Below are 72,089 nucleotides of genomic sequence, written 5' to 3'. Positions count from 1 at the left end.
GACTTCTGTTAAGCCTCTTAGTGAGAGAACTTAGGCGAGTACTCGACTGCAGCTAAACCTCCGAGTGGGAGGATTGCTCTCCACTCGGTAGGATTTTTTCAAACTTAGGCGAGTGCTAGACTTCCGTTAAGCCTCTTAGTGAGAGAACTTAGGCGAGTACTCGACTGCAGCTAAGCCCCCGAGTGGGAGGATTGCTCTCCACTCGGTAGGATTTTTTCAAACTTAGGCGAGTGCTGGACTATCGTTAAGCCTCTTAGTGAGAGAACTTAGGCGAGTACTCGACTACAGCTAAGCCCCCGAGTGGGAGGATTGCTCTCCACTCGGTAGGATTTTTTCAAACTTAGGCGAGTCCTGGACTACCGTTAAGCCTCTTAATGAGAGAACTTAGGCGAGTGCTCGACTGCAGCTAAGCCCCCGAGTGGGAGGATTGCTCTCCACTCGGTAGGATTTTTTCGAACTTAGGCGGAACGGATTCGCTACTAAGCCCACCCACTGAGGGATTTCAGGAGTAAATAAGAACAACACAATCGAATGAGAGAACCATAAGCTCTTGTCTTTGATAAACGAATTACAAAAGGTGTTGCTTATTACATTTTATTCAAACGAGTGTTTAAGTATAAAAGGGGCGGAGCAGCTCCGCGTTCCAAGCCCGTGGCTTGTCTTTCTGATGCTCAATACTGTAAAGATGGTATGCTCCGTTGTGGAGAACTTTGGTGACGATGAAGGGGCCTTCCCAAGTTGGAGCGAGCTTGTGTGGTTTCTGCTGATCCACTCGAAGAACCAAGTCTCCTTCTTGAAAGGCCCGGCCCCTCACATTCCTGGCGTGGAATCGACGCAGATCTTGCTGATAAATGGTCGGCCGGATCAAGGCCATCTCTCTTTCCTCCTCTAAGAGATCGACTGAATTTTGCCGGGCCTTCTCTGCTTCTGCTTCGGAGAAGAGTTCAACTCGGGGTGCATTGTGGAGCAAGTCACTTGGCAGAACAATTTCGGCTCCATAGACTAAGAAGAAAGGAGTTCTTCCAGTCGACCGATTAGGAGTTGTCCTTAAACCCCACAGAACGGGCGGAAGTTCATCAACCCAAGCACCTGCTGCGTGTTTGAGATCACGCATCAGTCGGGGTTTCAGTCCTTTGAGAATTAGGCCATTGGGTCTTTCTTCTTGTCCGTTCGACTGCGGATGAGAAACAGAAGCATAGTCGACTCGAGTGCCCTGAGAGGCGCAGAAAGCTCTGAACTCATTGGAATCGAAGTTCGATCCGTTGTCCGTGATGATGTTGTGTGGGACTCCATATCTGAATGTCAATTCTCTGATAAAACTGACAGCGGTGCTAGCGTCAAGGTTCTTGATAGGTTTAGCTTCGATCCATTTGGTAAACTTGTCGACTGCAACGAGCACGTGAGTGAAGCCGCTTTTGCCGGTTCTGAGTGGTCCAACCATATCCAGTCCCCAAACAGCAAAGGGCCAGACGAGGGGGATGGTCTTCAGGGCTGACGCTGGCTTGTGAGACATATATCGGAGTAAAATTGACAGCCTTCACATATGTTGACTATATCTTTCGCCATCTCATTTGCTCGTGGCCAATAGAACCCAGCTCGGTATGCTTTAGCCACGATGGCCCGAGAGGACGCATGGTGACCACAGGTCCCCGAGTGGATGTCATTGAGGATCATTCGACCTTCTTCTGGTGTTATGCACTTCTGACCGACTCCAGTCACACTTTCTCTGAACAGCTGCCCTCTTATCACAGTAAAAGCTTTGGATCGACGGACAATCTGTCGAGCTTCTTCTTCATCCTCTGGGAGTTCTTTCCTGAGGATGTACGCAATGTAGGGCACCGTCCAGTCGGGGCTAATGGCCAGAACCTCCATGATCAGGTCAACCACAGCTGGGACCTCGACTTCAGTCGGATCCGTGGCACTCTTAGGTTGCGGAGGCTCTTCAATGAAAGGGTCTTCCTGAACTGTCGGCGTGTGAATATGCTCCAAGAACACATTGCTAGGAATGGCTTCTCTCTTGGAACCTATCTTTCCCAATTCATCAGCTGCTTGATTTTTCAATCGGGGGATGTGGTGGAGTTCTAACCCCTCGAACTTCTTCTCAAGCTTTCTCACCGTGTTGCACTAACCAGTCATGGCTGGACTTCTGACGTCCCACTCCTTCATCACTTGATTAACTACCAAATCTAAGTCCCCATAGACCATGAGGCGACAGACGCCGAGTGAGATGGCCATGCGCAACCCATACCGGAGTGCTTCATATTCGGCTTCATTGTTGGAGCAATCAAAGTGAATCTGGAGGACATATCTGAGTTTGTCTCCTTTGGGGGATACCAGAACTACTCCAGCACCAGAACCGTTCAACATTTTGGATCCGTAAAAGAACATGGTCCAGTGCTCAGAGTGAACTTGAGTCGGTAGTTGCTGTTCGATCCACTCGGCGAGGAAATCTGCTATTGCTTGGGACTTGATAGCTTTCTTTGCCTCAAACTTGATATCCAAGGGAAGGAGTTTAATCGCCCATTTTGCCACTCGACCAGTTGCATCCCTGTTGTGTAGAATCTCTGACAATGGAGCGTCGCTGACGACTGTAACAGAGTGATCTGAGAAGTAGTGTGCAACCTTCTTAGTGGTCATGTAAATTCCATAGACAAGCTTCTGATAGTGAGGATATCTTTGCTTTGACGGGGTCAGGACTTCAGAAATATAATAAACTAGGCGTTGAACTTTGTACGCTTTTGCTTCTTCTTCCCGCTCGACCATAAGTACTGTACTGACGACTTGTCCAGTGGCTTCTATATAAAGCAATAGAGGCTCTTTGCTGATTGGAGCAGCAAGCACCGGCTGGGTGGAAAGCAGGGCTTTTAGCTCTGCAAATGTTGTATCAGCTTCTGGAGTCCACTCGAACTTATCTGATTTCTTCATCAGTCGATAAAGAGGCAGTGCCTTTTCACCGAGGCGAGAAATGAATCGACTTAGGGCGGCCAAGCAACCAGTAAGCTTCTGGACATCATGCACACGCACAGGGCGTTTCATTTAGAGTATAGCGCCTACTTTCTCTGGGTTAGCATCGATTTCTCGTTCGGAAACAAGAAAACCGAGTAACTTGCCTCCTGGAACTCCAAACATGCACTTTGATGGATTGAGCTTGATATCATACCTTCGGAGGTTGGCAAAGGTTTCAGCGAGGTCGGTCAGCAGGTCGGAACCTTTACGTGACTTGACCACAATGTCATCCATGCATGCTTCCACATTCCGACTGATCTGAGTGAGCAAGCACTTCTGAATCATCCGCATAAATGTGGCTCCGGCGTTCTTCAAGCCGAATGGCATTGTGACATAACAGAAGCACCCGAACAGGGTGATAAAAGCTGTCTTTATTTCGTCGGGTCCGTACAGACAGATCTGGTGGTACCCGGAGTAGGCGTCCAAAAAGGACAAACGCTCGCACCCAGCAGTCGAATCGACTATCTGATCGATGCGAGGGAGAGGGAAGTGATCTTTCGGGCAGGCCCGATTGATATGCTTGAAATCGATGCACATGCGGAGTGAGTCATCTTTCTTTGGGACCATGACAAAATTGGCTAACCACTCGGAGTGGTAAATCTCTTGGATAAACTCAGCCGCTAAAAGCCGAGCCACCTCTTCACCGATTGCTTTTCTTTTCTGGACGGCGGACCGTCGGAGATGCTCTTTGACTGGTTTCACTTTCGGGTCGACTCGTAAACGATGCTCAGCCAGTCCCCTGGGAACACCTGGCATGTCAGAAGGCTTCCATGCAAAGATGTCCTAGTTCTCACGGAGGAACTGGATGAGCGCTTCTTCCTATTTGGAGTCGAGTGTGGTTGAAATGTGGGTCGGAGCTGCGTCGGGGTCCGTCGGGTGAATGTGAATAGACTTCGTCTCGCCAGACGACTGGAATGCTGAATCTGTGGCTAGCTTCTTGGCCCACAGCAAGTCACTCGGGTCTGCATTTTTCTGGTATTCTTGCAATTCTACTACGACCATCTGGGCATCGGCGATCTTTGAGCCCTTCTGGAAGCACTCTTCCGCCTTTTTCCGATTACCAAAGATAGTGATCACTCCTCTGGGACCAGGCATCTTCAGTTTGAGGTACACGTAACAAGGTCGAGCCATGAATCGTGCATAAGCTGGCCTGCCTAGAATTGCATGATACGCACTCTGAAAATCCACGACTTCAAACGTCAACTTTTCCTTGCGGTAATTTTTGGCATCACCGAAAACCACGTCGAGTGAAATCTGACCGAGGGACGCAGCCTTCTTGCCTGGAATGACCCCATGGAAACTCATATGGCTTTCGCCCAGTCTGGACATCGGAATGCCCATTCCTTTCAACGTTTCTGCATACAGAATGTTCAGGCCACTGCCACTGTCCATCAGGACCTTTGTCAGTCAAGTGCCTTCGACCACCGAGTCGACCACCAGCGCTTGCCTCCCAGGGTGGCGATGTGCGCTGGATGATCAGACTGGTCGAATGTAATGGCAGTCAGTGACCATTTCAAGTAACTGGGTGTCGCCGGAGCGACCATGTTCACTTATCTGTTGATGACTTTCAATCGACTTTTGCTTTCAACATCAGCAAAAATCATCAGAGTGGAATTCACGTGAGGATAACCATCATCATCCTCTCCTTCACTCTCAGCCTTGTCTGCCTCCTTCTCCTTTTCCTTGGATTGTTTCTCTCGGAACTGCTAGATCAGGAGACGACACTGTCGAGTGGTATGCTTTGGGTAAATGAAATTACCTTCTTCATCTTTTTTGGTGTGGATATGGCACGGGCGATCCAACACGTCATTTCCATCTTGATCTTTTACTTTCTTGGGGTTCCACGACCCTTTGGGCTTCCCCTTGAACTTTCCTTGAACCACAACCAAGGCTTCACCCGGAGCAGCTGGTTCGGCCTTGCGTTTCTGTTTCCGACTGGAATTCCCTCCTCTGGCTTCGTGGGCGACTGCTTTGTGCTTGCCACTCTGGAGTCGCTCTTCCTCTTCACCATTGGCATACTAGGTGGCAATTTCCATCATCCGGGTCAGGGTCATGTTTCCCGTCCGACCGAATTTCAGATTCAACTCCCAGTACCTGACGCCTTCCTTGAAAGCACAAATTGCCTGATGATCAGACACATCTTCTACCGTGTGGTGTAGGGTGATCCACCTCTGGATATAATCCCTCAAAGATTCATTCGGTTTCTAGATGCAACATTGTAATTCTGTCAAACCTGCTGGCCGTTTGCAAGTACCCTCAAACGTTCTGACAAACACTCGGGCGAGATCTTCCCAAGTATAGATGCTGCCAGGTGCCAACTGATTCAGCCATGCTCTAGCCGAGCCCTCCAACATTAGATGAAGGTGTTTCATGGCCACCTCATCATTGCCGCCACCAATCTGGACAGTCACTCGGTAGTCTTCAAGCCAAGTGTCAGGCTTGGACTCTCCGGTGAACTTACTGACTCTAGTCGCCAACCTGAAGTTGGGGGGAATCACCGCAGCTCTGATAGCTCTGCTGAAGCACTCTGGGCCAGAGACATGCACCCTGTTGCTGGTTTGCGGGCCTCTGTCATGGCCATCTCGGTGAGCTCTGTTTCTGTTGACAAAGCCCTGCACGAGAATAGATCTCGCATCAAAGCCTGGCTCCCTGGGGTCGACTGGAACACCTCTTCCGACACTGTGAGGGCGTCCGTCGTCATGCGGCCGAGGCACGTATGACCCACTCCTGGGAGGAGGCGTGGGCACTCGACGGTGACCATGGCGATCAGCTCGACGATCATACTGCTCCTGGTTTCTGTAGTGATCACGCCGCTCCCCACGTCCCTCACGCCTCAGGGGTGATCTCGGGCTATGGACCGACTGGACCGTATCTGCGACCACAGATCTGCTATGGATCCTATCCCGCGACTGAGACACGACCGTATTCTGCTCTCCCGCTACCCGGAGCAAGGCCCTGATCTGCGCCAGACCTCGTCTAGCTTCTGACTGGGAAGGTTGAATCGACTCTGCTATCCGTGCAGCAGCTGCTAGGTTTTGGATCGGTGTTCGGTATACCTGAGTCGGAGGTAGAAAAAGTTGGCGTCGACTGGACTCAGGAGCACGTCGACGAGCGTGATCGTCGAGCGCGCACTGGAGGTTCTCCAGCCGAGTGCGCTCAGCCAGATTGGCCAAGCGAGCCTGCTCCAAGGCCTGGGCCTCGGGTGTTTCTCCAACTATAGGAGTATGCAGGGCATCCATGTTTCGGCGACGAAGTGTTGGGGAACGTTGCAGAAAACAAAAAAATTTCCTACGTTTCACCAAGATCAATCTATGGAGTCAACTAGCAACGAGAGGAGAGTGCATCTACATACCCTTGTAGATCGCGTGCGGAAGCGTTCAAGAGAACGGGGATGATGGAGTCGTACTCGCCGTGATCCAAATCACCGATGACCAAGTGCCGAACGGACGGCACCTCCGCGTTCAACACACGTACGGAGCGGATGAGGTCTCCTCCTTCTTGATCCAGCAAGGGGGAAGGAGAGGTTGATGAAGATCCAGCAGCACCACGGCGTGGTGGTGGATGCAGCAGTGGTCGCAGCAGGGCTTCGCCGAGCTTCTGCGAGAGGGAGAGGTGTAGCAGGGGAGAGGGAGGCGCCAAGGCTTGAGGTGCGGCTGCCCTCCCTCCACCCCTTTATATAGGCCCCCTAGGGGGTGCGCCGGCCCTAGGAGATGGGATCTCCTAGGGGGGCGTCGGCCAAGGGGGTGGAGTACCCCCCAAGGCAAGTGGAGGCGCCCCCTCCCCTAGGGTTCCCAACCCTAGGCGCATGGGGGCCCAAGGGGGGCGCACCAGCCCACTATGGGCTGGTTCCCTCCCCACTTCAGCCCATGAGGCCCTCCGGAATGGGTGGCCCCACCCGGTGGACCCCCGGGACCCTTCCGGTGGTCCCGGTACAATACCGCTGACCCCCGAAACTCTCCCGATGGCCGAAACTGCACTTCCTATATATCATTCTTCATCTCCGGACCATTCCAGAACTCCTCGTGACGTCCGAGATCTCATCCGAGACTCCGAACAACTTTCGGGTTACTGCATACTCATATCTCTACAACCCTAGCGTCACCGAACCTTAAGTGTGTAGACCCTACGGGTTCGGGAGACATGTAGACATGACCGAGACGACTCTCCGGTCAATAACCAACAGCGGGATCTGGATACCCATGTTGGCTCCCACATGCTCCTTGATGATCTCATTGGATGAACCACGACGTCGAGGATTCAAGCAATCTCGTATTCAATTCCCTTTGTCAATCGGTACGTTACTTGCCCGAGACTCGATCGTCGGTATCCCAATACCTCGTTCGGTCTCATTACTGTCAAGTCACTTTACTCGTACCGTAATGCATGATTCCGTGATCAACCACTTGATCACATTGAGCTCATTATGATGATGCATTACTGAGTGGGCCCAGAGATACCTCTCCGTCATATGGAGTGACAAATCCCAGTCTCGATTCGTGCCAACCCAACAGACACTTTCGGAGATACCTGTAATCTACCTTTATAGTCACCCAGTTACGTTGTGACGTTTGGCACACCCAAGGCACTCCTACGGCATCCGGGAGTTGCACAATCTCATGGTCTAAGGAAATGATACTTGACATCCAGAAAAGCTACAGCAAACGAACTACACGATCTTTGTGCTATGCTTAGGTTTGGGTCTTGTCCATCACATCATTCTCCTAATGATGTGATCCCGTTATCAATGACATCCCCATGTCCATAGCCAGGAAACCATGACTATCTGTTGATCAACGAGCTAGTCAACTAGAGGCTCACTAGGGACACATTGTGGTCTATGTATTCACACATGTATTACGATTTCCGGATAATACAATTATAGCATGAATAATAGACAATTATCATGAACAAGGAAATATAATAATCATTTTATTATTGCCTCTAGGGCATATTTCCAACAGTCTCCCACTTGCACTAGAGTCAATCATCTAGTTACATTGTGATGAATCGAACACCCATGGAATTCTGGTGTTGATCATGTTTTGCTCTAGGGAGAGGTTTAGTCAACGGATCTGCTACATTCAGGTCCGTATGTACTTTACAAATCTCTATGTCTCCATTTTGAACACTTTCATGAATGGAGTTGAAGCGACGCTTGATATGCCTGGTCTTCCTGTGAAACCTGGGCTCCTTGGCAAGGGCAATAGCTCCAGTGTTGTCACAGAAGAGAGTCATCGGGCCCGACGCATTGGGTATGACTCCTAGGTCGGTAATGAACTCCTTCACCCAGACTGCTTCGTGTGCTGCCTCCGAGGCTGCCATGTACTCCGCTTCACATGTAGATCCCGCCACAACGCTTTGCTTACAACTGCACCTGCTTACTGCCCCACCAATCAAAATATACACGTATCCGGTTTGTGACTTAGAGTCATCCAGATCCGTGTCGAAGCTAGCGTCGATGTAACCCTTTACGACGAGCTCTTCGTCACATCCATAAATGAGAAACATTTCCTTAGTCCTTTTCAGGTAATTCAGGATATTCTTGACCGTTGTCCAGTGTTCCTTGCCGGGATTACTTTGGTACCTACCTACCAAACTTACGGCAAGGTTTACATCAGGTCTGGTACACAGCATGGCATACATAATAGACCCTATGGCTGAGGCATAGGGGATGACACTCATCTCTTCTATATCTTCTGCCGTGGTCGGACATTGAGCTGAGCTCAATTTCACACCTTGCAACATAGGCAAGAACCCCTTCTTAGACTGATCCATATTGAACTTCTTCAATATCTTATCAAGGTATGTGCTTTGTGAAAGACCTATGAGGCGTCTTGATCTATCTCTATAGATCTTGATGCCTAATATATAAGCAGCTTCTCCAAGGTCCTTCATTGAAAAACTCTTATTCAAGTAGGCCTTAATGTTGTCCAAAAGCACTATATCATTTCCCATCAAAAGTATGTCATCTACATATAATATGAGAAATTCTACAGAGCTCCCACTCACTTTCTTGTAAACGCAGGCTTCTCCATAAGTCTGCATAAACCCAAACGCTTTGATCATCTCATCAAAGCGAATGTTCCAACTCCGAGATGCTTGCACCAGCCCATAAATCGAGCATTGGAGCTTGCACACCTTGTCAGCATTCTTAGGATCGACAAAACCTTCCGGCTGCATCATATACAATTCTTCCTTAAGGAAACCATTAAGGAATTCCGTTTTGACGTCCATTTGCCATATCTCATAATCATAGAATGCGGCAATTGCTAACATGATTCGGACGGACTTCAGCTTCGCTACAGGTGAGAAAGTCTCATCGTAGTCAACCCCTTGAACTTGTCGATAACCCTTAGCGACAAGCCGAGCTTTATAGATGGTCACATTACCATCCGCGTCTGTCTTCTTCTTAAAGATCCATTTATTTTCTATGGCTCGCCGCTCAATAGGCAAGTCAGTCAAAGTCCATACTTCGTTTTCATACATGGATCCTATCTCGGATTTCATGGCTTCCAGCCATTTGTCGGAATCCGGGCCCGCCATCGCTTCTTCATAGTTCGAAGGTTCACCGTTGTCTAACAACATGATTTCCAAGACAGGGTTGCCGTACCACTCTGGTGCGGAACGTGTCCTTGTGGACCTACGAAGTTCAGTAGCAACTTGATCTGAAGTTTCATGATCATCATCATTAACTTCCTCTCTAGTCGGTGCAGGCACCTAAGGAACATTTTCTTGAGTTGCGCCACTTTCTGGCTCAAGAGGTAATACTTCATCAAGTTCTACTTTCCTCCCACTTACTTCTTTCGAGAGAAACTCTTTCTCTAGAAAGGATCCATTCTTGGCAACAAAGATCTTGCCTTCGGATCTGAGGTAGAAGGTATACCCAATAGTTTCTTTAGGGTATCCTATGAAGACGCATTTTTCCGACTTGGGTTCGAGCTTTTCAGGTTGAAGTTTCTTGACATAAGCATCGCATCCCCAAACTTTTAGAAACGACAGCTTAGGTTTCTTCCCAAACCATAATTCATACAGTGTCGTCTCAACGGATTTCGACGGAGCCCTATTTAAAGTGAATGCGGCAGTCTCTAAAGCATAGCCCCAAAATGATAGCGGTAAATCGGTAAGAGACATCATAGATCGCACCATATCTAATAGAGTGCGATTACGACGTTCGGACACACCATTACGCTGAGGTGTTCCAGGTGGCGTGAGTTGTGAAACTATTCCGCATTTTCTTAAGTGTGTGCAAAATTCGTGACTCAAGTATTCTCCCCCACGATCTGATCGCAAGAACTTGATTTTCCTGTCACGTTGATTCTCAACCTCACTCTGAAATTCCGTGAACTTTTCAAAGGTCTCAGACTTGTGTTTCATTAAATAGACATACCCATATCTACTCAAGTCATCAGTGAGGGTGAGAACATAACGATAGCCACCGCGAGCCTCAACACTCATTGGACCGCACACATCAGTATGTATGATTTCCAATAAGTTGGTTGCTCGCTCCATTGTTCCTGAGAACGGAGTCTTGGTCATTTTACCCATGAGGCATGGTTCGCACGTGTCAAATGATTCGTAATCAAAAGACTCTAAAAGTCCATCTGCATGGAGCTTCTTCATGCGTTTGACACCTATGTGACCAAGGCGGCAGTGCCACAAGTATGTGGGACTATCATTATCAACCTTACATCTTTTGGTATTCACACTATGAATATGTATTGCATTACGCTCGAGATTCATTAAGAATAAACCATTCACCATCGAAGCATGACCATAAAACATATCTCTCATATAAATAGAACAACCATTATTCTCGGATTTAAATGAGTAGCCATCTCGAATTAAACGAGATCCTGATACAATGTTCATGCTCAAAGCTGGCACTAAATAACAATTATTGAGGTTTAAAACTAATCCCGTAGGTAAATGTAGAGGTAGCGTGCCGACGGCGATCACATCGACCTTGGAACCATTCCCGACGCGCATCGTCACCTCGTCCTTCGCCAGTCTCCGCTTATTCCACAGCTCCTGCTTTGAGTTACAAATGTGAGCAACCGCACCGGTATCAAATACCCAGGAGCTACTACGAGTACTGGTAAGGTACACATCAATTACATGTATATCACATATACCTTTCGTGATGCCGGCCTTCTTGTCCGCTAAGTATTTGGGGCAGTTCCGCTTCCAGTGACCACTTCCCTTGCAATAAAAACACTCAGTCTCGGGCTTGGGTCCATTCTTTGGCTTCTTCCCGGCAGCTTGCTTACCGGGTGCGGCAACTCCCTTGCCGTCCTTCTTGAAGTTCTTCTTACCCTTGCCTTTCTTGAACTTAGTGGTTTTATTCACCATCAACACTTGATGTTCCTTTTTGACTTCTACCTCTGCTGATTTCAGCATTGCAAATACTTCAGGAATGGTCTTTTCCATCCCCTGCATATTGAAGTTCATCACAAAGCTCTTGTAGCTTGGTGGAAGCGACTGGAGGATTCTGTCAATGACCGCGTCATCCGGGAGATTAACTCCCAGCTGAGTCAAGCGGTTATGTAACCCAGACATTGTGAGTATGTGCTCACTGACAGAACTATTTTCCTCCATCTTACAGCTGAAGAACTTGTCGGAGACTTCATATCTCTCGACCCGGGCATGAGCTTGAAAAACCATTTTCAGCTCTTCGAACATCTCATATGCTCCGTGTCTCTCAAAACGCTTTTGGAGCCCCGGTTCTAAGCTGTAAAGCATGCCGCACTGAACGAGGGAGTAATCATCAGTACGTGTCTGCCAAGCGTTCATAACGTCTTGTTCTGCAGGGAGAGCAGGTGCTTCACCTAGCGGTGCTTGTAGGACATAATCTTTCTTGGAAGCTATGAGGATGGTCCTCAGGTTCCGGACCCAGTCTGTATAGTTGCTGCCATCGTCTTTCAGCTTGGTTTTCTCTAGGAACGCGTTGAAGTTGAGGACAACGTTGGCCATTTGATCTACAATACATGTTGTAAAGATTTTAGACTAAGTTCATGATAATTAAGTTCATCTAATCAAATTATTCAATGAACTCCCACTCAGATAGACATCCCTCCAGTCATCTAAGTATAACATGATCCGAGTTAACTAGGCCGTTTCCGATCATCACGTGAGACGGACTAGTCAACATCGGTGAACATCTTCATGTTGATCGTATCTTCCATACGACTCATGCTCGACCTTTCGGTCTTCTGTGTTCCGAGGCCATGTCTGTACATGCTAGGCTCGTCAAGTCAACCTAAGTGTTTGCATGTGTAAATTTGTCTTACACCCGGTGTATGTGAACGTTGGAATCTATCACACCCGATCATCACGTGGTGCTTCGAAACAACGAACTGTCGCAACGGTGCACAGTTAGGGGCAACACTTTCTTGAAATTATTATGAGGGATCTTCTTATTTACTACCATCGTTCTAAGTAAACAAGATGCAAAAACATGATAAACATCACATGCAATCAAATAATAGTGACATGATATGGCCAGTATCATATAGCTTCCTTTGATCTCCATCTTGGGGCTCCATGATCATCTTGTCACCGGCATGACACCATGATCTCCATCATCATGATCTCCATCATCGTGTCTCCATGAAGTTGCTCGCCAACTATTACTTCTACTACTATGGCTAACATGTTTAGCAATAAAGTAAAGTAATTTACATGGCGTTTCTCAATGACACGCAAGTCATACAAAAAATAAAGACAACTCCTATGGCTCCTGCCGGTTGTCATACTCATCGACATGCAAGTCGTGATTCCTATTATAAGAACATGATCTCATACATCACATATATATCATTCATCATTCATCACAACTTTGGCCATATCACATCACAAAACACTTGCTGCAAAAACAAGTTAGATGTCCTCTAATTGTTGTTGCAAGTTTTTACGTGGCTGCAATAGGGTTCTAGCAAGAACGTTTTCTTACCTACGCCAAAACCACAACGTGAATTGCCAATTTCTATTTACCCTTCATAAGGACCCTGTTCATCGAATCCGATCCGACTAAAGTGGGAGAGACAGACACCCGCCAGCCACCTTATGCAACTAGTGTATGTCAGTCGGTGGAACCGGTCTCACGTAAGCGTACGTGTAAGGTTGGTCCAGGCCGCTTCATCCCACGATGCCGCCGAATCAAGATAAGACTAGTAACGGCAAGCAAATTGGCAATATCGACGCCCACAACTACTTTGTGTTCTACTCGTGCATAGTAACTACGCATAGACCTAGCTCATGATGCCACTGTTGGGGAACGTTGCAGAAAACAAAAAAAATTCCTACGTTTCACCAAGATCAATCTATGGAGTCAACTAGCAACGAGAGGAGAGTGCATCTACATACCCTTGTAGATCACGTGCGGAAGCGTTCAAGAGAACGGGGATGATGGAGTCGTACTCGCCGTGATCCAAACCACCGATGACCAAGTGCCGAACGGACAGCACCTCCGCATTCAAAACACGTACGGAACGGATGACGTCTCCTCCTTCTTGATCCAGCAAGGGGGAAGGAGAGGTTGATGAAGATCCAGCAGCACGACGGTGTGGTGGTGGATGCAGCAGTGATCGCAGCAGGGCTTCGCCGAGCTTCTGCGAGAGGGAGAGGTGTAGCAGGGGAGAGGGAGGCGCCAAGGCTTGAGGTGCGGCTGCCCTCCCTCCCCCCCTTTATATAGGCCCCCTAGGGGGGTGCGCCGGCCCTAGGAGATAGGATCTCCTAGGGGGGGCGGCGGCCAAGGGGGTGGAGTACCCCCCAAGGCAAGTGGAGGCGCCCCCTCCCCTAGGGTTCCCAACCCTAGGCGCATGGGGGGCCCAAGGGGGGGCGCACCAGCCCACTATGGGCTGGTTCCCTCCGCACTTCAGCCCATGAGGCCCTCCGGAATGGGTGGCCCCACCCGGTGGACCCCGGGGACCCTTTCGGTGGTCCCGGTACAATACCGCTGACCCCCGAAACTCTCCCGATGGCCGAAACTGCACTTCCTATATATCATTCTTCATCTCCGGACCATTCCAGAACTCCTCGTGACGTCCGAGATCTCATCCGAGACTCCGAACAACTTTCAGGTTACTGCATACTCATATCTCTACAACCCTAGCGTCACCGAACCTTAAGTGTGTAGACCCTACGGGTTCGGGAGACATGTAGACATGACCGAGACGACTCTCCGGTCAATAACCAACAGCGGGATCTGGATACCCATGTTGGCTCCCACATGCTCCTCGATGATCTCATCGGATGAACCACGGCGTCGAGGATTCAAGCAATCCCGTATTCAATTCCCTTTGTCAATCGGTACGTTACTTGCCCGAGACTCGATCGTCGGTATCCCAATACCTCGTTCAGTCTCGTTACCGGCAAGTCACTTTACTCATACCGTAATGCATGATCCCGTGATCAAGCACTTGATCACATTGAGCTCATTATGATGATGCATTACTGAGTGGGCCCAGAGATACCTCTCCGTCATATGGAGTGACAAATCCCAGTCTCGATTCGTGCCAACCCAACAAACACTTTCGGAGATACCTGTAATCTAACTTTATAGTCACCCAGTTACGTTGTGACGTTTGGCACACCCAAGGCACTCCTACGGCATCCGGGAGTTGCACAATCTCATGGTCTAAGGAAATGATACTTGACATCCAGAAAAGCTACAGCAAACGAACTACACGATCTTTGTGCTATGCTTAGGTTTGGGTCTTGTCCATCACATCATTCTCCTAATGATGTGATCCCGTTATCAATGACATCCCCGTGTCCATAGCCAGGAAACCATGACTATCTGTTGATCAACGAGCTAGTCAACTAGAGGCTCACTAGGGACACATTGTGGTCTATGTATTCACACATGTATTACGATTTCCGGATAATACAATTATAGCATGAATAATAGACAATTATCATGAACAAGGAAATATAATAATCATTTTATTATTGCCTCTAGGGCATATTTCCAACACGAAGTTCTTCTCTCTGCTACGAGGAGAGAGGCTCGGGGCGGTACTCCTCGTGAACGCGCGACGGATCGCCGTTCCCGTCACCTCCGTCTTCACGATTGAAGCCAGGAGGACCGCGTGGTCCATTGACCATCAGGACTTCCGCTGCCGAGTCATTGTTGCCGCACTCGGATGCAGTCTCTACGAGGCCAGTCGACAGATCGAACAGGCCGTAGAGAGACTCGTCGGGCTCGATCGCCGCGACTTGAGGGGTGGCCGACTGGCGGGCCACCGCATGCTTCACCCACCGTTGAATCCTTGATCGGCCAGTGCGCTTGCTCCGGCGGGTTACAGGGAGGGGGAAAGCCGTTGGAGTCGACTGGTACTGGGTCGATAGTTGCCGCAGGAGGACGCCACGGACGCACACGTGAAAGTGCATCGCCCCGCGGGCGGGGAGCGCGTCGACGTCGAGTGGTGCCTCCTGAAGCCAAGCGGAGTCATCGGCGACAAACACGAGCGCGCCGAGACGAATCTCGCGGCCCTCAGCCAAACCTCCGCCTGGAACCATGATGATGGGGATCGGAAAAATTGCAACTTCTCCAATAAGTCGCTAAGACACCTGCCCCACGGTGGGCGCCAACTGTCGTGGTTCTAAGACTGACAGTAGAATACGGGGATAGGAATGTAGAGGCAAGATCTTAGCTATGAAGGAGTTGTACGCACGAGTTTACGAGTTCAGACCCTTCTCGGAGGAAGTAACAACCCTACGTCTCGGAGCCCTGAGGCGGTCGACTGAATATATGCGTGTGAATTACAGAAAGTGCGAACCCTTGTCCCAGAGGAGGGGGGTGGCTTATATAGAGTGCGCTAGGACCCCAGCTCCCCTCCGTTACACATGATTCAGTGTTCATAAAGGAAAGGCGTTACTGGTAACGTCTACAGTAAAGCATCATAAATGCTCATAATGATATGGTTTAAGTCCTGACCATTGCAGAGTGGAGGGTTCCTCATCTTCTGGTGGTCGAGTGTCTTCAAGGTGGTCGAGTGAGTGCATCTCCACGGTCGAGTGGCTGATGGTTTCTCTTCGACTGTTTCTGATTCTTTGTAGAGATGCCCTTGGGGAGGGTAAGTTGGACAGGTCCATGACCCTACCCTAGGTACATAGCTTCATCAGCGACCAGGGGATGGAAGGCAATCCCGGCGATCACAGTGGACTCGACAAACCGGCCAGAAAACCCACACAGTCGACTGAGCCGAAGACTGACAAGGGGCCAGCGCCCCCAACCACTCCCGCGGCATCTCTCCGGTTTGGTTCATTTCGGGCAGTGTCCGCACCGAGCCATCTTTGGGGTGACCGCGTGGAGATAGAGGACTTTGATGATGATCTTTCAGCACAGGTGGTGGTGGTGGAGGAGCACCGACAGATGGTGGATGAGGTTTCACCGCAGCTGACGCCGCATCGCCGCCCAGCCACCCCCGTGGTGACGGAGGTGTCTATGGCAGCAGTGGCAGTGGAGGGTCGACCGACGGCGATCTCTCCATCTCCTACAGTGGAGGGTTCTAGCCATCCATCTCGCTCTCCGGCGTCACGTTCGATTAGTTCGGCACAGGTGGTGACCAGATCGGGCGATGATGATAGCAGATCGGCAGGGATCCATACTTCAGACGTCGCGGTTATTGGTACCGCAGTGGAGTAGTCTGGGAGGCCGGTGTCTCCCATCGCTTCTGACTTAGTCGGGCATACGGCAGGCGGCCACAGCCCGGTCGGAGTCGTTCGGGAGGACGCCATCGCTTTTGGGGGTATTTTGGACCCTATGTCCAGTGGCAGACGGTTCAGTCACCGGATCCAGGGTCAGCCGGACGTGGATGACATATAGATGGGGCGAGCCATGAGGGCCGCCAAGCTTCGAGACATTGAAGTTCAGACAGGTATGTCAGTTAATACAAGTTGTTCAATTCTGCACTTTTCTGAGCATGATATTATTGATAAAGCCAACAACCTAGGGATCTCTCTTGGTAGTAATGACAAAGAAACCACAAAATCAATTAATGATCTACTAGATTTAGAGACAAATAGAGCTGTGGATTTAATACGACATCTAGCAGCGGTAAAACCCATGAATGAAGCAGAAATCGATGATCTTGGAGTAACTGCGCTTCAGAGTCTCTGTGAGGATTTGGTCCCCATGGAGGGATTAGAGGCGGAGGAGGAGGATATGGTTCCAGAGGGGTATGTGGCCCCTTTGCAGCCAGAGGCCACTCCTACTACCAATGCTCAACCTATTCAGGAGATGAAGGATAAACCAAGAAAAACCTGGAAGAGGAAGGTTTATCCTACATCAGCGGTGCGTCGGAGTGTGAGAGTTAAACAAAAGAAAAAATTCCATGATAAAATATGAAAGGGATATTCTGGAATAGCAGAGGTCTAGCGGACTTGGCTAAAAGGAGATTCCTTAGTGATACATCAGTAGAACAAAAATTAGATTTTATGGCTTTATTGGAGACGGGTAGAGATAATTTCACCTACCAATTTCTCAACACCATTTCAGGGGGGGTTGATTTTGACTGGCATTGTTTACCTCCAAGAGGGAGATCCGGAGGGATACTACTTGGGGTGAAATGCGAAACTTTAGAGGTGCTGGATGTGGTTCACGGTGATTTTGCTGTCAAATTTCGTGTAAGGTCGAAAATTGACGGCTTCCGATGGGCTTTGGTGGACGTATACGGTGTGGCACAACCAGAGCTTAAACCAGAATTCCTTGCAGATCTGGTGAGAATTTGTGGGGATGAAAGGTTGCCAATTCTGGTGGGGGAGATTTTAATATCATTAGAAGACGAGAGGAGAAAAATAATGACAACTTTGATGGAAGATGGTCATTCATGTTTAATATGATAATTGAAAGTCTCAATCTAAGGGAGATTGACCTCATTGGTAGGCAATTCACGTGGGCCAATTCCTTGCCAATTCCTACTTACGAGAAATTGGACAGGGTTCTCACTAGTGTTGAGTGGGAACAAAAATTTCCGCTAGTTACGATTCAGGCCCTACAGAGGGCCATATCTGATCATACCCCACTACTAGTTGATTCCGAGGAAGCGACCCATGTGGGAAACAAAAATACTTTCTCTTTCGAATTAGGATGGTTTGAGAGGGAGGGCTTCATGGAGCTCATTGCGGCTGAATGGGCCAGAGACATGGGAGGGTCTTCTAGTGTGGAGAGATGGCAAACCAAAATTAGACACCTGCGCCAGTTCTTGAGAGGCTAGGCCAAACATCAAAGTGGTATTTATAGAGTGGAAAAGGAAAGATTGACACGGATTATCAATGAACTTGATGTGAAAGCGGAATCCATACTTCTTAATACTTCTGAGAGAGATATTAAGAATGAGGCGGAGAAGAAGTTGCAAGCCCTTATGAGAGAGGAGGAGATGAAATGGGCACTTAGAGCAAAGGTTTCTAAGATCGTCCAAGGGGATGATAATACACAATTCTTCCACATGATTGCTAATGGGAAACATAGAAAAAGAAAGATAATACAACTGGAACAACATGAGGGTACAATTGTAGGACACGAGAACCTAAAACTATACATTTCCGAATAGTATAAGAAACTTTTCGGAGCACCCGAAGAAAGTTTCGTTTCTCTTGATGAGAATGTGATAGGGGACATACCGCAACTCAACTTAGAAGAGAATGAGGTGTTGTCTGCCCCTTTCACTGAGAAAGAGGTGTTCGATGCTATAACACAAATGAAGCATAATAAAGCGCCCGGGCCAGACGGGTTCCCGGCGGAACTTTATCAAAAATGTTGGCATATCATAAAGAATGATCTTATGCCTATGTTCCATGATTTGTTCGAAGGCCACTTAAATTTATTTCACCTCAATTTTGGAATGATAATGTTGTTGCCAAAGAAGGTGGAAGCGGTTCGCATTGAGCAATTTAGACCGATATGTCTTCTCAATGTAAGCTTTAAGATCTTTACAAAGGTTGGCACGAATAGGTTGACACAGATAGCCCATTTGGTCGTGCAACCAACTCAAACTGCGTTCATGCCAGGACGACAAATCCTAGAAGGGGTGGTAGTTCTACATGAAACATTGCACGAAATCCATTCGAAGAAACTAGATGGGGTTGTCTTTAAAGTGGATTTTGAAAAGGCGTATGATAAGGTCAAATGGCCCTTCCTTCAACAAGCCTTACGTATGAAGGGGTTCAACGAAGCTTGGAGGTCTCAGGTGGATTCATTCATACAGAAAGGCAGTGTCGGGATAAAAGTCAATGATGACACTGGTCATTATTTCCAGACACGTAAGGGGTTACGACAGGGAGATTCCATGTCTCCTGTGTTGTTAACCATTGTAGCGGATATGTTGGCAGTACTCATTAGTCGGGAAAAAGAGAATGGCCAAGTAGGAGGTCTCGTTCCCCATCTTGTAGAGGGGGTGTCTCCGTCCTACAATACGCGGATGATACTGTTATTTTCATGGAACATGATCTTGCAAAAGCTAGGAATATGGAGCTTATTCTATGCCTTTTTGAACAAATGTCCGGGCTAAAAATCAACTTCAATAGAAGCGAATTGTTCTGCTTTGGGAGAGCTAAAGAAGAACAAGAAAATTACAGAAACTTGTTTGGTTGTGAAATGGGATCCTTACCTTTTAGTTATCTCGGAATCCCAATTCATCATAGACGGTTAATAGACAAAGAATGGAAATGTATAGAAGATAGATTTGAAAAAAGATTAAGCTGCTGGAAGGGCAAGCTAATGTCTTACAGAGGACGGCTGGTGTTGATTAACTCGGTTTTGACGAGTTTGCCGATGTTCCTCCTAACTTTATTTGAAGTACCGGTGGGGGTGCGGAAAAGATTAGACTTTTACAGATCCCAATTCTTCTGGCAAAGCGATGAGGCCAAGAAGAAATACAGACTGGCTAGATGGGATATCATGTGTAGACCAAAAGACCAGGGTGGGTTAGGGATCGAGAATTTAGAGGTAAAGAATAGATGTTTGCTTAGCAAATGGCTATACAGACTATCTACGGAGACCGAAGGCATGTGGATACAAATCATGCAGAATAAATACTTAAATAATAAGACTTTGGCCCAGGTGAATGCAAGGCCAACGGACTCACCGTTTTGGAAAGGGTTAATGAAGACAAAAGTAACTTTTTTCCAGCGTGTGAAGTTACTAATTGGTAGTGGTACCTCTACTAGATTCTGGGAGGACACATGGCTAGGGGAGACGCCTTTGGCTTTACAATACCCTTCTCTATACAATATTGTGCAACGTAAGGAGGATTATGTGGCCACAATATTAAATTCAGTACCACTTAACATCCAATTTAGGAGATCTCTTGTAGGGGAACGTTGGAATGCTTGGTTACACCTGGTCCGTAGGTTGATGGATGTTCAACTTTCAAACCAGGTGGATAAAATTAGTTGGATGTTAACCATAAATGGATTATTCTCTGTGAAATCCATGTATTTGGACTTAATTGACTATGGGCCATTGTCGAGGTCTTTGCACATATGAAAGATTAAAGTTCCACTTCGCATCAAGATATTTATGTGGCTCATCCACAAAGAAGTCATATTGACCAAAGATAATTTGATGAAAAGGAATTGGGTTGGTAACCCCAGGTGCTATTTTTGTGATCAAAACGAAACGATTAAACACCTCTTTCTCGAGTGTCCACTTGCAAAACTGTTATGGCAATCTATTCATATAGCTTTTAACATCCAACCTCCAATGAGCATAAACACGTTATTTGAGACGTGGCTTAATGGAGTAGACATACACATGGCTAAACATATTCGGATAGGAATATGTGCTTTATTATGGGCTATATGGAACAATAGAAATGATATGATTTTTAATGGTACACCATTCACCAATTTTTTGCAGGTTGTCTACAGAGCTACATCCTGGAACCGTATGTGGTCGTTACTCACACATGCGGACTACAGGGGGCCTATGGTTATTGGGTGCAACCGCTGGAAGACGGTAGCATGGGCTATGTTCAGCCGATTTGGATGGCGAGTTAATAATAGGCTAGGTGTGTAGGCATCATAGCTTGTTCTTTATCACCAGATGTGGCGCTTTATTGCCGGATGTGGCGCTTTGCATACTTATTTTCTCCTTTTTTGCTCGGATTTTGAGCTTACTTGAATGTTAAGACTCTGTTTCGATTTCTAATAATATGGCTGCATGCATCGACTGATGCAGAGGTCGGAGGTATTCCTCCTTTTCCAAAAAAATGAAGTTAGTGGGTGGGTTAAGCAAAAATACAAAATCCATTTGTAGAAGGATAAGTAGCAGAGGCGTGTGCATCATTGTTGCAATACTTGACCGGCATCTTTCATCTACCTGTTCCTTTCCCAGCCCGAAAGGAAGCCAGCACGGGACTCATGCACACCTGATCATGATCAGATTGTTGAATTTAGCTTCATCGTAACAGAGAGACAGAGGAGGAGGACTGCCTCCATCTCAACAACACTATAGGGAACCACACCGATTCCCACCAAGAACGGAACCATAGTCAGAGAGAGAGAGAGAGAGAGAGAGAGAGAGAGAGGGGAGCAGGAACAACGCCGCCATGTCGATGACGCTACAGCTCACCAGATATGTTCACACCGAGAACAGAACCATAGTCGGAGAGAACATAGAGACTCGCAGATGCGCCGAAGACCGGCGATCGTGCCAGAGGACCAAACCAGATGCGGAGATCGCCTCTTTTTTAGCCGCCCCTTTACTGCAAAGTAATCCATTATTTAGAGAGAGAGGGGGGGGGGGAGAGAGAGAGAGAGAGAGAGAGGTAGAGGGGGGGGGGGACGAAGAGATGGCGTGATGAAAAATTGTTGGGCTCTTTTCTTAATGAGACGGTCGGGGTACTCTTGAATCGATACCATCGGACTTTCCGTTTGTGTATAAATGTTAACAAAAAATTAGCTAAAAGGAAGAATAATTGCTGCTGTTGCAGAGTGATGAGGTGGATAGACTGCATGTCAAAAGAAATAAAATAATGGGGATCAACTATTTAGATATTATAGATTAGTGAAATTTGGAATAAGATCAAGTCAATATCACTTTTAGGCGCATATTCAATGAAGAGATGATGAAGCAATGGTATCACTTGGTAGAAATCACTCAATCCATCACTCTTTTTGATGATATTGATTCCCTGGTTTGGCAGCTGGCCGACAAAGGGCAATATTCCAGTAGCTCTCTTTATCATGTAATTAACTTCACGAGGGTGCAGCCAATCTACTGCCTAAAAATGGTAGCTGCGGAGCACCTCTTTGCTGCATGCATTGGACACAACCCCATTCAATTTTTTCCTTTATGAGCACATGTCAGACGGAGGGACCCATCTCCGATGGAGCTGAGACACCATTTCTTGATGCATGCACCGGGGCCGCCACAATCTCATCCAGTTCTTGCAGAAAGTTACGAATGAAACTGCTCGTCGCTAGAGGGCTTTGAAATTCACCTTCGTAAATAATATCTCTTTCTTTTGGCCTTTCAGACCCCCCACGTAGTAACAACTGTTGTCACATTAATCTTTTTTTTTAGGATCATTGTCACATAAATCTTGCTACGATAGAATCTCTAGCTCGTGGAATCGGGCGCTAATCGCGTAATCAAGTCACGCGTTAATCACAGCCCCGCGAGGCAAATGACCGGGCAATCATATAGACATGCATCCAGACAATTCAGAAACATGCAAGAACACAAATGAGGATGCGCGGACATACGCATAGTTAGGTTAGGCAGGTCCGGTTGGAGATGCTCTTCGTAAAAATATTTGAAAGAAAAAGACTTTTTTTTCTATAGTACAATCTTATTCTGTAGTAAAGTCAAGATCATTTTCGTATTCTAGAAAAAATCAAGATCATTTTCCAGCGTAGTTCTGTTCAAGCAGAACCGCAAAAAGAAAAGAAAAAAACTGTTCAAGCAGAAGTGGAATCATGCCGTGTTATTACCAGACAAAACAACACACATCGCGGCGTCAAATCCATCCACCCAGGTAGCAACAGCACTGCCCGCAGTAGCAGCAGCGGACCACCACAGGTCAGAGAGCGAGCCGTCTCCCCCACGTTGTCCACCCATCCAGACGCGCCACGTCGCCCCCATCACTCGCCCGCGTGCGCTCTTCCCACCAACATCTACTCTACCCCCTCCTACTACACGCGGGCCCGATCGATGCGGCCCCGCGGGTCATCCTCTCGAGTGCGTCTTCGGCGGCCGGTCCCGGCCGTTGGGCGGGGCGCGTGACGGATTTGTTAATTCATTCATTCACTCCCCTCCCGTCTCGCTTTCCTGCCCCTCTCATGGCCAGATGGCGATGGGAACGGGAGAGGGTCTCCACTCCGGAACACCACCCCCCGCCCCCCCTCACGTCTCCGTCCAAACTGCCCACCGGGCCGACGAAGCTCGCCTCGCATCCAGACTCCAGACCTTTCTCTCCTCTCCTCTCTCCCCCACACCCCCTCTCCAGATCCCCGCGGACTGTCAAGCAGCTGAATCTCTCGTCCGGCCCAGGTGCGTGGCCACGAGTCTTCGTTCCTTTTGTCGTGTCGCGGGCTCGGCACAGTGTTCTTCTCCATCATTGGTCAATGGATCCTGATCGAATTTGATACGCATAGTACGATTCCTGCTTATCTCTTCTTCTTGCCAAGTGAGAAGTTGTGTGCGGCTTCAAGCTTCTGTTCCTCTGCTTTCTTGAGCGCGCTGCTTGCTTTCTTGGCGATTCATCACTGTGCCGCCCCTCTGGTTTCTTGATTGGTGATTCAGCGGCTCGCAGCTTGCTTCCAGTGATCCATGCTTCCCGGGGAGAAGTGAAGGTAGCTAGGATCTACGCAACTCTGACAGTTCTTGACTGCTGGCTGCAGGCTGCCGGAGGCCGGGGGAGACCGGGATCCGCCGAGGTGGCGACCGGCATGGGGCTCGATTTGGGAGCCCTCGCTCTCAAGTACACCGGGCTGGCGGTGTCGGACCACGACTCCATCGTCGCCATCAACATCTTCATCGCGCTGCTCTGCGGCTGCATTGTCTTCGGCCACCTGCTCGAGGGGAACCGCTGGGTCAATGAGTCCACCACCGCGCTTGTCCTGGTGAGCCCTCCGACCCCCGCCGCGCGCTCCAGGTGTTCGTCGTTTTGCCTCAGAGGTCAAGGAGTAGGGCAACCCTGAGTCTTTCTCCCTGGCTTGCTGCTCGATCGCAGGGCCTCATCACCGGTGGTGTCATTCTGATCTGCACCAAAGGGGTGAACTCGCGCATCCTTATCTTCAGCGAGGATATTTTCTTCATCTACTTGCTCCCGCCCATCATTTTTAACGCCGGGTGAGCGCATTGAGTACTTCAACTAGTTATCTTCAGGCATTTTGTTTTGTTTTCTGTGCAAGAAAATGTGTTGACGTGCCTTAGTTTAGTTTTTTTTAATCTTTTAAACAATGTGCAGTGCACGATAACTAGTAGTACAAAAAACGCATCGAAGTTCGTATATTATGATTTCCTTCAAATGATGCAGGCTATATCTTATCTGGTAGCATGTGTGCGCGTGATAATTAACCAGGGAAATTGTACTAATTTTTTGGATCAGATGAACGATAAGTCAACTATCAACCCACTCCCTTTTGTCCGGAGGTGTTACCCTAACACTACAGCTAAACCACTAATTTTCTCTCTGCTTCCCTCAAAGTTGCAAACCATTTTTTATTCCCCATATTTATGGTTTATAGTTTAGGTTTCTAGGTTGTAGTATAATGGCCCGCTGGCCCTTTACAGTTAGAGTGAGTCAAGTCACATTTGTTCAACTGCCCTTGCTAAATGTGGGTATTCAGCCATTTTGGCTGTTTTTCGTTAACTAGGTATAAGTATAACGCACTTGCTTTCATTTCTTTTGTATCACATGGACACGGTATTTTTATGTGTTTCGTATATCTATGAAGCTGCATAGGTATCTCAGTACTTGCTCAAAAGTTTCACTCCAAGGTCGCAGTATTAGCCTGCAGTTATGTAACTTATGTTTCATAAGATTGAAGTCTTTAGCTCTGACTGTATGATTGTGAATATTTCCACAAACTATCAGGTTTCAAGTAAAGAAAAAGCAATTCTTCCGCAACTTTGCGACAATTATTTTATTTGGTGCTGCTGGAACACTGATATCCTTTGTAATAATCACGTTCGGTAAGTTACTAAATCATTAATTTAATTTTGCCTGTTAATTTTTGTTTCACGTTTGTACTTTCGTTAATGCAGTTCAGCATTACTGGTATGTTTAGTTTGTGTCACAAATTTTTACGTCAAATGAATGAGAGGTTGTACCTCTTAGAATTGGCTTGTCTCGGGAGCCGCTGCTAGTATTTCAAGTCCTTGAGTGGTGGATGCATGGCCACCATCCACAGATTAAAATTTAAATAGTATTCAATTCTTCACAATCTGGGAATGGCTGACATGGTATTGGACTCGAGTCAGAACACAAGGCACTTCTGTAATCTCAAACGGGCTGAAATCTGAACGTCTATGGAAATTAAACCTAAGGCATATGTTAAACAGACCTGATAATTTGCCATACGTTGAATTATTTACCCATCAGGAATTGTTCCTGAAACCTAGTGAAGAATCACAATTTTATGTTCATGAATTTATGGGAGTCATCTTCATACAGGAATGGTCTAGAACATGGTTTTCTCATTCATTGCATCCCTAAAGCTTCAATAAGTTGCTCAGGTGCTAATAGTTTTTTTCTAATGGACATATCAGGTGCTATGGGATTGTTCAGCAAACTTGATGTTGGTCCACTCGAGCTTGGGGACTATCTTGGTTGGTTACTTTTTACTTTACTTACGTACTTGTGTGAAGCTGCTGTTTAGACTTTGGATGCCACTGGATATCTTCTCTTTCTTTTAGCTGATTTTTTAACCCGTATGTACAGCAATTGGGGCTATCTTCTCAGCAACAGATTCTGTTTGCACCTTACAGGTTTTGCGTTGAACAATCTGCCATTTTTGTGTTATGAAGTGAGAAAGCAGACCATTTAGTTTGTAAATTTGTTGCTTGCAGGTGCTTAACCAGGATGAAGCACCCCTACTGTATAGTCTAGTTTTTGGTGAAGGTGTTGTTAATGATGCTACATCAGTTGTGCTCTTCAATGCAATTCAAAACATTGATATTAATCATTTTGATGTCTTCGTTCTACTACAATTCATCGGAAAATTCCTCTACCTATTCTTCACCAGCACCGTTCTTGGAGTAGCTGTAAGTAATCTTTTACTTACACTGTTGTGACACCACCACTAATAATAGGAATTGCTTTAGGATTTGTGCGATGTAGGTTTTGGGAGACCATAGAAAGAATCATTTCATTTCGCTGAGCATTCTGTCCTGATGATTCATTTGAGCATGCCTTTGTTGACTGACTATTCGCACTCTTGTTTTGGCAGGCTGGGTTGCTTAGTGCATACATTATTAAGAAACTTTGTTTTGCAAGGTCTGTACAGAGCTCTTTTATGTGTTTTTTTATTCCTTGGAGCAATTTATTTGATCATACTACTTACACTGTGAATTACTTTAGAGACTTGAAAACTATTGTGACATGCTTGTGGTGTTATGCGCAGACACTCAACTGACAGAGAAGTTGCTATCATGATACTCATGGCATACCTTTCGTATATGCTGTCAATGGTGGGTGCCAATGAATATAATAAGTTCAAATTGAACAACTCTTTTAATTTAAAATGTTTGGGAAGAAATCAGTTATCATCTGATATTGGTACTATATTTATTTATGTCCGTTTGTTTGCTGCCTTAGTTCCTCTGTTTAGCAGCTTACAGATCCTTTGTTGTATTTCAGCTGCTGGATCTGAGTGGCATTCTAACCGTGTTCTTCTGTGGAATAGTAATGTCACATTACACTTGGCATAATGTCACAGAAAGCTCAAGGGTTACTACCAAGTATGTATTGAGCTGCTAACTAGCTTTTGCTTGCAGCCATTGTGACTCCTTTGTCCCCATTTGCAAAAAGTATACCACCTGGCTGACATTCTTTTATTCATGTTGCAGGCATACTTTTGCAACTTTATCATTCATTGCTGAGATTTTTCTTTTTCTCTATGTCGGGATGGATGCATTGGACATTGATAAATGGAAATTAGCTAGTAGCAGGTACCTTTTGCTGTCCATGAATAACTATCTGATTTCAAGAACTGTATAAATCAACATACAAGGCATATAGTAGTAAATAGTAATCTGCAGATTTACATGGTTGCACCAGATATCTGGAGCACTTATGCATCATCCAGCAATTAGCTTTGCTTCCATTCAGACCGATCGGTCTGGCAGTGCAGAACTAATGTATTCTGGTGGACTTACATCTGTTAGAGATGATGTAACTTGATGTCGTTTTTTATTTGGAAAATTGTGCAAAGAAACAGCTCCTTAATGCTTTTATTTGTTGTTATTCGGCAATGTGTGGACACTGCTGAATACGGGGCCACAACATCAGCTGCCTTGGATGTCTTGCCTATACTTTTTTGTAACTCTTCCCGAAACTAATTTAAGCTTTGTTTCCTTAATGCAGTCCTAAGAAACCAATTGCTTTAAGCGCTGTTATATTGGGTTTGGTTATGGTTGGAAGAGCAGCATTCGTATTCCCTTTATCTTTTCTATCGAACTTAAGTAAAAAAGAGTCACATCCAAAGATTTCCTTCAACCAACAGGTTAGTATTTATCATTTTTTTACCGATTTATTCATCTATTTTTGTGTTTCTGTCATTCTGCTCCTTATAGAGGGAGCTAACTTTGCTGGTGTTTTTCTCTAGGTTATCATATGGTGGGCAGGTCTCATGAGAGGAGCAGTTTCAATTGCACTTGCTTATAACAAGGTGATGTTTGACAGTAACAAATATGAACTGAACAGTTAAATCTAATGAATTGATTTGGAACTAGTACATGATGTGTTGGTAAGCCATCCTTGATATATAGAGGTTCTGATATAGAATTTTATTTTTTGTAAACCTTTGCAGTTTACAACATCTGGTCATACTGCTGTGCGAGTTAATGCTGTCATGATCACCAGCACAATCATTGTTGTTCTGTTCAGCACAATGGTAAGACTACTATCCCTTGCTGCCTTCATCATTATTCAATGACTATCTTATGGCCAGCATGGATGTTTCTTAGTTATTTATCAACAAAATACACACTAAAGTTTATGTTATGCTTTCTTCAGACATCATAATGCTGTTTGTTTCCTTATATAGAAACTTATAAATTGGTTGAGAGGTCAATCGCTAATACAGCTGTCTTATAAAGACTATTTTGCTTCCCTCAAGGAAACAGGAAATGACTTTCCTTTTGATTATATATTTGATCCAGGTTTTCGGCTTGCTGACTAAGCCTCTGATTAATCTCCTCATCCCACCAAGACCTGGCACCGCAGCTGATATCTCAAGCCAGTCATTCCTAGACCCACTTACGGCGAGCTTGTTGGGGTCAGACTTCGATGTAGGCCAGCTCACCCCCCAAACAAACCTTCAGTATCTTCTCACCATGCCAACTCGCTCGGTTCATCGTGTATGGCGCAAGTTCGATGATAAGTTCATGCGCCCAATGTTTGGGGGAAGAGGCTTCGTCCCATTTGTGCCTGGTTCACCCATAGAGAGGAGCGTCCATGGGCCTGGCTTGTTGGGCACTGTGACGGAGGCAGAAGACCGTAGTTAAGTCGAAGCCCAGAAGGTGCAAGTGTATTTCTTGTAAATGCTCAGATATCACTCAGTTTTGCTCTTGGGATTCTTTCGGTGTATTATCGCTATTTGTTGGTGTATATTGTGCAGATAATTTCTACAGGACCATGTACGCTGTGTAGAGTTTTGGGAGCCATTCAAGGTGTACAATTAATCTGTAAATTAATTTCGTTCATGTTCAGACAGAACAATCAGATGCTGGATATTAGCATTCATGTATAAAAGGAACTCAGGTGGATAACTACTCCCTTACTTGTATGAGGTAATAGATTTTTTTTACTTTGGATATAGGGTACAGATTACACTAGTAATTGGGGAATAGTAGGAGCTTGGAGAAATCGAGGATAGGCAGGAAGAAAGTCACAGGGAGAGATGCACTCGTCTGAAAAGTTCATGATCAATGTACATTTTTTGGGGGAAATTTTGAATGTTGATTTGGTGAGTGAACAAAAATTGTTTTTGATTTGTACTCGCTCCATTTCGAATTACTTGTCGCAGATAAGGGTGTATCTAGATGTATTTTAGTTCTAGATACATCCATTTCTATGACGAGTAATTTGGAACGGAGGGAATACCTGATAAGTTACCGGTGGAAATTGAGAGAGGATGTACATCCTCAGATGTGGCTCGCCACCAGAGAAGCCGACTCTTATGTGGCACATTGGCCAATGTTATGCCCTAAAGCCGCCTTTAGAGCATCTTCAACAGGCGCACAAAAATTTTACGCCCTAAAATAGTTTTAGCGCGTCACTGTAGCATTTTTAGTGCGCCGGACCCAATATTGCTTTAGCAGATGCCCAAAAATGTATGCTCAAAAGAACACGCAGTGTAAATTGTGAAGCGCGCGCAATCCGGCGCCTCAAATTTGCAGCTTTTTGATAGCGTTTTTCAGCGTGCGCCCAACCCTTTTTTGCGCGCGCATTGTTTTACAACTTCTGCTGGAGCTGTCCGGCGTCCAAAAAACCTGAATTTTAGCGCGGCGCCCAGTTTTTGGGCGCCTGTTGAAGATGCTCTTAGGCTCTGACCAAAGCCATCGATTCATGGCCGTTGCACCTGGGATCTATACTGATCCACAAACCAACACTAGTCGTACCTGCGCACTTTATCCTCACATCATGCACACCCAGAATCAACTTCCAGCTAGTCACATGGCTTGATGTTCTAACTCTATGGTATACGTAAAACTTCAGCAATAGTGCTTACATAGTCATCAGTGGTGGCACCGCTACGAGGCGCATGCCAAACTTGCTCTAAACAACCCTCCCACCGGCTACAACTACCCCATCCGTTTGTGAGATATTTTAGCATATGATTGGACAGAAGCCCAATGTGATGATGCTACCATTCCTCAATGCGCATCCAACACTTTATGCGGGTTTGATCATTCTCAACAACATCAAGGGTGATATTCTGCCATGCCATCACCAAAGTTATGTCCTCTTCATTGGTGTATTTTGCAACTCAACATATACTCTTCTTCAACGGTGGGAGGCCTAGAATTCATCGATCTCAACGAATCACCCATCATGCTCGTCAAGGTCTCATTGTTGACCAGTGATCCTTCGAAATTGACCATCCCATCACTACATAAATCGACACCATTTGCATTCGGGTGTGGCAAAAATCCCCACAGAAAGGTGGCCCCGATCGCGCCCGCAACCAAGAATCATGGACCCCCGTGGAAAACCGTCTGGGTGCGAGGCGTCCGCGCAGATCAAACGGCGTGGAGGGCTCCAGGTAGCCAGCCGCGCGAGGCCAGCACAAAATGGACGGCGTGGAGGGCTCCAGGTAGCCAGTCGTGAAAGGCCGGCGCGAAACGGGTGGCGCGGAGGGCAGTCTCACGTGGTAAGGACCCCGAGAGACGAGTACTCCAGCATTCTTTATAGGTGTAATTTCCTGTTGCTATTATTTTTGTTTTGTTTCTTGCACATGGGCCAACAGTGCACTTCTATGTCCTGCCTTCTTAGGCTGACATAATGATTTAGCTTCAAAGATGACCAAACAAAACAAGGAAAAATGGAAGAATAAAAAAACAAAGATTCATAATTCTATGTGTGTCTGAAAGAAAATGCATTGTTCTATATTAACTTGATAGAAAAAAGGTAAACTGAAGAGACATGATGTATCATGATTGAATGAACTTGCAAAAACAATGTAAAATTTGCATATACGCGGTACTAAACTTGCACTTTCCATATATGTGAAAGAACAATATGAGGACAACATGATTTCAAGTCGGAAAATTTGAATAAATTGTGGAAGACTCTATCTAAATATACAAAACAACTAATCTTTTGCAACTAAAAACTCGAACCAACATATATGATGTGAAGCGGTTTATATTCAAAACTCAAGTACTTACTTTTTTTTTTCTCCAGTACGCACGAGTGTGCATTTAATATATTATAGAAGAGAAAGGGAAGACTCCCTCCATGTCATGAGATTACAGAGTATTTTACATGCTCCGCCTCGCCCACTTCAACACCCTATTTTATATGCAACTACTCATTTATTGTCCACGTTGACATTACCGCAAAGAAAATGTAGAGCTCCATTTTTATGAGTCCTACTTGTCTCCAAACCCCAACTTCACTCTCAATCCGCTGTAGCACTTGCTTCTAAGACGATGTCGCTCCGCAAACACTATGGCATTGTAGTGTTTCCATAGCTTCCACATGCCCAAGAGGTAGATCGCCCGAGTCGTTCTCTGATGTTCTTCCTATTGCTCCAGTTTGATGCACCATGCTCCTAATGTCTCGTCCGTAGAAGGCACTCTCTCCGACTCCCCAAATGCATGGCAGACCCCATTCCAGACTTCTCTCGCAAAGACGTAGCTTACCATAATGTGGTTTATGGTCCCATCGTGTTGATCGTAGAATGGGTATGCAGCCTGATGAAGTAGGCCTCACCTGGCTAGCACCGATTTCTTGAATGCTAACCCACAAAGAAGCAGTATTGTAGGGTGCTTTGGATTTCCATGTGAAGGCGGTCGCGGATGACACCTTGAGAACCCCAAACTTGGCCGCATACGCAGATCTTGCTGGGAACACACCATCTTTCTCCCACGACTAGGAGATCGAGTCTCGTGTACCTGTGTCCAGGTGTATAGCCGCCACTCTAGGCCAAAGATCCAGAAACTGTTTGTAACGTCCCAGACACGTCCGTCGATTACTGGTTGTTATTTCTGGTGGGATCTAGACTGCCCCCACAGATCAACACTAGTCTTCCCTGCGCACTTTGTGCTCGGCCGTGCGCACCTGGGACTAACTTCCCAGTAGGTCATCCATCCTAAAATTGCTCCAAATTGAGCATGCTTAGCTTTGGATTTTTTTTCTAATGGGCTCTCTAAAAATAAGGAATTCCTTGATAATATGAGTATTATATCATCCCTATTAAGCCAGTCCCTCACATACACCCCCATTCAAAGAAACCGATGTCCTCGTCGGGTCACAGGGACGTTCCCTCTTGAAGCATACGCATGTGCATCTAGTCCAGCAGATGTGCCATGTCGTGTGTCATGACGGGTCACAAATGTCATGCGCAACATGACCGCGCACCTGACCCGCAAACATCGGTGTAACTGCAAGGGTCGTCTTTGATACCAACTTGTAACGCTCCGGACACACCCGTCGGTTACTGCCGTTACTCTTGGTGGGATCTAAACCGGCCCCACAGATCAACACTAGTCTTTCATGCGCATTCTGTCTCCACTTGTGTGTGCATCTGGGACCAACTTTTCAGTCGGTCACCCATCCTAAAAATGCTTCAAGCTGAGCACACTTAACTTTAGAATTCTTTTCGAATGGGCTCCCGAAAAAGAAGGAATTCCTTTATGTTATGAGTAGTCTATTATCCCTATTAAGTTAGACTATCACACTGTTGGAGCGTGTCAGCGGTGAGGTTAGGGCCAAGTTCCCGCCCAAGTGTCATCTCCTAGTGCCGCAGAAACCGTGCACATCGATCTAATTCTTTTAGGAACCTTCTCATAGACCAGCGGTTCTAGCTCTTCAATTTGGAACCCGTCGAGCCACTGATCCTCCTATAACAAGGTGTCGTGGCCGTCTCCCACTGTAGCCCTTGTTGCTACCCGGAATAGTGCCATCGATTCTGCCGGTACAACAATCTCAAACTCACATCAAGGCCTAGAATTGTCAGCTCGCCGTAGCCAAGGCCAGCGCGCTTTGCAGAGCAGTGGTGAGCTAGCGCAGGTTTAGTATCCCAAGTCCATCTGCCCACTTAGGCCTGGAAACCATGTCCCAGGTGACGAGATAGATGCCTCCCCTTGCCTTCTCCTTGCCGCACTAGAGAAATCATCTACTCCCTCCATTCGGAATTACTTATTTCAAAAATGAATGTATCTAAAACTAAAATATGTCTAGATACATCCATTTTCGCGACAAATAATTCTCATTTCCACGACAAGTAATTCCGAATGGAGAGAGTACATACTTTGATCACCACCATCATATAGCAAGCATGGCAATGTATTGGGATCGCATGGCATGTATTGAAATACTTACGATCGTATTTTTTTCTTGAGAATATATTTGATCGTTGATTTTGATACCATCACATAAACAAAAATAAATTAGAACTAGCTAGTATTTGTTACTGAAGCTTGGTTTTATAACCAAACAAAATACATCCTCATATTTTTGGATATAGCAAGGTCCCAAAAATTAGAAACGAAAAGAAAAAAAGAACGCCACATAGATCCTGCCACGCGGCACGCCACCCTGCCGATTGGAGAGCCGGGAGACCGTTATGGCCGGAAGCCAAAACGCTCGCCCCCGCCTTCGGACGGACGACGAACGACCCATTCCCGTCCCCCTCCCTTCCCACCACCTCTCCGATCAAATCGCAGCCTCCAGGAAGAAGGGGAGGGAAAATCCCGCTCTCCTCGCCCGATCGGATCCGGCCCGGTGCCATGGATCGCATGTCGTCGCGTCCGGCGAGCCCGGGCGGCGGCGGTGGTTACGTGCGGCGGGGCGCGTACGTCTCCAGCAGCGCGCACACGTCGCCGGGCGGGTCCCCGTCCGCGTCCCCGGTGCACACCCGCCACACGCGCTCGGGCTCGCTCGGCGGGGCCGGGTCCACCTCCTCCGCCGGCCGCCGGGGGGCGGGGGCCGCCGCCGCCGCGCAGCGCCTCGCGCGCGTCATGGGCGGGCCCGGAGGAGAGGACGGCGGCAGCGGCAGCGAAGGCGAGGAGTGCGAACTCTCCGGCCCGCCCATCGAGCTCTCCACCCCGCGCAGGCCCGGCAACCGCTCCCCCTCCCCCTCGGTAACACCATCTGAATCGATCGCCATTTCCAGATTAATGTCGTCGTCCAATTGAGGGCCTGCTAATGTGCGATCATCCGTAACACGTCCATGCGCCCCTCACGCAATTTTGCGATTTCCTAGTTGCTACATTACACATTGTGTCATTGTGTTTGATGGATGTACTAAGTGGTTGCATGTAAATGTGTGTGCATTTTAGATAGGTCGTTACCTTGCGGATCAGGCGCCGGTCGTTAGCCGGCCACCCTCGCTGACGAACCGGTATGTGCCCGGGAAGTCGGTTCCGATGATACCATCCATCAAGCAATCAAACCGGCCAGCGACAAGCGGAACAGGTTCGGAATCGTCGGTCTTGGTCCCTAACCGAAGGGAGCAAAGGTCAGTTACTATAATGAGTTCCATATTTATGAGCAGTGAATTGGTTATGTTATGATGTTGTTAGTAGTGCTATAATGGGTTCTCACCTGTGTACGAGTTATGTTAATCTGGAATAAATTATTTATCTCATGACTCATGCTTGTTACTTTGTTAGTTTATTGATGGTACAGCTTACGTGTGAACTACTCCCTCCGTTCCGAATTATAAGATGTTCTAATGTTTTTCTGAATCAGATGTATATAGACGCATTTCAGTGTGTTTGTTCACTCATTTTAGTCCATATGTAGCATATTGAAATATCCAAAACATCTTATAATTCGGAATGGAGGTAGTACTATCTAGTATCTCCCAGTTTACTTACAGAGAATTTGTTAATTAACAGAAGGCACCTCATTAAGTATTTATTGCCTTTTGAGCATTATTTATTTATAATCACATGGTAAGTAATATAGGCTACATCATCCTTAGGAGATCAGTTGATCTTGGAAGCTCGATGAGAGGACGGCGCTCCTCTTCTTCTCTTAACGATGAGGTAAATCATGTCATCAGAAATACTTTTGTCTAAAATAATAATGACTGAATATTCAGAAAATTCTATGTTTTTCCCTGAGAAAAGCTGAGCGTATTGGTGCATTGAAAAAGTGAAAATATAGGATTTGCTACTTTAGGTTGCCCAACAATTATTTTGACTCTCCTTTAGATTAAAATGCTCCTCCAACCAATATGATATGGATGCTGTATATATGTTATTCTTCAGATGTCATTCCTTCACCTTAAGATCGATTATTATCTTATTTGGAACACTCCTGTGGTTCTTGGATGCCTCCCTTGCAGATTAACACACTTCAAATGGAAAATGATAGCATGTACGAAAAGGTGAGATAAAATTACGATTATGAATTTTACTTCTACTTCTACTTGTTGGAAGCACTCAACATCCTTGTTATGCTGGCATGCATCTTCCGAGCTTCAGCTTGAAGAGGATAGATCCGATGAAGCAGATGTCAGACAGGTTTATTTCTTTGTTAAAACTGCTGAATTTATGGTAGCAAGTTCTGATACTTGAGTAGCTGGTTTAATCCTAGTGTACTTCTATTTTAGTTCTTACCTTGGAGGCTGGTTCTACAACTGCATAATATGTTTGGATCCATGCAACATTTGTTCTAGGCTCCTTGTTAATACGATCTTCTGTTAATAGTCATAGATTAATTTCTCTACATTGAATTTACATGCCTTCGTGTTACATTTTATCTTTTACATAGCAACTCAGAAAAGAAGTTAAGGCCTAAGAAAGCCAAAACGTCCAGGTTTGCCTTCAGTTGCTAAAAAGTAACTGTGACATTTGTCTCTTTTACTGAACCGTGCTCCTAATAAATAATAAATAAATAAATAATTTAAAATATCAGATGCTTCAAATGGATAGGTGGGACTTTAATTGCTATTCAGCAGACCTACTGGATCAATAGCTGTACAACGGCAGCAGACCAAGTTTCAGTCCTACTCGTGAGCCACTAAAGACCAAATATGCAAACTTATTGACTTAGTTTCTAAATTCTGGAAGCCATTTGCATGAATATGTCTGCATTCACTTTGTGTCATATCCATGTTTTGTGCTAATCGATCTTCACTATTTGAATTTCAGGCGGGTGATGCCATAGAACCGGAGGTCAATTTCATTAGCAGGTATGTGATTTACTAAAACCTATCATTTCTTTTTATTTACATGTTGACCATATTTTAAACCATGTTTCTGCCTTGACTCTCAGAAAGGCTGCAGCACTAGAACAGAGAAGGGTATGTTTCTATACAAAAGCTTCTCCTGCTCAACATTTTGTCAAAATGTGAAAGCTAATTTTGATTTGAGTCCCATTTTGTGCTTTGATGTGGTGCTTTAGGTGTTAGATTCTCCCGAGTTCTTTTTTACGATGGTCGATATTTTGAAATAAATATATTTCCCCCACAATTACCGAAAAAGGCTTTCGCCCCGCTTTATATATAAAGCAAAGTCCAACAACAACCCGGTACAAACGCACGCCACCACCACGCACGCACACACCCAAGGCATGATACATAGGCGCTGAGCGCAGCAACACGACCCCAAACACTACAAGAGCAACCGGGGACTCCAACAGTGACCACGCCACTGCGAAGAAATGAAGCCACATACGACGAACCATGAGCTCCAAGACGGTGTCTTCAAGAAGGATACGACACCGAGCGCCGCCACCGTCCGATCCGAGGATCAGAGTTTCCCCAGGAGCCACACGACGGGCAATGGGAGCCGCGACGACGCCTTCAAGAAGGGCACGAGCAACGCCGCCGCCGGTCCGTCCGAAGATAGAGCAGGTTTTCACCCAGCCAACACTCACTGCCACCGAACGCCACACCCCAGTGACCACACCGCCCACACGGCCATGGCCGCCGGGCAGCACCGAGCGACGAGCTCTGCCCAAGAGCACCACGCTACCACCACCAGGGCCGCCGCCCTGGCATCCAAGACCTCGACAACACCTCACTCGAAACCTGTCACTACCCCAACCGAAAAGACGAGCGGACTCTGTGGCAAACTAGCCTCCATCGACTCGTCCTGCCGCATCGAGCGCGAGACGAGCACGGTCCTTCTGCCGGGCGCGAGACGGGTGTGGTCCTGCTGCCGGGCGCGAGACGGGCTCGGTCCTGCTGCCGGGCACGAGACGGGCACGGTCCTGCTGCCGGGCGCGAGACGAGCTAGGTCCTGCTGCCCTAGCGCGAGACTAACGATGGGCCATAGCTGGGAGAAGGCCATTCCTTCAACGGGAATAGCACCCGGACGACGAGGAGATAGATCGAAGGCCGATACAAGCGGCCTACGGACAAGCCGACGCCAGGGCATACCAGCCGCCGCCGCAGCCAACTTGCCAAACCGCTGTGGAGCCACCCACGGACGGAGCAGCAGCCACACCGGACCACTGCCCAACACGCGCCGTCCGGCGAGCTCCAAGCGTCGGAGCCGCCAGGCACGCACCTGCGCCACCAGACAGCCACCCCGGACGCCAACACCAAGCCGCCCGGAGTGACCCCGGTCTGCACCGCCACCACGCCGCTGCTACCTCTGCCTAGCGGCAAGGAAGAAGCCGCCCACCGCAGCCCAAGCCATCCACAGCCCGCGCCGCCCGCCATGGTGGCCGCTAGATCTAGGTCATCCCGCGACACGAGCTGAAGCAAGACCACCAGATCCGACACCACCCCCCGCAGCCCGCCACCTTCAGGAGACACGCACGCACCCAATGGGAGGGAGGCCGCCTCGCACCACCATGGCAGCCACCGCGTCAGATCTGAGGAGGACGAACCCTAGCAGACCCGACCGAAGGGGCAGGCAGAGCACGCACAACCCCGCTGCCGTGCAGCCGCCGCGCCGCCAACACGCACCTGCGCCACCGCTGCAGCCATGCGCCGCCGCACCGCCATGCCCCGCACCAACATGGTGCCTCCACCCAGCGGCCATGTCCCACGCCACCACCAACCGAGGGATGAGGAAGGACTCCCGCCGGCGCCGGCGCCGGCCGGGCTTCGCCCGGTCGCGCCCTCTGGCGGCGGCGAGGGGGGAGGGAGGAAGGGAGGGGGGTGGATGAAGGGGGCGGCGCTGAGTCGCCCGTCGGCCCGGGGGAGCCGAGCGAGCGACCACAATTTGCAACTTGCTTCTACCAAATGGGGAAATATCTAAACTGTAGCTCTCTAGCCCAACCAAGGTCTGACTGATAATCGGCCGATCGAGAGCTGTATGAAGGAGATATAGGCCTATGGGAGGTCCGCTTGCTGGCGGGCCATGTTAGACTGGAAGCAAATGATGCCCAACCCCACGTGTCACATGGGACGGACAACCCTTGTATGGTCTATTGGAGGCAACCGGGCCCCATCGCCTCATTGTCCCATGAGCACCCTTGGATAGGAAGATTGCACCCCACCCCACACCCGAGCCCTTGGTTGTTGACCTACCAGAGTATAATGAATTTTCTTCATTTCATAAGTCCAAGTTAGAAATTACAGGGAAAATAAAAGCAATTCTAAGATTTTGCATACTAACTCTGTCCAACCTCGAGATCTGTTTTCTCTTAGGCTTCAATGAGAATTGGTTCAAGAAGGGGTAACAGTGCAAGCTGCGATGAGATTACAGCCCTTCGATCAGAAGCAAAGGTGAATAGTTCACCAAATATGATTACTTATTGCTGAATGAGTTTTCCTCAGTCATGTTTTGCAAGCCTAAACTTTTATTTACTCTGTTGGGCAGGTCGCTGGTGAGATGGCCACATCTGTATCTCGGCGTGTAGGTACTGGATCAGAACTGAGATCTCTTCATGCAACATCCAACAGAATGATCCTGTCACAAGAAGAAATGGTGTGTAGGCTTGCTGGCCTATTCATATTCTGGCACTTTGTTGTTTTTGGATCCATTACATTTCACGAAAATCATTTATCAGGAGGAGGTGGTGCTAAAGAGGTGTTGGCTCGCCCGCTACTGGAAACTATCTGTTAGACTTGGTACTGAGATTATCTCCTGTATTTTTTTTCCGGGATCTTCCTCTAATGTAGTCTAATTAATTTCTCAAAATTCTCTAGCGTTCTACTACAGCATAAAAAGGTGCAGGGAAGCAAGTAAATTTGTGGAGCCCTAAACAGCAGCTCTCCTCCATTGTAATTGTTAACATTGAGAAATTAAGGGCTCGGGTGCTGGTTAAAAATAAGGGCTAAGGGATGCATTATTGCCCTTACCTATTTGTTCATTATAAAATTCATAAGCTAATGTTGCCATAAACATTTTGCATAGTTTGCCTTTTAATGAGTGTACCCTTTAATAATATGTCCTGTTTCAAATTGATTTCGTTAAGTTATTCATGGAGAGATTCAGTCGTTACTTGTCTGTCATAATTTTCTCTGAAGCCTGTAAAATTTATTGCCAATTATTGTCAGGGAAAAATTGATATTCTTCATGAGAAAAAGGCTTATCCACAACTGAGCAGTAAATTTTTTTAAAATATGTAATGTTAAGATTGTCAGAATGGTTGGCTAATGCAAAGGTGTCTATTTTAGGGATACATTCTGATATCGCTGAACAAAAACTAGAACACTGGTCCTCGGTTGCACCACTTGCACTTGAAGTCGTCCTATCAATTGGGCAAAAAGCTAGAGATGGAAGTTTATCAGGTCAGATTCCCTTTCAAAATCCATCTTTTGGTCTCCTAATTATGATTATGTTACTACCATGAAGCCGTTGGTACAAGCATCTCAGATTTAGATTACTCTACAAGTAGCTTATGCCGTGATACATGTAGATGAAGGCCAGATTGCCATGAAATGATATAACCTACATCAATTGAAAATCCCTGTAAGGATTCTGATGTCAAGATAAAAATGAAACTGGAAATGACATAAATAAATCTGCAGAATGTACTTGAGTTGCTTTGAGTTGGATTTCATCTTTGTTGTGATATGGATTTTTGCTTTGCATTTCGTACGTGCATAGAAAATGAATTCCAAATATATTTCCCTTAGTGAAGTACTTACATTTTTCCCATAGGTGCAAAAAGATGTCAAGTAGAGGGTTAATATATTTCTGCCATGTGGAGGATTATTATATTTCTGTCATTTTTTTAAAGTAATATAATGCCGAAGGATGTATCATCATTTTTAAGTGTACCAGTGATGGTATATAATATCATGATTTCAATCACATTACTTATTTTCTTGTACTGTTCATGTGGTAGCAGATAATGATGTAAATGATACGGCTGGAGACGGAAATATTGAGAGCATGCTTTTAGTTGAGAAAGGACTTCGTGAATTAGCTTCGCTCAAGGTTTTTTCTCAATATTTTCTTAGTAATTTTATGCTTGTCCCAATCTATGAGTTTCTTTCAGAGGAAAGTCCCAATTGATCAAGTTTGATGAGATCCATAGTACTCACAATAAACGAAAATTATGTCTCATAGTGTTGGTGTGGCAATTTCCTAGATGAAAGTTATCTTCTAGCAGTTCTCATGCTCGTCTAGTTCATTGTTTTGACAATTTCGTTTTTTCTGTCAATCACAGAGTGATACAGAAAGTAATTGATGCATCATATTGGTTCCACTTGATGAAAATAGAAAGTGGATCGTCAAACTTCAGTACTTCATACTCCCGTAACTAATTAGGGTTACAAGTTTATGTCATTGTGAAGTATATTGTAGACGCAGTATGTGTCACTGAATTTTCTTTCACATATTCTCATAAAGGAAGAAAATGATATTTATGTTTCTAGTTTCAATTACTGAAGCAATAATCTAATATTCCCTTTGAAGGTAGAAGATGCAATCATGCTGGCTTTAGCAGAACATCGACGATACAGACCTCTCTCAGGTGGCTTCTCCAAAATGTACTCATTTCTTATACTTTTATCTTTAATATGTTACTATGTGATATATCTCAGAACTTCCGACAGATATACAACCATTTTTCTGGCCACTACGATAAAGTCATAAGAGTTCCAAAAAGACTCGAAACTGTATGTGGTGCTGTTACAATTTGGCAACACATAGCATCTCTTGGGCATCCAATAGCCACTTCTTGCAGACTCCGAATGGTACAGCAAGCTGACAATGCATATAACACCAGGGAAAAACGGAGCAATTACACTCCTTTAATATAATTGATATATACCAGAATCACTTCAGGAAAATACTGAACAAAACCATGTAGATTTTTGGTTCAGTAATTCTAGTTTGTATTGGAGAATTGCAGGAAGTTTATCTCTTCGTTTGTGTGATTAGAGCTGCTTCCTAGCCAGCTGTGTCAGCTCATCTGTCCTTCTGAACATTCATGTTGCTAAATTGACTTGATGGCATTGGACGAATACGTTTAACCCTTTTTATGATGAGTAAGCTTCCTATTGTAGGTCCGGTTTTTCCTGCTGATAGTCATAGTTCTCCAGAGTCAACTGGTTAGTTCTTCTCTTCACTAATTCCTTTGACATCTATGGCCTGTGAAAAACACTAGTACATCAAATTTCTTTACTAACTATCTGTGGGGGCTTGCTATTTGTCCTAGATTTAAGTGAGGACGAGCGAGAAGATGTACGCTTCAAGCAGGTAAAATAACAATCTGTCATCCATGTGATGCGTCGAGACAATTCTCTGCAAATTAGTACTATTATTTTGTGTTCCGCTATGTGTCAAAGTTAAAACATGATAAACTAAGTCGACCATAGTAAAATGTCAGCTTAAACATTTTATGGAAATTCATATCTTCTGTTCTTGTTTCTTTCTTGTGAGTGTTCCATTTTTTACTTACCATAAATTTTACGTCGAGGAACTAACAATACAACAGGCATGGTTGACCTACTTTTGGAGGCGGGCCAAAAACCATGATGTAGAGGAAGATATAGCTGACGACCGGCTACAATTTTGGATAGAGCAAGGCAACCATCCAGTTACTACAAGTGATGTCGTTGAAGGTAGCCTCCCTTACATTACTATTGAGATCATCCTTTGCACAATCCACAATTCTCTACAGTTTGTATGTTCTAAACAAAAGAAACCACAACTATTTTGTTTTGTTCAAAATTATGACTGAGAAACCATAGTGAGAAGTATCATGACCTCGCAATCTTTTTTCCTTTAATCACCTCGCTAAACACTAATAGTTGTGCTAAATGTGTCGTTGAAAGCTGTAATCATTTTTTTCTTGTTTTGTCAAACTATGTTAAAAGTTGATAGAGGACTTCATGAGCTGAAGAAACTGGGGATCGAGTCTCAGTTGTGGGAAGCCACAAGGAGATCTTTCGACGATGAATCCATTAATCATGGAAGTCCATTTGGATCTGAGGTGTAGCCAACACATAAATCGGAATGAGGCCTAGTGCCAATTTTGCGCCGTCACAGGCCCTAGAGCCTTTTTGTTTTGTTTTGCAGTTTATGGTTATTCCACAAGTACTTGTAAATTTTCTGATCAGAACAAGAGATGATTCTGTCTCCTAGGCCTTTTTCTTTCTTACCAGCTACCTCAATTAAATCCTGGTAAAGCAAAAGTGATTAATTCAAGATGTGTTGTCCATTAATTGAGTAATCTGCTGCAACAGGATGCATACATACCACTCATTGTGTTGATGAAACACCCTGGGTCCTCGGGTCCCTGGGCTCCAGCCGCCCAACTCTTTGTGTACCCTGGGTCCCCGGGCCTCTGGACTTGACTGCATGAAACTGTTGGAAAATGTTCCATTGCCCTTCGAAGGTAGTCAAATTATGATCCTGAAACAGATCAGAGCTACGATGGTAGAATCGTAAATCGTAGAATCTTCACTTATGGAATCGCACATTCTACTAACCAAAATCGTAGAATCATAGGGGTTAGTTTGATTGATAAAGTCGTACATTAGAATCACGATTGGGACTACCTACCCTTCACTTTCCCCTCTTTCCCTAGGGCCAATATATTTCTTACCTCTTCCATTTTCTAGGCTTAGTAAAGCATAAGCCAAAACCTTGATACAGCTTTGCTCAATCTATCATACCCTGGGGATTTCCACCTACAGGGTGAAGACTCCATGGAGTTCAAGACCACTTACCAGTTGAAGGTTCCTCTAGGAGTACAAGACCTCTGATTCCTAGAAGTTGGAGAGGAGCTATCTCTCAACACTCAATGTTACCTAGAGATTTGGGGATGAACTGCCCTAGTTATTTCTTTTTCATGTTGTTAGATCTTGAGGTTTGGCTTGTAATTTGAGTTAGATTGGTGGTGAATCTTGTCCTTGTGAGTAATTCTCTTGATTTTTTTCCTCCGTTGTTCTTCATGTTTGTCGTGTTTCACCTCAAATCCACCAGCAAATCATGAAGACCAGGCCATCCAACGGATTTCCCTTTGTCAACTGAACAAAGAATAAAATTTCTCCAAACAAAATCATAGAAAATTGCAGTAATTCTACATGCACATATTGAAAGAGATGGGAAAGCTGTAGCTTAGTACTTAGAGAGTGGTTTTCCCGCACCCCAGCTCGGTGCACACCCGCTACATCCACGCAAAAGAAAAACATAGCAAAACATTTCGAAAAAAATCTGAAACTTTGTGCGAATGATCATCAACAAATGTTAGAGAGGCTTGCAAATTTTGGTGGTCAAATGACATCCGAGGAGCTCTATACAAAAAAGAAACAACATTACTCAAAATGTATGTGCATTGTTTGACCAAAATTTGTAATTTAGTTGTTTTGTACCGATCTTCTCGGATGTCATTTGACCACCAAACTTTGCAAGCCCCTCTAACATTTGTTGATGAGATCATTCCCACAATCTTTAGATTTTTTCAAAATGTTTTGGTATGTTTTTTTGTGTGGGTGTAGCGGCGGTGCACCGAGCTGAGGTTCAGCCACTACTTTCCCGGGTACTTACGAAATCTTCAAAGATTTTTTAACTGTACCATTATCCATTTGTGAACTAACTTTGTGGGCTACTTTGGTTGCCATCAGCCCATCACTTTATTGGTATGAGAGTCAAGGGTGGCGAAGGGTATCGACTGAGCAAGTGATACAACATAGATAACTGTGAAGGATTCCAAGCTTGTTTTATTACATACTTAATGAAAAAGGGTACCTGTATTAAACTATTCCCTCCGTCCGGAAAAGCTTGTCCTAATCTTGTTCCTGAAATGGATGTATCTAGCACTAACTATTCATTTGAGGGACAAGCTTTTTCGCGGAGAGAGTACCTATTAATGGGATCCACAACTAAACTACAACTATCTAACATGGGCCGCTGGAGCTCGGGCATGCATGGTCCCTGGGCGGCCGCACCCCAGCGCGATGGCAAGAGACCTCAGTCTACTCGGCTAAGACCATTGTGAGTTGATGTGGGCACATTCATTGCGGGCAACTACCGCGGCAACGCTCTCATCATCCAGCGCCCACCGTTACTTCCAAGCTTTACAACGTCGACCATCAATCGACGTACCACCAGGCGAGACGCGAGTGTGAGGGCCCAATGGCCTCCATGGCTACCTCCCAAGCCACTACCTCCACCCTATCGTTGTTATCATGAGCCTCTCTCCATTGATCCAACACGTGGGCCCATCAGGCTGCCTCTCTCGATGCGCTCCTTCTCTTGCTTTATGCGCGACTCACTCCTAGCACCCTCCTTCGGAGACAATAGCTGCCACAGGGAGGTGTCCATAGCATCACAGAGCTCCTCAATGGTGAGGTACGGGGGATCCGGCGCGACGTCCTCCTCGGCGAGGGGCGACAAGGCGTGCTCCTTGGTGCGGGGTGGCGAGGCGTGGCACTCGGCATTGGGTCCCGCCGCACTAATGGTGTGTCGGCTAGGATGGTCGGCGCCATAGCAGAGAAAGGGCTAGGGCGAGCAGTTGGAGCGGCAGTGAGGGAGTGTGAGGAGAGAGTCATGACAAAGATGGGTGCGGGCAAATAATAGCTATAGTTACTCAGAATCTCGAGGGACGTGCATGACAATCCCCGGAATTTGATGCATGGCTGGCATGGTACGCGAACAAGAAAGGTTCAAATTATGGTCGTCGTGTCCTGTCCTGTCATAGAAAAACGTGTTTGCTCATCGGTGTGATTGGCATGACAAGTGGTGGGTCTCACAGGACGGTTCAAATGAGATAGAACAAGTGGAGACAGCATGCTGGGGCGTGCAACTAATTTCTTCGCATTCCTTAGTGGCACAACCATATCTCATGAAACTTGGATGGCAGCCTTCGAATATCTGAGTTTGCTAGGCACAAACCAAATCTTCCCAATTTATATTTGTCTATTCACCTAGCATATGAGATTGCAATTAAAATCTTGATTCAAAATGATGAAGGAAGTTTTTTTGGAAATGTAGTTTAATAGTATGTTTGGGAGACATGAAACATATTTGGAGATGTCAGTGTCACATTAGAGAGCAACATATATTCACAATTTACTCAAATCTTTTGGAAATTTAATGGAAGGATAAACCCGTAGTATGATATCAAGCCAAGCTATATGATTTTCTAACAAAATTTAATTATGAAAAATGATAAACCATTGGGTTAAAGATACAAGTTTAATTATTATTTTCATTTTGCCATTTTTTTGCATGAGCTTTAAACATGAACTAACCATTAAAATATGTACATACATATTGGATTTATGGCACCTAATTTAAGATGCATGCAGTGGATGGAAGTACTTCCAACAAATGTTTGGATAGTCATAATATCAATAATATCATGTCATTTTAGAACGAAAAACCACCAAAAATAGTGTAACATATGCAAAACTTACTAAAAATAGTGCAACATGCCAAAACGACAAAAAACAGTCCACCATAGAAGGAGTGTAGCATGCACTTGCAAAACTTATCAAAAATAGTGCAGCATGTCCAAAAATAGTCCAACACAACATGTCCAAAAGTAGTCCGAAAGCTTCTTTCACAAAAAGGTCATTTATGGCTCTTGAAAATGAAAACAAAAATTTATTACAAAATAATTGCAAATTCCTATGGTAATCCACATCCGTGCGCCAAATTTGACCATGTTATCATGGGCTATGCAATCATCTGGCTTGAAAGCCATGCATTTGTGAATATTTTTTTAAGTTTGTGGTACTGCAATTTTATCATTTTTCCACTAACTAGTGCATATAAAATGGCTCAATTCAAAAGGATTTCAAACTTTGAGGCTTATTTCATTTTCTCCAAAATCGGGTCAAACTTGCTAGGATGGTCATTCATGGCAAATCTTTGGGAAATTTAACTTTAGTTGTGTCCAGTGCATACACTGGCAATATGAAGCTTGAAATCATTTTTTCCAATTTTTAGGACCAAACTACATCATAGTTGTAGTTCGAATTTGAGATAGTTATGTTAAATCACTAGAAATTCACTAAATCAATGAAATATGGCAATAGAACTCTGAAATTGATGAAAATTTGGCAGCGGGCATCCAATGTTGTCTACTTTGGCTGGAAAATGCAAAGGCCCAATTTTCAAACTTATTTGAGGTACTTCTTTCACACACAAAAAAACTCATTTCTCACACTTGGAAAATGAACAATATATTTGAAAAGGTACTTGATTCCATATTTTTCTGTCAACCAAGGGGGTCATCTGCAAAAGTATCTGGTCTCTTTGCTCCGTTGTCGTCCATACACCTGCCATCCAGAGAGCAGAGCCACACGACGGTGCCCCATTGCCACCGCCCACTGCGTCCAACGCTCTTTCCCACCATTCTTCCTTCCCGCCAAATCTCTCTACCGCCAAAACTATCTCCCACCACCACCCTCTCCCACCATCACCCACTCCCAGCACAGCTTAAATACCGACGTCCAACATCCTTCCGCCGCCGCTCCAATCCATTTCATTCACGTGATGCCAAATCTTGTTTAGCGCCATGGGGAGGAAGCTTTTTACCACCTGGATCTCGACGGGAGGTCATTGCTGCAATGGCCAAGCGGCTCCGGTGCCCAGAGCCGGCATTAGCTCATCAGGCACCGGCGGCTCCAACTACGGCGAGGGCGGCTCCAAGTACATCGTCTCCGCTTCCTCGTCAGCCTCGGGCGGCTATTCATCTGTTGTGTCCAAGCACTTCTACTTCTCCGAGCTAGTCTACTAGGAGTGGAAACACATGGAGGAACAAATATAAAGTGTCTCAATAGTTGGAAAGGGGTACATTTTCCCTATGGAGGATGACATCTCCTTACCAACTATGTGCTTTCTAATATGATTATTTAGATGATGTATTTCTTCGAAGTGCCGAAATGGAGTTGAAAGTATTTCTGTGGTTGCTTCTTTATTTTTTATTTTTTTGCATGAATTGTGGTTGCTTCTTTATGATAGGCTTAATACGTTAAATATGAAAAAGTAGAGACAATTTAATGTCAGCAACAATTATGCTTATGTTCTATGTAATGTTGTTGAAGAGACCATTGAGAACCTCATTTTCCATTGCCCCTTTAGCATTTCTTGTTGGACACGTGTTCCAGTGGTCTCCGAATGCCTCGCATATTGCTTTGGTACTATGCTAAAGTGGCGTTTGGTAAATCAAAATATTTGTTATAATAGCTTGGCTCATTTCAAAGGATCCCATTAATTTCATTTTCAAAGGTATTAGGCCTTCGGGATAGGCATGGAGAGAAATCACCAAATATTTATTATCTATAAATAATTATTCAAACTTCTTACCGAGGATGAGGTATGGCATGATATATTCAGTACCAAATATATGGGCTCTAACGTTCTATCCTAGGTCCGGAGGAAACCTGGGGCTGCCACTTTTTTGTTGTTTTGGTGAAGCGAACACGATTCTTATTTTTGGTCTGAAACTATCACTATCAAGAACGGCTCACATGTTAGATTTTGGGAGGACTCGTGGTTGGGAAATGCCCCCAGTTAGCGTCCAGTATCCAGGTGTTTTTCATATAGTTCCACATAAGCATGTCACAATAGAAGAGGCAATTTGTAAGGAGTTGTTCACCTAACATGGATGAAGGTGTAGACATCGGATCGGTCCTCCATTTCTTGAAGTTTTTTGTTATTTTGGTTAAACAATATCATGTGTTTTATACTTTTCTAGAACTATCACTACTGCAGGATGCTGCTAACGTGACACTACGATCAGAGGCCCTTCGACGAAACTGTGTGCGATGCCATAATCACAAAAGGTGGTGTAAAAAACCGTCAGAAAAGGTGCAAAACGTTTGCGATGACGGATGCATCAAACACGGTTCAGATTTTAGTTGCGTGTGTGAAGCAGGCCATACAGCTGATCCATACGAACTGTTTGCGATTAGACAGAACAACAGAAACGGGAAACCATATTAATGCGTGTGTGATATACGGCATACGGTTCGCTCCGATCAACTGTTTGCTATTAGGGAAAGCAATAGAAACGGTCAGGCAGATCAAGGTGTGTGTGATATACGGCATACGATTCAGTCGAATGAACTATTTTTGATTAGGAAAGAGAACATACACGGTTCAACTTAACAAGATGTGTGTGATACGCGACAAAAAGGCCCGGAGGTTAATTCGAGAACAAGTACACATAGGTTAATTTGATATACATGACTTATAAGTTTCACAGAAATCATATCACTTTTTTTTTGAAAACATTTAATTGCGTTGAATGTATATAATGCTCCGTTCTATTAGTTGAATTAACTTTGAGGTCCATGTTTTGGAAACATGTCGTAAAGTAACGGGAGTTCTGTTAGATGAGTTATCGATAGGGAAGCTGGTCCTTGCTGCTGTAGGATCCCTCTTTGCATCCTTTATTGGGCATTCGGATGACCGACTGTTGCCGCCCAATGGTCAATGCCACGTCCCCCGCATGGTAGTTTTTGCAGCGGGTAACTGCATCGTCGTGCCACGCCCGGCGTAAATGCACGCACATGAATATGCGTGATCGTGCGCCGGCCCCAAACACTGGCAACACAACTTATAAATTGATGGATGGAGTACTAGTTTCAGTGATGCATATAATTAAGCAAAGAGATCGCACATGTCTGTATTGACTAGAACAAGAATACAATAGCACAATAAGAATTAAGGCCACGATGATGCGATCACAGTGGTGGTTACAGGAGTCAAGAAGAAAGATGCATCCATCAACGTACGACCTCCTCCTCCTCAACTCAGTGCGCCGGGCCACCGTCCGACGGCTAAGGAGTGGCGACTGTTGTGGCGAGGTCAAGGTCCTTCTCAGCTAAGGCATCCAAGGCTACCAACCGGTTGAAGAAGGCCAACGTCGTAGCGTCCTCACTGGCCTTGTAGATACCTATGTAGACGGTTCGCTCGTACACATGGATGTGTAGGTCTATGGTTTCTTGTAGGGCGAGACGCCTCACGGCGAGTGCGACCTTCAGGTGGACATTCTTCATTGCGTCGGCGGACAGTAGCATGGCCACCAGTGCTTGAAAGAGATTTCGACCATGGAGGCTGATTAGGGTGGCAGGCAATGAGGAGGGCTGGAGGAGTACGACGATGTCGTCCGCGAGCTTCTTGACGAGGATGAACTTGTTGGTGGTGCGAACGATCATCTGGTCGTACTAAGAGTCGTAGCTGGCGTCGACGGCGGCCATCCACCAACTGGTCGCTAACACCGTGTGGAGACGATCGACAGTGCCATGTGTAAGTGCATCTAGTGCCCCTTAGTGATTTTGGTGTATTGAAGACTTATAGGTTAAGGGACTAATGCGTTTGTGAGTGTACACAGGTCTATAAGTCTATGAGGAGTTTGATATTTATAGGAAAAGTCGACCCCTAAAAATGAATATCTTCGACTGAAGATTTTGGTATTTTTGAAGACTTTCATTTTCATAGTTTTGTTTTTCTCTTTCTTGAGTCATAGGAAACACCGTACTGTTAAAGGGGGTCGAGGAAATACTAAGGAAAAATTTCCATGTGATGCTCAACTCAAAATCCTACACCTACCAATCCCTTCGAGTGAAGCCATTGGAAATCTCATACAGTTCAGTCAATTTCTTCAGTGACAGAGACGAAGTTCTTCTGGTCTCTGAGGAATTTGTCCTGACTGAGGAGTTAGGAATTCGCCAGTGCGGATTGCCTACACAGTGAGGAACATGATAGCCATGAGGATTTTACTACTCAAAATTCCGACCGTTGCTGTGCTAAGCGCCAGCTGTCCCAAAATATCTATCCACCTAACGGTCATATCATTGAAGGGCATTTATATCTTATCATGTCGGGCTGCTCCCTAGGCTATAAATAGCCCCCCCTACAACCACTAGCTGGTTGGCTGCTTCGAGAGAAATTGACACTTGTCATTTGAGAGCAACCCATCCTCTGAGGACTTTGAGCGAAAATCATCAAGTGAGGAAAAACCAAAAACCCAAAACCCAAACACCTACAAACCCCAAGTGATTGAGCATCACTGAAGAGATTGATCCTGCGTGGATCCGACACTTGTTACCTTTGAAGACTGTGCTTCTTCCAGACGGTTAGGCGTCATGGTCTAGAGCATCCAAGAGGAATTGTGGATCGCCGAGTGACCAAGTTTGTGAAGGTTTGGAAGTCGCCTGAAGACTTACCACGAGTGATTGGACGAGGTCTGTGTGACCTTAGTTCAAGGAGAATACGGTGAGGACTGGGTGTCCTGAGCTGCGTGTTCAGGACTGGGTGTCCGGGACTGTGTGTCCTCGAGTTTAAATACTCAGCCGCTCCAACCAGACGTACAACTGAGACAACAGTTGGAACTGGTCTACCAAATCATTGTCTTCACCAATCTTACTGGTTCTATTTCCTCAACTCTTTCATTTCCTCATAACTGTGTTGTGTGTTTATTCATATCTGTGTTTGAAGACTTTGACTGAAGACTTTCTCAATTTCCTCAGTTCAATGTCTTCAGTCTGTTTGTCTTCATCCTGTGTTATCCTGTGATTACGCTTCCTGTACTCTGTGCCTGTCTTCATTTCATCATGATGACTATGCTTGTATTCTGTTATGTTTACTTTTGAGTACTTATTCCGCTGCTAGTAGTTCTTCGCTAAGGAATTTCCTCACGGCAAATTCCTCAGTGAAGAATTTCATAAAAATCGCCTATTCACCCCCCTCTAGTCGATATAACGCACTTTCAATTGGTATCAGAGCAAGGTACTCCCTTGTTCTGTGTGATTTTGGTTTAACCGCCTGGAGTTTTATTTATGTCGACCGCAGGTGTGAAGAAAGTGACATGCCCCATCTTTGACGGTCACGAGTATCCCAAATGGAAGGCCATGATGAAGAAACGCCTCATGGCGATGAACAGCAAGCTGTGGACCGTCACTGAGATTGGTCTGACCGATCTGTGCAAGATGGCGGAAGCTGATGACATTCGCAAGTACACTCTTCTAAACCTCACGGCGAAGGATGTCATCTTCTCCAGTCTGTCACAAAATCAGTTCAGGAATATCATGCATCTTGATCATGCGAAGCTCATCTGGGACCGTCTCTCTGAGGTCTATGAAGGTCATCGAACCTGTCATGATCCTTGGTTTGAGGACTTCAAGGAATCTCTCAAAACGATGATAGTCGAACCAGAATCATCATCTTCTGCATCATGCCTTATGGCAAAAGATGCTGAGGTAACTGAAAGCTACCTATCCAAGTCTAGTGATGATGAATCTGGTGATGAATTTGGACCCAACTATGTCAAACTTGCTTCCCTTGCCACTAAACAACAAAGAGCTTTGGAAAAAGTTCACTATATGCTAAACAAGAGCAATGATATGTTGGATAAAGAAATGGATCAGTCAAAAGCTTTGGCTGAAAAGTCTTCAAAGACTTCATACTAAGTATGACACCCTTCAAGATCAACATAACACTCTCTTATCTGACCATGAGAAGCTTTCTTATAAATTTCTTCAAAGAAAGTAAGACCTTGAGAAGCTAAGAGTGAGTTATGAAGATCTTCAGAAGGAGCGCGATTCATTACTTGCTCAACAAATCAGCGCATCTCAGGAAGAATTTGTTCCTCCATGCTTGAAGTGCATTGAACGTGAATCTGCTGATTCTTCACCTGAATGTTCAAATGCTGCTAATGTTTCAAATTCTTCACATGCCTCTGCTACACCAATTCCTCATCTGAGGACCTTGCTAGTATCACTGACGATGCAGGGCTGAAGGAATTGTACATGACAGGCATGTACAAAAGCCTCAAAGGGCATCAGGCTCTTTGTGATGTGCTTAAAAAGCAGATCCTCAACAGGAACCCTAGGAAAGAGGGTATCGCCTTTGAGAGGAAACTCAATGCTGATGGTACATATTGGAAGCCTGAGCAGTACCCCAAAACTACATGGGTTGCTGCAAAGGGACCTCCAGTTGATCCATCTAACTTATCTGGATTTGCATGTGAATCTCCTCATTCTGATGATGAGTCAATTGACTCCAACTATAAACTGTTCAAAAATCAGAATGGTGAAGTATTTGCTAGATATGTTGGCACTAACTGCAGGAACGACTCCCCTATGAAGAAAACCTGGGTTCCCAAAAGATGCCTTGAAAATCTTCAGGTGAATATCATCATGACGCCACCTGTGAAGAATAGGAACCCCAGATCAAATTCTTCATATGGACCAAATTCTTCATATGGATCCAAGTCCTCATACGGACCAAACTCCTCACATGGATCAAATTCCTCAAAAGGATCAAAGTCCTCATATGAACATCATCGTGCTAACCCGTCTGTTTCGCAGGGAAGATCTAAGGATTATGGATATGTGCATTATTCTTCAAATTATTATGTCCATAAGTCCTCGAAGAATTTCTCTGCTTACTCTTATGCTTATTCTAACCCCTCTTATGTGAAACGAAATGGACTGGCTTCTATGCCATCCTTCTCGTATGGAGATCGCAGAATGATGAACTCTTTGCCACCCCTTCAGATGTGGGTGGTGAAGAAAAAGAACTAACACTACTAGGGAAAAGCCTACCAGCAGCGAGGGTTTTGGGCCTCTCAGTAGCGCGGGCACCGGCGCTACTAATAAGGCGCTACAGCTAACGTATAGCAGTAGCGCCGGTTGTCCCACGCTACTGCTATACATGAATAGCTGTAGCGCTCTTTGGGAAAGGGCGCTACTGATATTATCTGCAGCGCTGTTTGCTGGGACGCGCTATTGACAATGCGGCGCTACTGCTAAATTTCCCTCCTCGCTACTACTAGTTTATTTATTAGTTTTTTTCCTGCATATTTGTTTTGTATTTGTTTTGTATTTGAATAGGCTTTATACAATAATATTTAGCATATCATACACATACAAATGTAATCATAGCATATACATACAATTAGTCTCATCAAATCATGTCATCATCATAATCATCATCCAACACAAAGTGGTCTCTCGTCATCATCTCGAAAATAGCGATACAAGTCTCGAATGATATGCAAATACATCGTCATCCATCTAAACAATGATATACGCGAGAAGAGCTATCACTTTGAGAACATGAGTTCGTATCCCTCTTTCGCATTAGCGTGAACCTCTAAACTAATTACTGCCTGTCGCTCGGAAACCGGAAGGGCCTGACACTCCAGCCACTTGTCGTATATATACTCCTGGCATAGCACTTCTTCGCCATCTATGATCTATGCACCTGCATCATCACATGAGTCGATGATATGCAACATATATAGTTGAGCAACAGAAAGAGACAGACTTGGCAAAAATAAAAACAACATATCATAAGCATAAATAACAAAGTTCATCGTACCCCAAAATGCCCTAACTAGAGTGATTTTCGCTAGTCGAGGAGGAGGACGGTTTAATTACATCACAAATAAAGTTTCACCGTGCATAACTCAAAGTTTTGTCATACAGAAAGTATGGACTAAACAGACACATTGTCATATATCGACAATCACTCCAACATGTCGTTCCATCCATCCAAGTCAGGGAGATAGTCCCCGAGCCTAGTGAAAGGCTTCAGGTCGAGACACTGAGAGGCTATCCATGTTCGGACGTCTTCCCGTGACATTTTTACTTCTCCATAGAACATCCCTGTTTTTCCGACGACCTCCTTCATGATGATTTGGGCAAGTTCGCGCTGGATGTTATAGAACTCAGCTCGAAGTCGATGATCCTCGATATCTCCTATGTCCTTTGCCCATTGCAGAATATGGGCATCGCCGGAAGAAGGTGCCATGCGAAGGTTCTGGTGATCCCGTCTGTACTCCAGCATGTGGTGTAGGACATAGAATCCATCATTAAGAGAATCGTCTGGTTACTGGATGCAGTAGAAGTTGGTCTTATGGCCGAAGGCGACCCTGCCGCCCCTCATCTTCTTGTCCCTGACCTCTCCACCCAATGATTGGTAGTGATACATAGCACTGTCGAGAACATCCTTGATGTGGGTGTAATTCTTTTTGTGAATGTTCTTCGACGTGTCCAAGTAAAGAGCGTGGGAGAATCGGGGGTAGAGGATGATGAGGACGGCGCGCCCGCCGCTGCGCAAAATAAGTCCTCAAATTAATTAGCCTCCACCGTGCAAGTGAATGATTGAAATCGAAGGAAGGATAGCAGCGCGGATGACTTACACGGGATGATAAGGCACGAGAATCGCCCCCTTGTCCTTATTGGTGAGCATGAAAGTGACGATGTAATCCCTCGCGTATTCACGATGATTTGCGCAGACTCCCAAGAAGCCCTCGTGCATGTAGTACGGGTCAGCGACACAGATATGAGATATCTGCTCAACCCCGATGATGTAGTTCATGTGCAAGGCATAAAGGCGGACAAACGTAAAATCCAGCTTCTTCACGTGAAACATGTCGAATATGTAATCGAATCGGAGGAAGAACTTATCCGCGGGGAAGCTGTCGACGTACGACATTTGCCGCGGAATGTTAACCACGTAGAGTGGGTATCCTGGATCTTTCGAGGCGATGAGGTCTTTCTCTACCCGCAGCACATCGTCATGAAGTCTCTTTAGATCGCCGAATCTGGCCCGTAGCACTGTTGCAGGTAGGATTGGTTGACTGGGGATATGCCATTTATCCACACCGGGGATATCTATACGGTCCTGAAGCTGAGGCTGCTGAGGCGGCTGGATCATAGAAACAACTTTTTTGCCTTTCCTCGCTCTCTTCCTAAACTTCTTTACTACCGGAAGGTCGTCCATAATATGTTGAGACGGCAATTCAGGCACCGACTCATGACGCTCAAACCCTGAGGAGGCGCCAGTATAGACATACTGTTCAGCAGCGCCATCATCGTCCTCATCCTCATCCATGGCGACGTCATCAGCGACTAATGGAGCCTCCTCCTTACCCCGTCCGCTATCACCCAACCCGACACCCGACGATAATTGGGTAGGTGGGGTGTTGATGTTCATACCTTGCTAAGGCTGCGTGCTCGTGGGTGTGCTCCCGTCCGCCTCCAGATGAAGCAGACTCTTTGGCCACAACAGGACCCACCCAGCACCAAGCCGCCGCGGTGTCTCGTCGTCATCCCCCAGTAGTACTGGAGGAGGCAAATTCTCGTGGCCCGGTTTGACACTGGCCACGGAAACCTTGAAGACATTCAGGGGGATCGGCCGGCTGTGGAACAATGGTTCCTTTGGCTCCATTATCGTCGCCTTCCCCACGTCCACCTTCTGGTCGCCGATGGTGTACAATATGGTGCACGGGGTTTCGTCGGCCTGCAAAGAAAAGTCTGCGACGTGAGACATCCGAAAGGCAACGAAAACGGGACATTATACATTTATATTGAAGGGGGCTGGTGTGACAAATACCGTGAGGGCGTCGAGCTCAGCCAAAGACGAAGCACCGCCTAGCACGTCCGATGCGGGAGCCGGTGCGGGAGCAGGTGCAGCTGCAGGTGCTGGTGCAATGCTAGTCGAGCTGCTCCCCGCCAAGAAGTCAGCAAGGGGAAAGTTTGCTGCATCTTTTTTTGGATTTTGCCTGGTCCAATTGAAAATGGCCGGAACCAAGGTAGTAGAAATATCTAAAGCTACCTGTTTTGCGGCAGCTACCGCTGTTGCGACTGTCTCAGTTGATTTCTTCTCAACCACAATCTCAACCCTCTTGTCGATGTTTTCTTCATTTAACCACCGTCTTTCCTTTCTCTCCTCCGTGGTCTCACGGTAGTACTTCTTCCACGTGGCGCCGTCTCCGACACTGTGCACGCGTCCATACGACGGTCGAGTATCCACCGGTTGTTGTTTCAATATGTTCAACGCCCGGTTGAATGGAGTGTCCCACTTGGGCCTCGCCAATGCCTCAGACGGCGAGTCGCTTTCGGCCGTAATCCTGTGCTGCTCTCTCTGCAAAAGGCACAACGATCGTTTACAAATATGACTAACGTGTGCAGTCGAATTGATCAGAAACTAAAATTACCAGCAGTCTCATGAACTCCGTAATGACCGGTGTTGTCTCGTAAACCTTTTTCACTGGGTCCCAACGGTGTCGGGCCCTGAGGACGTCACGCTCCTGCGGGACGGTGAACTCCGCCAAGGGGTCTGGGATGCCCAGACTCGTGGCTTCCGTGTCCTCCTGGGCCCATTTGGACCTCTTTCCGCCGTAACCACGGCTTCCGAGGTGGTGGCTCCCAATGTTCCTCTCTTGAAGCCCTTAGACTTTTTTTGGTATCTTCGGCCTCGCAAGCCTCCTTGAATATTTGAAACTGCTCTTCCGTGATTGTCGGATTATCCTTTACAATCTCGGAGTAGGGTTCCTTCTTGTCGATGATCCTTGTTTTCACTCGATTTTTCCAGGCGGCCAATGCGTCGCTAAACTTGGTCATGGCGTGTTTGTTTATCTTCTTCATTGCCGGGTCCTCATCTGGATCTTTATAATCCTTCTCATTCCGGCCCGGGAACAAGAATATCTGGTGAAACTTCTTTAGGAGGGAGCTCCTCATATTTTCTATCTTCTGTAGTTTCTCATCGTTGATGGTGGCGGTTGTCCGTACGATGCAGCCTATTTGATTGCCGTAGCATCGACGCGCTTCCTCGGGCGCCGTTGGCTCAAAATTGCCGTCGTCCACCTCCCTGACCACCACTCTAGTAGTCCTGAGTTTGTTAGGAACCCGTTGCCTCTTTGCTTTCGGTTCTACACCGGCTCCGCTCCCCAAGGCAGCGCCGGTCTCGATGCCGGTCCGAGTCTGAGCGCCGGTCTCAGTCTTAGCACCGGTCTACGCGTCGGTCTCAGTCCCCGATGCCACCGGTGGGCCCAGCAATAACATCGGTTGATCATCGGTAAGGCTAAAAAATTCGTCTGCCGCCCGGTAGGCGTTGTCGCAATCACCAGAACCCTGTCCTTCATCGTTGCTAGCCATGTTTCCTATGATTAAATCTAGTCAATTAATTCTAGACCTAATAAAATGAATAATGACATAAAAAAGGCCTATTGTTTTGCAGGAATGTTGACTCCTTCCTGGTGCGGCAAATCACGGGCACTTGATATGTCCTAGTTTGTAGCACAAGTCATGCCGAAATTCACGGAAAATTTCGGCATGATCTTTGCTAAAAAGTGGACAAATCGAGAACCTGAAATTTGCCGGAAAAGAAATAAATCAACATTTCGGCAAAACATAGGCCACTAAGCATCATTCCCTGCAAACAGTGTCCAAATATACACGAGAAACCACATGTGCAAACAGTGTAGAAGAAAATTCATTTAACTACTAATAGAACAAAATTCAGTTAACTTTAGTGCTCTATAATGTTGAAAGGAAAAAAATTTCAGTTAACTACTAATTTCATTCATTTAGGTTATTCATTTAACATCACCTAATTAACCTACTGTACCAATACTACTAGCAGCACTACTAACCTAATTAACCTAGCAAAACTCTAGTGCCCTAACTGAAAAACATCTAATTAACATCTAATTTTTTCTCTAAAATACAGAGAGAGATGAGTGAGGGGGAGGGGTGGGGGACTTACATAGAGGGGAGAGACGGTGGCGGGGAGGTGCTCGGTGACGGAGGCAGGGGCGGAGAGGGCGGGCTCGGGCACGGGCAAGGGCGGTCCTGGGCGGGCTCGGGCGGCGGTGAGGTGGAGGGCGTTGACGGTGACGTGGAGGGCGGCCTTGGGCGGCGGCTGTGAGGCTGAGGGCGGCCTCGGGCGGCGGCGGTGAGGCTGAGGGCGGCCTCGGGCGGTGGCGGTGAGGCTGAGGGCGGTCTCGGGCGGCGGCGGTGAGGCCTCGGGCGGCGGCGGTGAGGAGACGACAGCGAGGGCGAGGGACGATTTTGGGAAGAATTGGTGGCCGGGGGGTGGGGTGGGGGGAAACCGCTATTTAAGTGAAACGTAACGGTAGCGCGTTCCCGGAAACGCGCTATAGCTAAGTTAGCTATAGCGCGTTTACTGAAACCCGCTACTGCTATTCCTTTCTCCTTTTTCCCCCTTTTTCTTTTATTTTTCTTTACATTTTATTTTTTCCCTTCTCCTTTTTCTATTTCTTTCATTTTCATTTACTTTTCTACTTGTTTTTCACTTTATTTTATTTCCGTTAGCAGCAGCGCTTTACACGTAAGCGCGCTGCAGCTAAGGAGATTAGCAGTAGCGCTGGGCCATTATACGCGCTACTGCTAGGTTGGGCTAGCCATGTGTGCCCAGTTCAAACGTAGCAGCAGCGCTTTTCGCTAGTACGCGCTACTGCTAAAGTCATAGCAGTAGCGCGGTTTATTTACGCGCGCTGCTACTAAGTAGCAGCAGCGCTTGATTTTGTACAGCGCTACTGGTAAAATTCTGTGTATAGGCTTTTCCCTAGTAGTGTAATCTCTTCTGCAGGGTCAGGTCTCCAGACGCACGTAACCGTCTGAAGAATTTGTTGGAGACCTGAGCATGCCTGATAGGACGCAGGCTAATCATGAAGAAATGAGCTTTCATTTCTCACGTCCTCATATTGCTTTATTAGTTCTTTTACTTGATGAAATTGATCTGATGAATTGATGTCATATTCTTCACTGATGAAGTATATGAGTTTGTAAGCTGCACTAATTCGTCTGCAGGATGATCAACCCAAAGCCACTGAGTGGGTCCTCGATAGTGGATGTACAAACCACATGACTGGTGACAAGAATCTATTGATGGATGCTCCATTATCTCCGTCGCATCTGAAGCATATCATCTTTGCTGACAAAGGCAAAAGTCAGGTATTGGGTCTAGGTAAGGTTGCGATTACAAAGGATCGACACATGGACAAAGTCATGCTTGTTGAGTCCTTAGGATACAACCTTATGTCTGTCTCAATGCTTTGTGATCTTGATATGGTTGTTGTCTTTGGCAAGTACCGTTGTGTTGTGGTTATGGAAGCTGACAATTCCAAAGTCTTCGAAGGCTTTAGGAGAGGAGACCTGTATATTGTTGATTTCTCTACAGGACCACAACCAGCCGTGTGCTTACTTGCAAAAGCTTCAGAAGGCTGGCTCTGGCATCGACGACTTGGTCATGCAGGCATGAGGAATTTGCACACGCTTGCGAAGAAGAAGCATGTCATTGGCATCGAGAATGTCAAATTCCTCAAGGATCACCTATGCGGAGCTTGTGAAGCTGGGAAGATGACGAAGGCCAAGCATCCAGCAAAGACTATCATGACCACCACTCGCCCGTTTGAATTGCTTCACATGGATCTCTTTGGTCCTAATCATTATTCTGCTATTTCAAATGAAGCATCTCAATATGGCTTTGTTATTGTTGATGATTATTCTTGCTATACATGGGTACACCTTGTTACTTACAAACATGAAGTGCAGGAAGTCTTCAAACGATTTTCCTCGAGGGCTTCAACCAACTTTGGTGTGAAGATCAAGCACATCAGAAGTGACAATGACACTGAGTTCAAGAATTCTGGTCTCGATGACTATCTTGATGAACTTGGTATTACTCATGAGTTATCTGCTCCTTACACTCCTCAGTAGAATGGCGTCATGGAGCGCAAGAACATGACTCTTGCTGAGATGGCTCACACTATGCTTGATGAATACAAAACGCCTCGTCGTTTCTAGACTGAGGCAATTGATACTGCGTGCCACATCATCAACAGAGTATATCTTCACAAATTCTTCAAAAAGACTACCTATGAACTCCTCACTGATAAGAAACCCAATGTAAGTTATTTCAAAGTCTTCGGTGCTAAATGTTGGATTAGAGATCCTCATCACAACTCAAAATTTGCACCGAAAGCACATGAAGGTTTTATGCTTGGTTACGGAAAGGACTCGCACACCTACAGAGTCTTCAACAACGTTCTTCACAAAGTTGTTGAAACTGTAGATGTGCGGTTCAATGAAACTAATGGCTCGCAAAGAGAGCACCTACCTACTGTGATAAATGAACCAGCACCTGAGGAAACTATCAAGTTCAAGGCTACCGAGGATGTCATTCCTACTGAAGAATCTGCTGAAGAATTCATTCCAGAACATGAAGAACGCCGGGCTAATGCACCTGAAGAAAATGCTGAAGAAAATGATGCTGAAGAAAACACTGATCAAATGCTTCAACGACAACCGGCTCATCCTCGCATTGCAAAAGAAGTGCAAGTTGAAAAGATCATCAATGACATCAAAGCGCCAGGTCCTCTCACATGCTCAAAAGCTTCACATTTGTCTAACTTTTGTGGGCACTATGCTTTTGTCTCTATTACAAAGCCCACTAAGGTAGATGAAGCATTTCTAGAGCCTGAGTGGATTCAGGCCATGCAAGAAGAATTACATCAGTTCGAGCTCAACAATGTCTGGGAACTGGTCAAACGTCCAGATCCTCGCAAGCACAATATCATCGGCACAAAGTGGATCTACCGCAACAAGCAAGATGAAAATGGTCTTGTGGTGAGGAATAAGGCACGGCTTGTAGCTCAAGGCTACACACAGGTGGAAGGAATTGATTTCGATGAAACTTTTGCACCTGTTGCTAGACTTGAGGCTATTCGCATATTACTTGCTTATGCTAACCATTATGATATCACTTTATATCAAATGGATGTGAAAAGTGCATTCCTCAATGGTAAGCTTGAGGAAGAAGTATATGTTGCTCAACCCCCAGGTTTTGAAGATCCAAAGAATCCTGACAAAGTCTTCAGACTCAACAAGGCCCTCTATGGCCTCAAGCAGGCCCCACAGGCTTGGTATGATACCTTGAAGGAACTCCTCATGAAGAAAGGCTTCAAACCCGGTTCACTCGACCCTACTCTTTTCACTAAATCTTATGATGGTGAATTGTTTGTGTGCCAAATATATGTTGATGATATTATCTTTGGCTGTACTGACCAACGTTATAGTGATGAATTTGCCTATATGATGAGTGAAGAATATCAAATGTCTAGGATGGGAGAGTTGAAATTCTTCTTAGGTCTTCAAATTCATCAACAACGCAATGGCATATTCATATCTCAGGAGAAATACCTCAAGGATGTACTGAGGAAATTCGGCATGCAAGATTGCGAAGGCGTCAAAATTCCTATGCCCACAAATGGCCATCTGTGCACCGATGAAAATGGTATTGACTTCGATCATAAGGTATACCGCTCCATGATAGGTTCCTTATTATACTTATGTGCATCTAGGCCAGATATAATGCTTAGTGTTTGCATGCGTGCCCGATTTCAAGCTGCACCGAAGGAATCACACCATAAGGATGTGAAGCATATTCTTCGATATCTAGCTCACACACCAACACTTGGATTATGGTACCCCAAGGGCTCGGCTTTTGATCTTGTTGGATATTCTGACTCTGACTATGTTGGTGATCGTGTGGATCGCACGTCAACATCTGGTACATGTCATTTCCTCGGACGATCTTTGGTCTGTTGGTCCTCAAAGAAACAGAACTGCGTATCACTATCTACTGCTGAAGCTTAGTACATTGCCGCTGGTTCTTGCTGTGCCCAATTGCTATGGATGAAGCAAACTCTCAAGGACTACGGCGTCAACATGAAGAATGTGCCTCTCTTCTGTGACAATGAGAGTGCCATCAAGATTGCTCACAATCCAGTTCAGCACTTGAATACAAAGCACATTCAGATTCGTCATCATTTTCTTCGTGATCATGTGTTGAAGGGTGACATTTCTATTGAGCATGTGAAGACTAAGGAACAGCTAGCCGATATCTTCACAAAGCCCTTGGATGAGAAGAGATTTAGCAAGTTGCGGTGTGAGCTAAATATCCTAGAATCTTCGAATGTTCTTTGAAAAGGACACTCATCCTAACACTTATGCAAAATTGATGACTTAGATGTGCAACACATGAAGAAACATTTTTCTTCAATCAATGAAGAATAACACTCTTAGTGTGAAGAAATTAATGAAGAATTTGATTCTCAGAACCCTATGATAATTGTACGCGGTGTCTGAAATCATCATTCTTATACGGTGGGTCACGCCACCACCGAAAGTGGAAATTCCTCAAATTATTCATATTCTACAACTTTGCATAGTTTTCACTGGTTCCGACGTTTTTCTTCATTGGCTATATATATGTATGAGTTTATGTCCTCTACAACATTCACTTATTGCTATTTCTTCAAGTTGGTTTTCTGCTAAGTGAATGTGATCGGACCCTTCCCCCTCTATGCTATACTCAACCCAATCCGTTCACAAATTCTTCATGTGCGTTCTATTTGAAACTCGTTCAAAATCTTCACTGTGTCCTTGTCAGCTAAAGAAATTGCGAACGGAACTTTAAAACCTATCTTATCGAAATTTTCGGCTTTGCCGCTCAAACCGTTCCGCATCCCACGATACACTTATCCACTTACCCACGATCTAACACGATCTCCACCTCTCACTATGTGGGTGACACATGTCATGCGAATGAGAAGGGTCAGGGGCACATTCGTCCAATTTCTTCGGGCGAGCAGTTTTTCACCGTGGCTATAAATACCCCTCCTTCCCTTCCTCACTTCTTTTACTCCACTCGACCTCTCTCTCCAGCTCGAGCTTCTCAAACCCTAGCGCCGCCGCTACTTCATCGCGGCCGGTGAGGAAGATCTTCACTGCCTCGACCTCGTCGCCGACGTACTCGCGCTGACCACGGAAATCTTCACTCCGCCGCCGCCGTAGCCATCTTCCTCCGCCGAGTTAGGGCGCGGAAGATCTGCACAGACGAACTTCACATCTCCTCACTCCAGTTCGTCATGTTCTTCGTCCAGGGTAACTAAAAGTTACTTTTACTACCCTCGTTGATTCGAATGATTATCTACAAAATCCTCAAAAGTGTTTTTCTTCATATCTTCACACACTGAACACCTCACAAGTCATCTGTTCTTGATTCGTTTCTCTAAGCATCATTTTTCTTCAAGATTCCTCAATTGTGTGGATCTTCGATCTATACAACTCTGGAACCTAAGACAAAGAACGCTTAGTGAAAATCTTCAAGACTCATCTGGTCAAATTTCTCAAACTTGTTCTTTTTGAAAAACCTTCTGAGAACGCATATGACCTCTCCAAATTCCTCGCAACTATACTCTGTTCACAGGTACACATGTCAGCTGCTGAATCACTAGGTTCTCATCAACTTAACTCATTTGCAGCGTTCCTCGAAGAAAAGTTGCATACTTCTTCAGAGAATTCGATTGTTCAAATTCCTCAACTAAAGAAAATGGCTGATGGTAAAAGGCCACAGAAAGGAGGAAAGAGGCCTGAGGTAAATACAACGTTTGAGATCCCTGATGACATATATGCTGGGTATTGCACACCTACTGAGGAAACCAAGAATGAGCACAAAGTGCGCAAACAGAGGATAGAGAGGAGATGGGCAAGAGAATGGAGGGAGTACAGATATGTCACTCCTAAGTACATGAAGAAATTCACACTCAATCCTCCATGCCCAATAGCTCCATTGGCACCTGGCCAAATAGCAGATCCCACCATCCTCAAGCGCGGTGAGGACTATCCTGATGAATGGGCCAAGCGCCAAACCAAGTTGGCTAAGCAAGCCAGAGAAGCAGTGAGGAAATTCAATGAAGACTCTACTGCTGCTGCCTCTGCTGAGGCCTCTGCTGTCAAGCCAAAGAAGGCTATGTCTAAGAAGCCTGCGCGCAGGCCAAGTTCCACAGCAATGCCCTCATGGCCAGAATCAGCAATGCCCTCACGGCCAGAATCATCAAAGCCTTCACGGCCAATTCCTCATGCTGCTCCTATTTCTCCAAAGTCATCAGCTCCTCCACCAAATCCCTCAGCTGTTCCGACTAAATCCTCAGCACCTGTGCATCTCGCCTCGTGCCAAAGGACTGCCGGCATTTCCATTGCCTCAGGTGTCTCAGCTAGTTCCTCAGCTGGCCCCTCACTACTGAAGACAAAGGCCACTGCTGGATGAGGTCCTCGCCCAAGTCCTCAAAAGAAGCAAGTCGCTTTCCAAGTGCCGTCTGATGAAGACGAAGCTGATGATGATGAACTTGCAGAAATCATCAGAGACAGGCAAGTCAGGGCCGCTAGAGCCAAGGGATCAGAGGTGCCACTGCTTTTGGATCCCAAGCTGATCCTCGACTACATTGATGATTGGCACAAGGACCCCAACACTCCCTTGCCTGACTTCAAGCTGACTCCTGGCCAAAGTCACATGCTGACACACTTCATTCAAGAATAAAAGTGGAAATTTGAGAAGGCCAGGCAGATCAAGAAAGCGCAGTACAAGAAAGAGCGCTATCTGAAGAAAAACGTTGTCTCTATGACAACTGAAGAACTTGTCACTATTCAGACTGAGATTAAGAAACTCAGTGATGACTTTGACGCATATCGCGCTGATTGGCTTGGAGCCAAGGTTCATTTTGTGAAACTTGCGGATAACTTCACTTCCAATGTTGCAGCCCCAACGCAACAGGAAATTCCTCAGGCTGAAGCATCTGCTCAGCCTACTGAAGAAAATGCCAGCACCGCTGATGACAATCAGGCTGCGGAAGATAATGTGAGTTCCAGGGCTGATGACTGCATTCCAGCCGCTGAAGAAATTGCCAGGGCACCCACTAGTGGTGTGCCTGAAGAAACTGAAGAACTCAGGGCAACTGCATCAGTTGTGCCTGAAGAAAATCAACCAGATTCCTCAGCTGCTCCTGCACCAACTTCAACTCCAATCCTTCCATCCGCATCAGATGTGAAGAAGACCAAGGCTACATAGCGTGCTGCAGTGAAGAAAAGGAAAGCATCAACTGCTTTAGATTCTTCAGCTCCGAAGAAAATGAAGCCTATGACAAGTTCATTTGCAAATCCGATTGATGCTGTTCCCATCTCAACCAGGCCATCAAAGGACCTTGTTCCTTTTGATGGAGAATATGTGATCCCCAGTGGATCTGATGAAGAAACTCCTTCTGCTGCTTCGTCTGAACCGTTGGATGAAGAAATTGAAGTGGATGCGATCCCTTCAACACCTATCATCTCCTCGCCTATGCCTCAGTTCACAGCTGAAGAGGCTGGCGTTGAAGAAATGGAAGATGAAGATGTGGACATTGGCTACTCCACACCCGTAATCAGTGATGAATTCTGGGAAAGTCAGCCTCCAAACTCTCCAATGTTCACCCCTCTACAGCAAATTCCTCAATCCCCCACACAAACTGTTCACACGGGCTCTGAAGAAACTCATTCCACTGCATCTATCCATGAGGAAATTCTAGCCACTAGCGCTGAAGAAACTGCTGCTGCTGAACAACCAACGACGCAGACTGCCACTGAGGAGGAACCAGAAATTCCTCAGCCTGAAGAACCTGCGATTGAGATTCCTGAGGTCGTGATGCAACTCACTGACACTCCTCTGTCGAAGCCAAAGGATCCTTTCTCACGCAAGCAAAAGTTCAAGGCTGATGATTTCTTCGGCGAGCACGTATTCTTTGAAGATTACAACCCATATGACTCTGCTCGCATTAGGAAGAGGCGTTTCTGGACTGCCAGTCAAGCAAATTTCTATTCCTCAGTGTTGTTCAACAAGGAGAAAATCTTCTACCATGAGTATATTCCTCACGTGGATATGGAATCTCTGCCATGCTTCGCACCAGTCCTCAGTGTTCTTCACGACGCTGGACTGCTAAACTTTTGCTCTGACATCTGCGATTGGAATGAAGAACTGATTCTTCAATTCTATGCAACGCTGCACATCACCGGAGATGCTGAAGATGTGAATTCATGGGTGCTGGACTGGATGTCTGAAAACACACACTACACTGCACCAGCCTCTGAATTGCTTCGTGCTCTACCACTCAGTCCTCCCCTTGAAGAAGCTCGCTGCATCTACAATGAACCTGAGCTCACACATCATTACATGCAGGTGCTGATGAAACCTTTGAAGCCAGGTCAAGCACCAAGAACCAAATTCCTCGTGAAGGATTGCTGTACATGCCCAGAACTGTCTATCGTATTCTTACGAGGACAATCAGTCCCATCAAAGGCCACGACTCATCTGATGAGGAAATTGTTGGCATCATGAAGAATTTGGTATTCAACATCGTTCATGGCATTCCTATCAATTATCATGATTTCTTCATGAGGACTATGGCAAATGTTGCACTGTCACCGTTTGAGCTGAAGTCTTATGCACCTTGGATTATGAGATTCCTCAGAACAAGGTCTTCACTCAACTACAGAGCTGATTTCCAGAATCACCTCAGCTACTTGCCCCCAATTAAAGTCCTCAAGCAGGCATATTCCTCAGTTGATGGAAAGGGCAAAGCACCAGCTGTAATAGATGAAGGCATTCGTCCATTGGATGGTCAGTTTCGCAAAGCTGCATCTTATTCCACCAATGATGACTCTGCCATAAATGACTCTGCCAATGCACCAAAGTCCACTCCTCAAGCCACTGCTCCGCGCGTGATGACTAACCGTGAACTTCTGCTTAGTCTTCACCAGAAGGTGGATCGAAATCACAAATGGGTTAAGCATCAGTTTGGTTCACTTCTTCACAACATGACTGCCACACACAATGCAGTGAAGAAAAACCACTACTACCTCCATCAAGTCTTCGGTCGCACCTGGGCAATCCTGTCACATTTGTATGGTGAAGAAGATCTGAAGAACATGGGTCTCAAAGAAAATTTTGACTGGTCTGCACCTCCACCGAAGAAATTCAAGAAGGTCCAGGTTCCTTCTCTGGTGGCCAGCTCATATTCTTCATCGCGCGACACTGATGAACATGAAGATTTGGACGACACTGCGGCAGGCCCTACATCAACAAACGACCCCAACAACGCTGGCGCTCCTTCATCAACATGATTATCTTCAGGGGCGTTAGTCCTCATTTTCGATCCTTTTGGTCATTTGATGACAAAGGGGGAGAAATATGAGTTAGTCTTCAAGCGGGTCTACTATATGGGCATTTTTTTGTTAAGTTACAACTCTCGTTCTTCTGAAACTTTATTGGATCGAGTTGTAATCTTAAACCTGGTGGTGCCCTGATACTTTTGATGCACTGTGCTCTGATACTTTTGATGCACTATTATGCATGCTTATTCCTTGTTAATATTATTGCACGCATGCTGAATTTCATCAGGCACCATATTTCATCATGCATTTCAAACTCTTCATATTATATGTTAAATGCGTGTATGAATTACAAGATATAGGGGGAGATCTCCATGATTCAACTCTTCAAGTGTGCATTGCTTCAAAGGCAAATTCCTCACTATGCACATCTTCAGGGGGAGTTCTTCTATATCTTGCAATCAAATTCCTCAATATTAGTAGTTACACTTCATATGTTTATCCCCGTTGAAAACTTAACCTATATTGTCATCAATCACCAAAAAGGGGGAGATCATAAGTGCATATAGTGCCCCTTAGTGATTTTGGTGTATTGAAGACTTATAGGTTAAGGGACTAATGCGTTTGTGAGTGTACACAGGTCTATAAGTCTATGAGGAGTTTGATATTTACAGGAAAAGTCGACCCCTAAAAATGAATATCTTCGACTGAAGATTTTGGTATTTTTGAAGACTTTCGTTTTCATAGTTTTGTTTTTCTCTTTCTTGAGTCATAGGAAACACCGTACTGTTAAAGGGGGTCGAGGAAATACTAAGGAAAAATTTCCATGTGATGCTCAACTCAAAATCCTAGACCTACCAATCCCTTCGAGTGAAGCCATTGGAAATCTCATACAGTTCAGTCAATTTCTTCAGTGATAGAGACAAAGTTCTTCTGGTCTCTGAGGAATTTGTCCTGACTGAGGAGTTAGGAATTCGCCAGTGCGGATTGCCTACATAGTGAGGAACATGATAGCCCTGAGGATTTTACTACTCAAAATTCCGACCGTTGCTGTGCTAAGCGCCAGCTGTCCCAAAATATCTATCCACCTAACGGTCATATCATTGAAGGGCATTTATGTCTTATCATGTCGGGCTGCTCCCTAGGCTATAAATAGCCGCCCCCTACAACCACTAGCTGGTTGGCTGCTCCGAGAGAAATTGACACTTGTCATTTGAGAGCAACCCATCCTCTGAGGACTTTGAGCGAAAATCATCAAGTGAGGAAAAACCAAAAACCCAAAACCCAAACACCTACAAACCCCAAGTGATTGAGCATCATTGAAGAGATTGATCCTGCGTAGATCCGACGCTTGTTACCTTTGAAGACTGTGCTTCTTCCAGACGGTTAGGCGTCATGGTATAGAGCATCCAAGAGGAATTGTGGATCGCCGAGTGATCAAGTTTGTGAAGGTTTGGAAGTCGCCTGAAGACTTACCACGAGTGATTGGACGAGGTCTGTGTGACCTTAGTTCAAGGAGAATACGGTGAGGACTGGGTGTCCTGAGCTGCGTGTTTAGGATTGGGTGTCCGGGACTGTGTGTCCTCGAGTTTAAATACTCAGCCGCTCTAACCAGACGTACAACTAAGACAACAGTTGGAACTAGTCTACCAAATCATTGTCTTCACCAAGCTTACTGGTTCTATTTCCTCAACTCTTTCATTTCCTCATAACTGTGTTGTGTGTTTGTTCATATCTGTGTTTGAAGACTTTGACTGAAGACTTTCTCAATTTCCTCAGTTCAATTTCTTCAGTCTGTTTGTCTTCATCCTGTGTTATCCTGTGATTACGCTGCCTGTACTCTGTGCGTGTCTTCATTTCATCATGATGACTATGCTTGTATTCTGTTATGTTTACTTTTGAGTACTTATTTCGCTACTAGTAGTTCTTCGCTAAGGAATTTCCTCACCGGCAAATTCCTCAGTGAAGAATTTCATAAAAATCTCCTATTCACCCCCCTCTAGTCGATATAATGCACTTTCACCATGCCGCAGGCCGGCGTCATGGACCATCTGGCATAGCCACTGGCCGCTCGCGAGCATCGCCGCCATGGGTCTAGAGTGAGCAATTTTGCGCTTATTAGTGTAGGTGCTTAGGAAAATGCTTAGATGCGTATGATGTGGTAGATGCATTGGAACGGAGGGGCGCCTTTATATGAGTGCAAACTGCGTTGCATTCACATCATGCTGCCTCTTTTTCCGGTCCTCCTCCCATTACTTCCCTCATGCATTCACACGATGCTAATTGAAGGAGGATGCATCATTGGCCGTTCAACATTTCGGGAACCGCTACCCTATCTCTCGTATGCATTAAAGCCGTATCGGGAACTGCGCCACCCGCTGTCAAATCGAATAGTACTGTGCCGCCCACTGCACGCCCGGCTGAACACGCCTCCTCGCCTCCATCTATGCTTGATTGCTGAATTTTAGTTGCAAAAATTAGATACTGCTAGTGATTTTTAGCTTCATATTCTGACAAATCACAGTGTTAAAAGGTTGGCAAATGGCAATGTTACTAGATCAACAAATGTCAATCTTTCTAGTTTGACAAATGGCAACGTACCCAATATGACAGATGAAAATCACACCAAATTGTTTGTAAGTGGTTCACACGGATCATCCAAAAGAACCGTTTGTGTTCAAGAGATGCACAAATCATGCTCTCACTTTGCATACGGGTGTTCTATCTAAAACGTTTACGATCAAGAGCCATTAAAACCTATAGCCATTAAAACCAAGATAAGTTGCGTCATGTGAATGGTTAACATAACGCACACAGTTTGAATTATACAAACGTTTGAGATATTAAAGTGGCAATTATTTTTTCAAAATGCCTTTGTTGGTTGTTATTCGAGTGCACCTTCTCTCAAAATGGACACGAAAAATACCACAGCATGTCGGGTGCCATTCCATTATAGCATGCCAAGTTTCATGAATTTCAGACGAGTTTTCGATTTACTAGAAGTTAAAAACAAAGTATCTCAACGTTTTGCCGGCCGAGTGACGGTGGCAGGGTCTTTGACATTCATCCCCATTTCTTCCATGAGACCTAAGCATGCACCCAAGGACAAAGACTTGATTTTTCAACCAATTTTTATGCACGGGAGCATGTGCATGTAGTTCAAATTTGAATTATGCACATAAATGCATTGAAAACTCACTTAATGCATAAAAATGTCCAAATGAACCCTGAAAAATCACAAAAAATTAACACAACACTCCTGTTGTTCTATGTTGACATGAGAAATTTTTTGAAAGCAATAAGAGGTAATGGATATCGTTTCGTCCCCAATGGTGGGGCATTCCCTACTGAAACCATCATGCTTGTTGTGAGAAGCTCTGGTTTGTGAGAAGCATATACCCAAACCTGCCCCAAATGCGACAAAAAATGTACCATGACATGTTGATGCCATTCCATGAAAGCATGCCAAGTTTCATGACTTTCAGACGAGTTTTGGATTTACTAGAATTTAAAAATAAAGTATCTCAACATTTTGCCGGCAATCAACGTTGCCCTGGTGTTTGAAATTCATTCCAATTTCTTGCATGGGACCTAAGCATGCACCCAAGGACACATATTTGAATTTTCAACCAATTTATATGCATTAGAGCATGTGCATGTAGTTCAAATTTAAATTATGCACATAAATGCATTGAAAACTCAATTAATGCATAAAAATGTCCAAACGAACCCCGAAAAATCCCAAAAATTGACACAACACTCCTACTATTCTATGTTGACACGAGAAAAAATTTGAAAGCAATAAGAGGCAATGGATATCATTTCGTCCCCAAAAGTGGGGCGTTCCCTACCGAAACCATCACGCTTATTGTGATAAGCTCTGGTTTATGAGAAGCATATCCCCAAACCTGCCCCAAATGGGACAAAAAATTTACCATGACATGTTAATGCCGCTCCATGATAGCATGCCAAGTTTCATGAATTTTGGACGAGTTTTGGATTTACTGGAATTTAAAACCGGGTATCTTAATGTTTGCGGCCGAGTGACCGTGCCCTGGTGTTTGGCATTCATTCTCATTTCTTGCGTGGGACCTAAGCATGCACCCAAGGACACATATTTGATTTTTCAACCAATTTATATGCATTAGAGCATGTTCATGTAGTTCAAATTTGAATTATGCACATAAATGCATTGAAAACTCAATTAATGCATAAAAATGTCCCAACGTACCCCGAAAAATCTCGAAAATTGACACAACACTCCTGTTGTTCTATGTTGACACGAGAAAAAAATTGAAAGCAAGAAGAGGCATTGGATATCGTTTCATCCCCAAAGGTGGGGCATTCCCTACCGAAACCATCGTGCTTGTTGTGAGAAGCTCTGGTTTGTGAGAATCATATACCCAAATCTGCCTCAAATGGGACAAAAAAATTACCACGACATGTTGATGCCGCTCCATGATAACATGCCAAGTTTCATGAGTTTTAGACGAGTTTTGGATACTAGAATTTAAAAACAAGGTATCTCAATGTTTGCGGCCGAGTGACGGTGACCGGTTGTTTGACATTCATTCACATTTCTTGCATGAGACCTAAGCATCCACCCAAGGACAAATATTTGATTTTCAACCAATTTATATGCACTGGAGCATGTGCATGTAGTTCAAATTTGAATTATGCACATAAATGCATTGAAAACTCACTTACTACATAAAAATGTCCAAACGAACCCTGAATAATTCCAATTCTTTTATGACACACATATAGTTGCATGTTCACTGCAGATAAAAGGTATAGCAATTCAAACACCGTCCATGGCCGCTGTGACCGCCTTATGTAATTCAGATCGAGACGAAAAATCAAGTAGATCTCACACAGTTTATTATAACCAACCGTGTGAGATGCAACACAAAATATCTTGGAGCACCGTCGGAATAAAGTAGGCATACGGCTTACGCGAGAAGGTGCTGCGGCTATAGTCCACAACCCGCTCTGAATAAGGGACCGTGTCTGATGACACTTTGCACGCCAGTTTTTTCGCTGAATCAATTCTAAATTTTTGGCTTCCGCGGAAATATCTACCTCCCCGCCCCCTCCCCCTTACCAAAAGCCACATTTCCCTTGTT

General features: G+C 45.5%; 2 protein-coding genes across 6 annotated transcripts; both read left to right on the top strand.

The window, feature by feature from the left end:
* The first annotated feature begins 23,291 nt into the window (after positions 1-23,291).
* LOC125529849 (sodium/hydrogen exchanger 1) lies at positions 23,292-28,951 on the top strand. Of its 3 annotated transcripts, none has more exons than XM_087514178.1 (15): positions 23,292-23,606; positions 23,854-24,075; positions 24,186-24,304; positions 25,053-25,150; positions 25,727-25,786; positions 25,899-25,945; positions 26,027-26,221; positions 26,407-26,453; positions 26,581-26,647; positions 26,817-26,917; positions 27,026-27,127; positions 27,543-27,681; positions 27,784-27,846; positions 27,988-28,071; positions 28,340-28,951. In XM_087514178.1, exons 2-15 carry the CDS (start codon positions 23,902-23,904, stop codon positions 28,682-28,684), a joined length of 1,641 nt encoding a protein of 546 aa, XP_087370304.1. In that variant the 5' UTR covers positions 23,292-23,606; positions 23,854-23,901; the 3' UTR covers positions 28,685-28,951. The 3 variants fall into 3 exon arrangements, with proteins under 3 accessions (XP_087370304.1, XP_087370299.1, XP_087370309.1); XM_087514173.1 differs by having other exon boundaries at positions 23,293-23,503; XM_087514183.1 differs by lacking the exon at positions 23,292-23,606 and adding an exon at positions 23,618-23,746.
* Positions 28,952-33,463: 4,512 nt separating this feature from the next.
* LOC125532816 (uncharacterized) lies at positions 33,464-42,428 on the top strand. Of its 3 annotated transcripts, none has more exons than XM_087514158.1 (17): positions 33,464-33,988; positions 34,191-34,365; positions 34,834-34,897; positions 35,200-35,241; positions 35,339-35,377; positions 36,008-36,048; positions 36,132-36,159; positions 38,461-38,538; positions 38,633-38,740; positions 38,823-38,883; positions 39,433-39,546; positions 40,110-40,198; positions 40,679-40,736; positions 41,272-41,316; positions 41,424-41,464; positions 41,703-41,829; positions 42,085-42,428. In XM_087514158.1, exons 1-17 carry the CDS (start codon positions 33,472-33,474, stop codon positions 42,204-42,206), a joined length of 1,749 nt encoding a protein of 582 aa, XP_087370284.1. In that variant the 5' UTR covers positions 33,464-33,471; the 3' UTR covers positions 42,207-42,428. The 3 variants fall into 3 exon arrangements, 2 of the variants coding, with proteins under 2 accessions (XP_087370284.1, XP_087370291.1); XM_087514165.1 differs by having other exon boundaries at positions 33,505-33,988; positions 34,187-34,365; XR_015599080.1 differs by lacking the exon at positions 42,085-42,428 and having other exon boundaries at positions 40,679-40,752; positions 41,703-41,801.
* Positions 42,429-72,089: the final 29,661 nt, after the last annotated feature.

Source organism: Triticum urartu, chromosome 1A (assembly GCF_056163025.1).
Source record: "Triticum urartu cultivar PI428250 chromosome 1A, HENAU_Tu73, whole genome shotgun sequence".
Taxonomy (NCBI): domain Eukaryota; kingdom Viridiplantae; phylum Streptophyta; class Magnoliopsida; order Poales; family Poaceae; genus Triticum; species Triticum urartu.
Note: the sequence above shows the minus strand (reverse complement) of the source record. Positions and strands in the feature narration are given on the sequence as shown.

What these genes read in the sequence shown, in the direction of transcription:
- LOC125529849 (XM_087514178.1), top strand. Translation starts at nt 23,902, where the DNA reads ATGGGGCTCGATTTGGGAGCCCTCGCTCTCAAGTACACCGGGCTGGCG. An exon ending in CCCATCATTTTTAACGCCGG is followed by an intron (nt 24,305 to 25,052) that starts GTGAGCGCATTG and finishes ACAAACTATCAG; the next exon opens with GTTTCAAGTAAAGAAAAAGC. An exon ending in CGAGCTTGGGGACTATCTTG is followed by an intron (nt 25,787 to 25,898) that starts GTTGGTTACTTT and finishes CCGTATGTACAG; the next exon opens with CAATTGGGGCTATCTTCTCA.
- LOC125532816 (XM_087514158.1), top strand. Translation starts at nt 33,472, where the DNA reads ATGGCCGGAAGCCAAAACGCTCGCCCCCGCCTTCGGACGGACGACGAA. An exon ending in ACGATACAGACCTCTCTCAG is followed by an intron (nt 40,737 to 41,271) that starts GTGGCTTCTCCA and finishes TTCCTATTGTAG; the next exon opens with GTCCGGTTTTTCCTGCTGAT. An exon ending in TAGTTCTCCAGAGTCAACTG is followed by an intron (nt 41,317 to 41,423) that starts GTTAGTTCTTCT and finishes TATTTGTCCTAG; the next exon opens with ATTTAAGTGAGGACGAGCGA.